This window comes from Nicotiana tabacum, chromosome 2 (genome assembly GCF_000715075.1).
Source record: "Nicotiana tabacum cultivar K326 chromosome 2, ASM71507v2, whole genome shotgun sequence".
NCBI lineage: Eukaryota > Viridiplantae > Streptophyta > Magnoliopsida > Solanales > Solanaceae > Nicotiana > Nicotiana tabacum.
Window position 1 is genome coordinate 78,743,059 of NC_134081.1, and position 72,089 is coordinate 78,815,147.

The window sequence follows — 72,089 nt, forward strand, 5'->3', positions numbered from 1 at the left end:
ATTACCTAATATTTAGGAGTTCGAAATCAACTAAATAAGAATAAAATAAATTAATTAAAAAGAAGAGAATATAAAAGTAAAAGGTAAGTTTCTTTTCAACCAAGGACAAAAAATATTGTATAATTTTCGTGTAATTGTTTTGTGTCTATATCGTACAAGAAAAATTTTATCGTGCAAGATCAATTTTGATCCTTTATTTTCCTTTTCATACGAAAATATTTTCTTGGTTGTTTAAATTATATTTTATTAAATTTTTTCACAAATATAATTATTTCATGTGTTAATGTTCATAATATTTACTAATTTAGGATTTTAAAATCAGTTTTATTTATCGAATATGTATTATTTGAACCATGTCAAAAGTCTTAATAAATAAAAAAATTAAAATCAATTAAAATTTTAATCATATTTTACAAATTATTTCCTTAAGCAAATATTTAATTTATTTTTATATAAGTTGCTATTTTTCAATAATTTGTTCTTCTTAAATATAAATATAATTATTAATTGACGCGGCACACACGTGCAACGCACGCACACTAAAACTAGTCAAGAGAAAAGTCCAAGGACCGTGTTCACGGGTCCAATAGTCTTGTCTTGTATTTCTTTTTTTTTCTTTTCTTTACTTTATAGAGTATATTGGATTTATCTAACAGATATTAAAACGTAAAATGATATACTAGTATACTAAAATCAGTCAAAAACTAATGACTTTTCACAGCTTACAAGTATTTTTATTTGATCAATAAATTTACTATCTTATCTCTAATGTTTATTGTAATACTCAAAATACCTTTCACAAAATAAAACCCGAAAATCCCACTAAATTCAATCTTCATCATTTGCCTTTTAAGTGATTTTTAATTTATATTCTTATAAATAACTTTAAGGACATGTTAGTTATCTTAACAGAAAAGTTCTGAACCTGCTTATTATTATTATTAGTCTCAACACTTATATCAAACACACATAATTACTCAATTAAAAATTCATTTTAACACTTCAATATTACTTTTCAACACTTTCTAGATGTCAATTACTTTCTATCAGCCAAAACAAACGAACCCATAAACCATTACTCTCTCTTTTTACCTTATCTCAAATCCAGCTAATGCACTGTACTCAAAAGAAATATATGCACTTGAGCAAGGTGTAAGTTTTGTCACCCCTTTCAAGGTGTAGAAATGGCACCAGATAGCACTTTTAGGACCGTTATTTAAGTTTTAACTAGCTTTTGCGAATTGTTTTATGTTTAGCCAAAATTTAAAAGCGGATTGATATTACTTTATTCTTTTTCCCGCTTTGTGAAATTTCAAGATATCATTTCCTAAAGTTTAATTTTTCAATTTAAAAATTTCAGCATATTATGTTGAGTTTAATTTTTTAGTTCATAAAACTTCAAACTATGTCCTAAAGTTTAGTTTTTCCGGTTCTAACGTTAGGATTTTAATTTTAGTGTCATGAAGTTCACTTTTCTCATTTTAAAACTTTAGCATACTATGTTTTTAAATTTAGTTTTTCCAATTCAAATTTTAGGATTTCAATTTTAGTGTTTTAAAGTTTAGTTTTTCCTATTCAAACTTCAGGGACACTATATCTTGAAGTTCGAATTGTGTAGTTCAATCTTCAAGCTTGTATCTTGAAGTTAATTATTGTGGAAAGAAGCTACGGTAGTAGGGACTAACTTGATGTAGTTTTTTTTACGATTTTGATGACTAAAACGATGAATATGTTCTTGAATTTGTGTCCTTAAGTTTGAATTCGACAAATTCAAAACTTCAATTCTGACTCCTATAAATAAGGTGACAAATATGTGAGAGCCATGCTTCGTTGCTAGCTGAAAATCCTCGCTAGTATGTATATTAAGAAGAAGAAGAAGAGAAGTCGACGCTGACATTTCTTTAGTATTGACAAAACCTTAAATGTTTTTGGAGAAGTTACTCATTTGACAGCTCGGCCAAAATTATTAATATTCTAATCAATATATATAAAATTATACACTAATCATACATATGTTGGCTATTTTTTTGGGGTATTCTAAATTACATAGAATACAATCATTTAAAGACTTATTTGTATTCCTCATAACTCCTTTTACAAAATTACTTTTAGTACAACTTATTTTAAATCCCTAGCTTTTTAATTAAATTATGTACAACTTTTCATATCCTAAAATCTCTCCCTTGAGATTCTCTCTCACTTAAAAGATATCTCTTTCTGATTTTCTCTCACCTTAATTATCAATCACTATCCCCCCCCCCCCCATTTCTCCACTAAAAAATATTCCAGTATATCAAAAGCGTTTATGTAACGACCCGACTTGTCGTTTTAAGAATTTGCGTTCCGTTCGGTGGCTTAAGGTCTCGAGCAGCTTTGAAATATGTATTATGACTTGCGAGGGTGGTCAAGTTTGGTTTTCGGATGATTCAGGATTTAATTGAAAGAACAATTCTTGTTTTGGAAGCTTAATTTGAAATAATTAACCGGATGGTGAATTATGTGTAAACGACCCCGAAATGGAGTTTGATGATTCCAATAGCTCCGTATGGTGATTTTGGATTTAGGAGCGTGTCCGAAAAATTATGATACGAAGTGTTATATGATGTATTACCTATCAAATGAAAGATCTTTGAGTCTAGTTTCTAACGCTTCAACCCGTTTATTATTTGGAGATTCCTACAAGTAGTTATGACCAAATTACCAAAAGCTGAAAAAATACGATTATGCGGCAAATTGTGCGACTACAAATCAATTATGCGAGTCGCAAAACAGGTTTGCGACCCGCAAAATGGTCGCCGATATGTCCTGCGCACACCACTTATGGGCATCAGTTTTGCGATCCATTGTGCGACCCGCATACCTATTTGGCGGTGCATTGTGCGATCGCCTACCTATTTTCGGAGAGGTAATTTTCCTATTTTCATAACCCGACCCCATTTTGATAAATAGGTTTTGGGGCATATTTTTGGGCAATTATCTCATGATTTTTGAGAGAAGTGAGAGTGTTCTAGAGAGAGAAAGTAGATAAAGTGTCTTGTTCATCAAATTCTTGTCCAAGTCTTGAAATCCAACAAGAAATCCCTCAAGTTCGTCATCAAAGAGGTAAGGTTCTAACCCCTAATCTTCAATTTCGAGTTTGGGTAATGATGGGTGATTAAGAGTATGATTCTTAGGTATAAGAGTATTATTTATACGTATCAATAAGGTTTATGGAAAGAGTGTTGAGTTCAAATGGGTAAAGATTGAGTTGAAAATGATAGAAATTTTCAAAGACTTTAATTGAAGATTTGAGGGTCGAGTTGATATCGGAATTGGATAATTTTTGTATGGTTGAACTCGTAGCGGAATGGGTGTTTGGATTTCGCGAGCTTTTCCGAGATTTGAGACGTGGGTCCCACTATCGAATATTTAAATGAATTTCAGATTTTTTATCCGGAAAATTAATAAATTCATGTGGAATTAATTCCTATGATTCGTATTGAGTATATCGAATTGTTTGTGAATAGATTTGAAGCTTTTGGAGATAAATTTAAAAGGAAAAGTTGTGGTCGAGTAATTGATTGAAATTTGCAAAGTGAGGTAAGTGTCGTGGTTAACCTTGACTTGAAAGAATAGAACCTTTAAATTATTTATTTTGTGAAATGCATGTTAACGACGTATAGGTGAGGTAACGAGTGTCTATACGTCATCAAATTAATTGTTTGCATATTTACTTGAAAAATCATAAATTATTTTAAATCATGAATTAATTATTTTAATAATTATTTTTCTCCTATTCTTTGTCAAATATTAATTCTTGAATTCCTGCATTAATTGTTACATCTTATTTGAATATGTGTATTAATTGCTACTTGACATTTAGTATATTAAATATTAAACTGCCCATTTTCTCCCTGATTTCCATAATAACTTGTTATTTGTCATTGTTTGTTTCATAATTAAATCATAATTATTGTATACTTGTTGTCTTATAATTTTATATTAATTATTATAATTATTAGGAAAATTTCTTCTATAAGAATTGGTAAATGAATATATTGGAGGAGCGGGTTGCACGCCGCAACAGAATTGAATTGGTAAATGAATATATTGGAGGAGCGGGTTGCACGCCGCAACAGAATTGATTGAAATGAACATACTGGGGGATCAGGTTGCATGCCACAATAGACTTATTAGACTTGCTCGGATTTCAGCTACTCAGAGGAGACTAGAGGTATAACTGCATGGCGTCCGCAGTTCTGAAGTCCCCGTCTACTTTACTTTAGCTGTGTGTTTGTTTCCAGACAACTTTATTTTATTCAGACCTTATTTGTATTATTCTAGAAGCTCGTGCACTTGTGACACCAATTCTGGGATGGTATTTAAACACCGTTGTTTTTATGAATTATTCACTACATTTCAGACTTTACTTCCGCATTTGTTCTTTGTTATTAATAAATTCAAAAATTATTTTAAAAATAGATAATATTATTCTAATGTTGGCTTGCCTAGCAAGTGAAATGTTAGGCGCCATCACGGTCCGAAGGTGAAAATTTCGGGTCGTGACAGAGGACAATATATAGTATATAATATATTTATACTATGTATAATATATAACTTCTTTAAGTATAAAGTATATTGTTTTATTTATATATGTTATTTGACCATTATTTCATATATATATATATATATATAATATATATATTATATCTATTATTTATTAATACATTTAAATATATACATTACCGAATCAATAAATATATATATATATATATATATATATATATATATATATATATATATATATCACTATGTAAATAGTATACAATATACTATATATCAGTTACATGCAATAGTGCAAAAAGATAGTATATTATTACTCAATGAACATAGACATATGGTGTAATCTCTTACCTATTTTCAATAAAAGCTAAAGTGTAACGATCCGATATATGAGTTACATGCAATAGTGCAAAAAGATAGTATATTATTACTCAATGAACATAGACATATGGTGTAATCTCTTACCTATTTTCAATAAAAGCTAAAGTGTAACGATCCGGCCTTTCGTTTCGAGAGTTATAGCCCCGTTTTCTCTATTTCTACTTCTTTTTGTATTATTTAGCTATATTATGTTATATCGGGTTAGTTGGTTCGGGACCGGAGTGGCTTCAGAGTGAATTGAGACACTTAGTCTCTTAAGTAGAAACTTAAGTTGGAAAACGCCAACCGAATATTGACCTATGTGTAAACGATCTCGAATTTGAATTTTGATGGTTCCGTTAACTATGTTAGGTGATTTTGGACTTAGGAGTGCGTCCGAAATATGATTTGGAGGTCCGTGATAGAATTAGGCTTGAATTGGCGAAATTGAAAATTTGGCGATTTCGGTCGGTAGTGAAAAATTTGATATCGGGGTCGGAATGGAATTCCGGAAGTTGGATTAGGTTCGTAGTGTCATTTGTGACGTGTGTGCAAAATTTGAGGTCATTCAGACGTGGTTTGGTTGGTTTCGGCATCGGTTGCCGAATTTAGAAATTTAGAAGTTCTTAGGCTTGAATCCGAGGGTAATTTGGTGTTTGGATGTTGTTTTGAGTGATTTGAAGGTTCGACTAAGTTTGTATGTTGATATAGGACTTGTTGGTATCTTTGGTTGAGGTCCCGAGGGCCTCGGGATGATTTCGGAAGGTTAACGGGACGTTTGAAGTTGGGAAAAATGCAGTTGGTGCTGCTGTTCTGGTGTGGCCGCACCTGCGGGTTGGGAACCGCAGGTGCGGAATTTAGTCACAGGTGCGGGGTTTGGAAGCCTGGGGTTTTATCGCAAAAGCGGATGAGGGGTAGCACCTGCGAGACCGCAGGTGCGAAGAGAAGATCGCAGGTGCGGGTTTTAGGACCTTAAGTGACTTCTGCAGTTGCGGGCTTTTGGGCGCAGAAGCAGAGGCCGCAGGTGCACTATCTGGACCGCAAATGTGGTTTTGCTGGGCAGAAAGGCATAAATTGAACCTTCGCGAATTTTTGGTCATTCTTCACAAATTCAACTCGGTTTTTTGAGCTCTTGGAGGGTTTTGAAGAGGGAATCAAGGAGGTTTCGTTGAGGTAAGTTATTTGAGCCCTAACACTTGTATATAGGGTGATTTTTCGTTGTTTAATCATGGTAATTAGTGAAAATGAGGGATTAGGGATTAAAATTTTTGGAAAGTAATTTAAGGATTTGAAGGACCAAACGATGTCGGATTTTGATGAAATTGGTATGGTTAGACTCGTGAGTGAATGAGCTTTCTAGTTTTGTAAATTTTATCGGATTTTGAGACGTGGGACTCGGGGCGGGTTTGAGCCAATTTTGGGTTTTTGTCTAATTTTGTAGCTTTTCTTGTGAAATTCATTCCATTAGCACGTATTTACGGTATTGTACTGATTATGAATAGATTCAGAGCATTTGGAAGGCGAGTCCAGAGGCAAGAGCATTGCGAGGTAGAGATTTGACCGGTTTGAGGTAAGTAACGATTGTAAATCTAGTCCCGAGGGTATGAAAACCCGGATTTTGTATCATTCTACTATTTTTAGTAACCCACATGCTAGGTGACGGGCGTATGGTCGTGCACTGTTGGGGATTTGTGACTTGTTCCGTCCCGTAGCAACTGTAAAGTTGCATACTTTGTTGAAACCATATGATACTTATATGTTTTAGAAAGAATTTCTGTAAATTGGGTCGAATGCCATGTTTAGGCCTTGCGCCAATGCTGTTTGGACCCTTATGGGCTGTTTCTTACCATCCTCTCATTGTTTTCGATTGAAAATCTATACTCAGTCATGTTTATACTTGTTTACCGTATAACTCAGTTTTATGACTCTATTTTGATACATATAAATGTTTTGGGCCGAATGCCCTGTTTTACTGAAATGCCCGAGTGGCTTGAGAGGTTTATGACTGAGTGAGGTCGAGGGCTTGATTTGTGAGGATGACTGTGGATCGGGGCTTCCCGCCTGCAACATACTTTATTATTATGGCACGTGAGTTATCCGTGCAGCAAGTGAGTTGTCCGTGCAGATTATAGCGCTTGGGCTAAATGAGCCTCTTCAGAGTCTGTACACACCCCCAATGAGCACAGGTACCTACTGAGTGCGAGTGTCGAGTGCTGAGTGACTGGGAGGCATGAGTGATTGTGAGGTATGCCCGAGTAGCAAGAGTGATTGTGAGGTATGCCTAAGTGGAACGAGTGATTGTGAGGTTTGCCCGAGGGGCTGTATATGAGGGATGTTTTTGCCCGAAGGGCTGTTTATGATTTCATCATTTTTGCTCACCTTTGCATTTTTCCTCTGTCTGAAAACTGTTGAAAAATATCTTTAAATGATTTTTACTGGAACTAGGTTAAACGAGTTGTTTTGATTCAAATCCTGATTTTTTAAAAGCATGTGGTATTTTACTGAGATTTTCCGATATGAATGTTATATGCTTTATTACTCGTCACTACTGCTCAGTCTTTATTTATTGTTGTTACATACTGAGTTGGCGTACTCACGTTACTCCCTGCACCTTGTGTGCAGATTCAAGTGTAGCTGGTCACGGTAGCTATTATTGAGTGTTCTGGTTGCAGATTTTCTTGGAGATAGCAAAGTAGTTGTTTGGCGATCGCAGCTGCTGCTCTTCTCCCTCTTATCTTCCTCTAGTTTTATTTAGCTATTTTTCAGGCTGAATTAGCCTTGATATTGTTAGACAAATTGTAGTAGATGCTCATGACTAGTGACACCCCGATGTCGGGCTTTTCCTTCCATACTTTTATTTTGATTGGAACTCCTTTACGAAGGTTTTTATGTTAAATAACTTTGAAATTATCTTTAAATTGAAAATATATGTTTGTTTTGTAAATGAGTCGGCTTACCTAGTTCCACGATAGGCGCCATCATGACAGGTTAGGTTTTTGGGTCATGACAGATTAGTATCAGAGCCTAGGTTACATAGGTCTCACGAGTCATGAGCGGGTTTAGTAGAGTCTTGCGGATCGGTACGGAGACGTCTGTACTTATCTTCATGAAGCTGCAGAACCTTTAGGAAACTCCACATTCTTTAATTCTTGTCTTGCGAATCTGTTGATTCTAGTAACTAAATATTTGTTGTTTCATTCTCTCACATATGGTGAGGACTCATACTACCGGTCAGGAGGGCCAGCCACCAGTACCACCAGCCAGGGCCGCGAGAGGTCGAGGCCGCAGTAGAGGTCGTGGTAGGGGCAGAGGTGTAGCCCGTACAGCAGCTGGGGCAGTACCTGCAGATCCACCGGTTGTCCCAGATCAGGACAAGGTTCCAGTTATTGATACACCAGCTCAGGCACCACATGTGCCTATAGTGATTCCAGGCCTTCAGGAGGCCCTAGCTCAGATTCTGACAGCGTGTACTGGCCTTGCTCAGGCGGTCTCTATTTCGACGGCCGCAACCACTTCTCAGGCCAGGGGGAGGCACTCAGACTCCCATCGCTCGCACACCCGAGCAGGTTATTGTCATGCCCCAAACTCAGGGAGCGTGACCGACCCTCAACCGAGAGAACCCGGTCGAGCAAGCCTATTAGACTTCCTTCTACCCAAACTCATCCATGAATAAAGAGGAGATATACTCCATTAATCAATCACTGAAAAGATTTTATTTACAACTTCCTTTTCATTCCCACTAGCAGCTTCATTCATAATTTTAAAAATATAATACGAGTTTATAGAATTAATGAAAAACATGATTTCCAAATACCAACATTGCTAGTTCAATTCCCAACTTCAACCACAACCCACAACCTGTCTACGGAGCCTCTAAGTACAATAGAAGGGTAATATGGAAATGCCGGCAACAAGGCCCCGGCTATACCTCAAAACACAGTACATAAGAAACAAAAGATACATGACCCCGAAATGAAATGGGGCTCACCAAATCAACTGAAAAGAGTGTACTGCTATCACTGATCAATGCCGCCTGCTGAAGAACCACCTCATCCATTAAAGATGCAGCGCCCCCGGCAAAAGGGACGTTAGTACTATCGAATAGTACTAGTATGTATAGCTAAAAATCCTCTTTCAAAATAGAATGCCCATATAAGAAAAGGCAACACATAAAAATAGTAAGTCACAATCAACAATATCCAAACGTCCAGTTAAAACATAATAATTTTTAAAATACGAACTTCATATATAATTTTGGTTGGGAGATCATTAGTACCGATATACCACCGTCTTTGTTAGCACGGAGTTCGATCATGCCCGATCGGCTAGGCCATCTCCCCACGAACAATGTGGTTTGACATGTTATGCGAAAGAAAGTTGTTACTAAGAGTAGTACCACCATATGCACAATATGGCGTCTGATCTCCACCCGATCAGCTAGGCCGCCTTCCCACATATGCCGTGTTGGTTAACTTTTCCAATCCACAAAGGTTCCAGTTTCATCCCAATTAAGGTGAATAATATCACAATTTCCAAAGGTTCCAATTTTATCCCAAATAAGGGGAATAATCCCAATCCACCCCTACACCGGCACGTGTAGTTTTAGGTGTGGGCCTTATGACCCACCCTTCCTCGGTATTGCTAATGATGCTCCCAAAAATAGTTTTGCTTTGATTTGCAAACAGAAATATCATAAATACAATTGTACTCACCTCAACATGTTTCACATTGTATGAATTCTCATTAGTATTTCCAGTCATTCACAACGACAATATGTCCTTGACTAATTAGGCCATTCACAAGATTCTTTATTCCTGGCACGATGGCCGTATTTCATATTACACACTTTGACCTCTTTCAATTTCAAAGATCACCATCAAGTATCAACATATAGGATATTTCAGAAATCATATACTTCAAATTCATTTGAAATGGAAACTTCAAACACAAATGGTTTCTTCCCAAAGAATGAGGCATACCAACCAACAATAGAAACACACATGAAAAATCATAAACAGTCAATACACCATTTACTCTTGCAATACTCTTCCCCAGAAATGACAATGTACAATTTCAACACATGAGTATATAGAACTCGAATCACACTGGATATATTTATAAATCAAAGCATTAGTTAAAGCAGCCACTAATGGGCATGAATTTAGTACAAAAGCTTTTAGACAATTCTATCTTCGAAGTCATTTTTAAACAATTGAGTCGAGGCTCATTTCACATTCTTTATCGCATCTTCTCAAATCATTTGCATTACTAGACACAATAACTTAAATTCTTAGCACGTTAGCCACACTCTATATCCCCAATTAACTTATTTCACTTCCAACCATCTTTATAGATTATCAACAATAAGACATTTCCAAATCAAGACTTTAGGTACACATATGAGCAATTTAAAGTCTTAAGAATATTGAGATTTTCTCACACAATTTGACATACTATCTTTCATTGAAACACGACTCAAAGCCATAACCTTTTAATACGTAACCCATAATTTGAAACTTACGGAAACATTATGGAATTCAATTCCAAGAGAGAAAGTTTAGCCAACATACCTCAATCGAGCTTCCTTAACTCTAGAATGATCCGGAATTCATAGCAATCCTGATCTATTTTGAGACATAACAAAATTGAACCATAATTAGGAAGATATTCATGGTCTCAGCTCATTTGAGCATTTTATCATACACTAGGTGTGCAAATTTAACCACAAGGTTCTTCTACAAGATTTCCTTCACTCCACAACCCAATCCTTACTTATTTCAGCTCAACAATCTTCCCACAATTCTTATTGGTACATGCATGTATAAATAATAATCTCATACCCATGAATCATACTCCTAATCAACCATCTTCTACCCAAATTCAAAATTGAAAACTAGGGTATGGAACCTTACCTCTTAGATGAAGAACTTATGGGTTTTCCTTGTTAATCTTCCAAGATTTGAGCAAGACTTGATGAATAATTAGCCTATGGTTTTCCTATCTCTCTAAAACACTCTCCATTCTCTTTAAAACATCAGATTTATGCTCAAAAATGACCCAAAGTGTGTATTTAACGAAGTAGGGTCGGGTTTTAAAAACCCAAAAATGGAGCTCCGGAACAGGTTCTACGGTCGCATATCGGTCACATAATTACAGACCAAAACGATCAAAAATATATCCGTGTATGCGGTCACTATGCAGTCTGCATAACTATTATGCAATCGCATAATGCACCGCATAACAGTTATGCGGTCGCATAGCCGACCGCATAATTGCCCCTAGACTGGCCCTTCTCCTGCTCACTCGGCCATTTGAAGAAAAGACATCGGATTATACAAAGTGTCCCTAATGCTCTGCGGCCATTATGCGCCCCGCAGAGTGATTATGCGATCGCATAACAGACCACATATACGCGTTTTTCCGCCAAAAAAATTTCTTTACTTTTCGGTGTAGATTTTATACCATCCTCAAACACGTAAGCCTACTCCGGCACCACGAAACCTTGAATTCACTTGCGAAATTTACGGGGCTTTACACTAAAATACTTCAAAATTTTCTGGGGTGTTACGTTCTCCTCCGCTTAGGATCATTCGTCCTCGAATGAGGGTCAAAATCCGTCATTAGCATTCAATGTGGTTCAACTGTTGGTTTAGACACACCAGTAGTTTCAAAATTTGGCTAACTTCCTAAATTTTCAAAAATTTTGCTAGAGTCTCCCCTGTAACTGGGCATATCCACCTGCCAGAGTAACACCAAAACAATTCCTAACAACACATCCACAACTTGACAAAGCATCACCATGTATAACAACGTCACTAATCTCATCATTACAGGCATTATAGTATCAAGAGTGGTATCTGGATATGAGCTGCACATATTTAAATCATAACACACAGAAGTACCTTTCAAATCACAATCATTTAACTATACACTCAAGTAGGGATATTTTATTTCCTTAATACTTTTGCCCCTCCATGTGGTCTCCTCGACTTACAGACTTCGCCATAACACATTAACGGAAACAATCTCAACTCCCGAACTTTTCTAACAAGGATAGCAAATAGTTGCTCATCACAATCCCATTATCCCTTATCTTCACCTTATTAGACATAGACACATGAAATATCGGGTACACGGAGAACAATAATAGGAAAACATCATACTCATGGTTTAGCCTATATCCTTTCAAAATTCCATAAGGCCTACTGTGACTTCACATACTTTACCTTTATTAACAATTCACATAGCATCATCATGCAGAAGATTTTATACAATCCTCAAACACGTAAGCCTACTCCGGCACCACGAAACCTTGAATTCACTTGCAAAATTTACAGGGCTTTACACTGAAAAACTTCAAAAATTTCCGGGATGTTACAGTTATTCAGGGACTTCAGACATCGGACGCACCACCAGCGCAGCCGGTTGCTGTTGCTCAGGATTATGTGGTTCCTGCTATGCCTGAGGATGATCAGCGTAGGTTGGAGAGGTTTGGGAGACTTCAGCCACCACCTTTCAGTGGCACAGAGAGAGAGGATGCTCAAGACTTTTTTGACATGTGTCAGAGGATACTCCGTACTGCTAGTATTCTGGAGATTTGTGGGGTCTCATTCACTACCTTTTAGTTTTCTGGGGCTGCACTCATATGGTGGGAGACGTACGAGAGGCGTAGGCCTGTTGGTGCAACACCCCTTACTTGGCAGCAGTTCTCCGTGGTCTTTTTGGAGAAGTTCGTGCCTCGATCCCAAGAGGAGCTGCGCAGACAGTTTGAGCGGCTTCGCCAGGGTGATATATCTGTGACACAGTATGAGATGCGATTCTCTGAGTTGGCCCGTCAAGTGATCTGGTTGGTTCCCACGGACAGGGAAAGAATCATAAGGTTTATTGATGGTCTCACTTATCAGCTACAGTTGCTCATGACCAGAGAGAGGTTTTCGGGTGCTACTTTTGATGAGGTTGTCGACATTGCTCGGCAGATTGAGATGGTTCGCGGTCAGGAGAGGGTTGAGAGAGAGGCCAAGAGGCCTCGTGGTCAGGGTGGATTCAGCGGTGCTCCTTTTGGGGGTCAGTTCCAGCACGGTAGAGATCGTCATTTCAGACAGGCTCAGTCAGCTCGGCCATTTCATCGGGGTGCATCATCTGGCCATATGTCATGACCCAAACTAACCTCTGTCGTGATGGCGCCTATCGTGGAACTAAGCAAGCCAAATCATTTTCAAAACAAACCGATATTTTCATTTCAAAGAAAATTTTAAGGTTATTTAACATACCTCCATTTAAAGAGTTCAAATCAAAGAAAAATAGACGTGCGGAAAAGAAAAGTCCGACATCGGGGTGTCACTAGTCATGAGCATCTACTACAATCTGTCTAACAATATCAAGGCTAACTCAGCCTGGAAAATATCTAAATACAACCAGAGAAAGATAAGAGGGAGAAGAGCATGGGCTACGATCGCCAAATAGCTACCTTACTATCTCCAAGAAAAACCTGCAACTAGAACACTCAATAACTGCTACCGTATCCAGCTATACTTGAATCTGCACACAATTGCAGGGAGTAACGTGAGTACGCCAACTCAGTAAGTAACAACAATAATAAAGACTGAGCAGTAGTGACGAGCAATAAAGCATATAACGTTCATATCATGAAATCTCAGTAAAGTACAACATGCTTTAAAAATCAGTGTTTGAATCGAATCAACTCGTTTAAACCCGGTTCCAGTAAGAATCATTTAAAGATAATTTTCTAATAGTTTTTCAAACAAAGGCTCAATGCAAAGGTGAGCAAAAATAATGAAATCATAAATAGCCCCGAGGGAAAAACATCACTCATATACAGTCCCTCGGGGAAACCTCGGCTCAATGCAAATGTGAGCAAAAATAATGAAATCATAAATAGCCCCAAGGGCAAAACATCACTCATATACAGCCCCTCGGGCATACCTCACAATCACTCTTGCCACTCGGGCATACCTCACAATCACTCATGCCTCCCAGCCACTCAGCACTCGGCACTCGCACTCACTAGGTACCTGCGCTCACTAGGGGTGTGTACAGACTCCGGAGGGGCTCCTTCAGCCCAAGCGCTATAATCTGCATGGACAACTCACGTGCTATCATAATAAAGTATGCTGCAGGCGGGCAGCCCTGATCCACACTCATCCTCACAAATCAGGCCCTCGGCCTCACTCAGTCATAAATATGTTGCAGGCGGGCAGCCCCGATCGACACTCATCCTCACAAATCAGGCCCTCAGCCTCACTCAGTCATAAATCTCTCAAGTCACTCGGGCATTTCAGTAAAACAGGGCATTCGGCCCAAAACAACATTTATATGCATCAAAATAGAGTCATAAAACTGAGTTATGCGGTAAACAAGTATAAACATGACTGAGTATAGATTTTCAATCGAAAACAGTGAGAGGATGGTAAGAAAAAACCCCTAAGGGTCCAAATAGCATTAGCGCAAGGCCAAAACATGGCATTCAGCCCAATTTACAGAAATTCTTTCTAAAACATATAAGTATCAAATGGTTTCAACAAAGTATGCAACTTTACAGTTGCTACAGGACGGACCAAGTCACAATTCTCCAATAGTGCACACCCACACGCTCATCACCTAGCATGTGCGCCACTTCAAAATAGTAGAATGATACGAAATCCGGGGTTTCATACCCTCAGGACTAGATTTACAATCGTTGCTTACCTCAAACCGCGAAATTCTTATTCTGTAATGTCCTTTCCTCGTGAATTGGTCTTCAAACGCCTCAAATCTGTTCATAAATAATTTGTTTCAGTCAATAAAATTCATTGGAATTAATTCCACAAGATAATAATGATTTTTCATAAAAATCCAAAAATTAGCTCAAAAATTGACCGCGGGGCCTACGTCTCGAAACTCGACAGAAGTTACAAAATCTGGAAATCCATTCAACCACGAGTCTAACAGAAGTTACAAAATCTGAAAATCCATTCAACCACGAGTCTAACTATACCAATTTTACAAAAATCCGACCCAACTCGACCCTCAAATCTTCGATTTAAACCAAGATGGTTTTCAACTTTTCCCAACTCAATTCACCAATTAAATGATAAAAACAACCATGGATTTGGGTAATTAAACCAGTATTGAGTTAAGAACACTTACCCCGTTATTTTCTCTGAAAGTCACCCAAAATCGCCTCACTTCCGAGCTCCAAATCGCCAAAAACTGATTTCAGAACTTGAACTCACTGCACAAACTTTTCTTCTTCGCGAATGCGATCAGTGCCTCGCGTTCGCGAAGCACAAAATACCTCCCGTCCAAATTCTTCTTTCGCGAACGCGACATCACCCTCGCGTTCGCGAAGCACAAAATGCCTCCGCTTCAATGCCTTCTACGCGAATGCGTTCAACCCATCGCGAATGTGATGCTTCGTTCCCTCTCACTACGCGAACGCGTAGACCAATTGCCTGGGGGCTTCGGCTGCTTCCTCTCTTCTTCGCGAACGCGTAACACATCTTGTGTTCGCGATGCACCCCCGGTCCACCCTTCGCGAACGCGTGCTTCTCTTCGTGAACGCGAAGAGCAAATATTTCCGGCCTCTCAGTTTCTCTTCGCGAACGCAAGGCTTCACTCGCAAACGCGATGAAGGAAACCAAATGGTGTATCAGAAAAATTTCAGCAGGGTTCCAAGTCCAAAATCCAACCCGTTAACTATCTGAAACTCACCCGAGCCCCTCGAGACCTCAACCAAATATACCAACAAGTCCTAAAATATCATACGGACGTAGTCGAACCCTCAAATCACCTCAAACAACACTAAAACCATGAATTACACCCCAATTCAAGCCTAATGAACTTTGAAATATCTAATTTCTACAAACAACTCCGGAACCTATCAAATCACATCTGATTGACCTTAAATTTGGCACACAAGTCATAAATGACATAATAGAGGTATTCCAATTTTTAGAATCGGATTCCGACCCCGATATCAAAAAGTCAACCCCCGGTCAAACTTCTCAAAAATTAAACTTTCGGCATTTCAAGCCTAATTCCTCTACGGACTTCCAAATAATATTTCGGACACGCTCCTAAACCCAAAATCACCATACGAAGCTATTGGGATCATCACATTTCAAATCCAAGATCATTTACACATAGGTCAATATCCGGTTGACTTTTCCAACTTAAGTTCTACTTAAGAGACTAAGTGTCTTAATTCACTCTGAAACCACTCTGGTCCCGAACCAACTAACCCGATATAACATAATGCAGCTGAATAACACAAAAGAAGTAGAAATGGTGAAAACGGGGCTATAACCCTCGAAACGACCGGCCGGGTCGTTACACCATGATTCTCACAGTTCTCATCAGGGCCACTCATCACTTAGTGCCCTTACAGTTCAGAGTTTGTCCCGTGCTCCACCTGTTCAGGGATATTCCATGCCAGGTTCTTCTACCAGTCATCCTAGTGTTAGGGGTTCCCTTCAGTTTCGACCGCCAGCACCAGAGAGTTGGAGGCAGTGTCCTCGTCGTCATGGAGGTTTATCTCAGCAGAGGAGTCAGCCTCCGACTACAGCACCAGCTACCTCACCACCCGCCCAGTCAGCTCGGGGTGGAGTTCAGTCAGCTAGGGGTCGCCCTAGAGGGGGAGGCAGATTAGGGGCTGGTCAGGCACGTTTCTATGCTCTCCCTGCCAGACTAGATGCTATTGCTTCAAATGCTGTGATTACAGGTATTGTCTCAGTTTGTCACCGAGATGCCTCAGTATTATTTGACCCTGGTTCCACGTATTCATATTTTTCCTCGTATTTTGCCCATTTTTTGGATATGCCCCGTGAGTCCTTAGTTTCATCTGTACATGTATCTACTTCTGTGGGCGATACTATTATTATGGACCACATATATCAGTCATGTGTGGTGACTATTGGGGGTCTGGAGACCCAAGTGGACTTTTTGTTGCTCAGTATGGTCTACTTTGATGTGATATTGGGTATGGATTGGTTATCTCCATGTCATGCTATTCTAGATTGTCACGCTAAGACGGTGACATTGGCTATGCCGGGAATGGGGGTTGAGTGGAGCGGTTCTGTAGATTATGTACCAAGTAGGGTGATTTCATATTTGAAGGCTCAGCGCATGGTTGAGAAGGGTTGCCTATCTTATTTGGCTTTTGTGAGGGATGTTAGTGCAAAGACTCCTGTCATTGATTCTGTTCCGGTGGTACGTGATTTTCCGGATGTGTTTCCTGTAGACCTGCCGGGCATGCCTCATGATAGGGATATTGACTTTTGTATTGATTTGGTGTTAGGCACTCAACCTATTTCAATTCTACCATATCATATGGCACCGACGGAGTTGAAGGAATTGAAAGAACAACTTCAGGAACTCCTTAATAAGGGATTTATTCGGCCTAGTGTATCACCTTGGGGTGCACCAGTGCTATTTGTGAAGAAGAATGATGGTTCCATGAGAATGTGTATTGATTGCAGGCAGTTGAACAAGGTCACAGTCAAGAACAAATATCCTTTGCCTCGCATTGATGATTTATTCGACCAACTTCAAGGAGCGAGGGTGTTCTCCAAGATTGATTTGAGGTCCGGTTATCACCAGCTGAAGATTCGGGATGCAGATATTCTTAAAACATCTTTCAGGACCCGATATGGCCATTATGAGTTCTTAGTGACGTCTTTTGGGCTGACCAATGCCCCAGCAGCATTCATGCATTTGATGAACAATGTATTTCAGCCCTATTTGGACTCATTCGTTGTTGTATTCATTGATGACATCCTAGTGTACTCTCGTAGCTAGGAGGAGCACGCTCAGCATTTGAGGATTGTATTACAGAGATTGGGGGAGGAGAAACTTTATGCAAAGTTCTCCAAATATGAGTTTTGGCTCAGTTTAGTAGCATTCTCGGGTCACGTGGTATCCAACGAGGGTATTCAGGTGGATCCGAAGAAGATAGAGGCGGTGCAGAGTTGGACTAGACCGTCCTCAGCCACAAAGATTAGGAGCTTTCTTGGTTTGGCGGGTTACTATCGTCGCTTTGTGGAGGAATTTTTATCTATTGCATCGCCCTTGACCAAATTGACCCAAAAGGGTGCTCCATTCAGGTGGTCGGATGAGTGTGAGGAGAGCTTTTAGAAGCTCAAGAGTGCTTTGACCACAGCTCCAGTGTTAGTTCTACCATCAGCTTCAGGTTCTTACACTGTGTATTGTGCTGCCTCGAGGATAGGCATTGGTTGTGTTTTGATGCAGGAGGGTAGGGTGATTGCCTATGCCTCGCGCCAGTTGAAGACCCATAAGAAGAACTATCATATCCATGATCTTGAGTTAGCAGCCATTGTTCACGCCTTGAAGATTTGGCGTCATTTTTTGTATGGGGTTTATTGTGAGATCTATACAGATCACCGGAGTCTGCAGTATCTGTTAAAGCAGAAGGATCTTAATTTGCGTCAGCCGAGATTGTTGGAGCTTCTTAAGGACTATGATATCACTATTTTGTACCATCCGGGGAAGGCCAATGTGGTGGCCGATGCTTTGAGTCGCCGGGCAGAGAGTTTGGGGAGTTTAGCATATTTTCCAGCAGCAGAGACACCTTTGGCATTGGATGTTCAGGCCTTAGCGGGCCAGCTTGTCAGATTAGATATTTCGGAGCCTAGTCAAGTATTGACTTGTGTGGTCTCCAGGTCTTCTCTTTATGACCGTATCAGGGAGCGTCAGTATGATGACCCTCACTTGCTTGTTCTTCAGGATAGGGTTTGGAGAGGTGATGCTAGGGATGTGACTATTGGTGACGACAACGTGCTGAGAATGCAGGGCATGATATTTGTGCCTAATGTAGATGGGCTTCGAGAGTTGATTCTTGAGGAGGCCCACAACTCGCGGTATTCCATCCATCCGTGTGCCGCGAAGATGTACCAGAATTTGAGGCAGCACTATTGGTGGAGGCGAATGAAGAAGGATATAGTTGGGTTTGTGGCTCGGTATCTCAACTGTCAGCAGGTTAAGTATGAGCATCAGAGATCGGGTGGCTTGCTTCAGATATTAGAGATCCCGGAGTAGAAGTGAGAGCGAATCACTATGGACTTTGTAGGTGGGCTCCCACAGACTTCGAGGAAGTTCGACGCTATTTGGGTTATTGTGGATTGGCTGACCAAGTCTGTGCACTTCATTCCAGTTGGTACTACTTATTCTTTAGAGCGGTTGGCTGAGATTTACATCCGAGAGATCGTTCGCCTGCATGGTGTCCCATTTTCCATCATTTCAGATAGGGGTACTCAATTTACATCACAGTTTTGGAGGGCCGTGCAGTGAGAGTTGGGTACTCAGGTTGAGTTGAGCATAACTTTTCACCCTCAGACGGACGGGCAGTCCGAGCGCACTATTCAGATGTTAGAGGACATATTGCGTCCTTGTGTCATTGACTTTGGGGGTTCATGGGACCAGTTTCTGCCACTCGCGGAGTTTGCATATAATAACAGTTATCAGTCGAGTATTCAGATGGCTCCGTACGAGGCTTTATATGGGAGCAGGTGTAGATCTCCGGTTGGATGGTTTGAGCTGGGTGAGGCTAGGCTCTTAGGTACAGACTTGGTCCAGGATGCATTAGATAAGGTGAAATCGATTCAGGAGCGGCTTCGCACGATGCAGTCTAGGTAGGAGATCTATGCAGATAAGAAGGTCCGTGATGTGTCTTTTATGGTTGGGGAGAAGGTTTTGCTGAAGGTATCACCCATGAAAGGTGTTATGAGGTTTGGGAAGAGGGGCAAGTTGAGCCCCTGGTTCATTGAGCCTTTTGAGGTGCTTCAGAGAATAGGGGAGGTGGCTTATAAGCTTGCCTTGCTACCCAGCTTGTCAAGTGTGCATCCAGTGTTTCATGTTTCCATGCTCCGAAAGTATATTGGAGATCCGTCCCATGTTTTGAATTTCAGCACGGTTCAGTTGAAGGGTGATATGACTTATGATGTGGAGCCGGTGGTTATTTTGGATCGGCAGGTTCGAAGGTTGAGGTCAAAGGATATAGCTTCAGTGAAGGTACAATGGAGAGGTCAGCATGTAGAGGAGGACACCTGGGAGACCGAGCGGGAGATGCGGAGCAGATATCCACGCCTATTCGAGACTCCAGGTATGTTTCTAGACCCGTTCGAGGACGAACAGATGTTTAAGAGGGGGGATGTAACGACCCGGCCAGTCGTTTCGAGAGTTATAGCCCCGTTTTCCCCATTTCTACTTCTTTTTATGTTATTTAGCTATATTATGCTATATCGGGTTAGTTGGTTCGGGACCAAAGTGGTTTCAGAGTGAATTGAGACACTTAGTCTCTTAAGTAGAAACTTAAGTTGGAAAAAGTCAACTGGATGTTGACCTATGTGTAAACGATCTCGGATTTGAATTCTGATGGTTCTGTTAGCTCCGTTAGGTGATTTTGGACTTAGGAGTGCGTCCGAAATGTGATTTGAAGGTCCGTGGTAGAATTAGGCTTGAGTTGGCGAAATTGGAAATTTGGCGATTTCGGTCGGTGATGGAAAATTTGATATCGGGGTCGGAATGGAATTCCGAAAGTTGGAGTAGGTTTGTAGTGTCATTTGTGATGTGTGTGCAAAATTTGAGGTCATTCGGGCGTGGTTTGGTTGGTTTCGGCATCGGTTGCCGAATTTGGAAATTTAGAAGTTCTTAGGCTTGAATTCCAGGGTAATTTGGTGTTTGGATGTTGTTTTGAGTGATTCGAAGGTTCGACTAAGTTTGTATGTTGATATAGGACTTGTTTGTATCTTTGGTTGAGGTCCCGAGGGCCTCGGGATGATTTTGTAAGGTTAATGGGAAGTTTGAAGTTGGGAAAAATGCAGATGGTGTTGCTGTTCTGGTATGGCCGCACATGCGGGTTGGGAACCGCATGTGCGAGTTTCGCAGGTGCGGAATTTAGTAGCAGGTGCGGGGTTTGGAAGCCTAGGGTTTTATCGTAGAAGCGGATGAAGGGTCGCACCTGCGAGACTACAGGTGCGAAGAGGTGATCGTAGGTGCGGGTTTTAGGACCTTAAGTGACTTCCACAGATGCGGGCTTTTGGGCGCAGAAGCGTAGGCCGCATGTGCGGTTTTGCTGGGAAGAAAGGCATAATTGAACCCTTCGCGAATTTTTGGTCATTCTTCACAATTTCAACTCGGTTTTTAGAGCTCTTGGAGGGTTTTGAAGAGGGAATCAAGGGTGTTTCGTTGAGGTAAGTTACTTGAGCCCTAATACTTGTATATATAGTAATTTTTCGTTGTTTAATCATGGTAATTAGTGAAAATGAGGGGTTAGGGCTTGGAATTTTTGGAAAGTAATTTAAGGATTTGAAGGACCAAACGATGTCAGATTTTGATGATATTAGTATGGTTAAACTCGTGAGTGAATGAGCTTTCTAGTTTTGTAAATTTTGTCGGATTTTAAGACGTGGGCCCGGGGGCCGGGTTTGAGCCAATTTCAGGTTTTGGTCTAATTTTGTAACTTTTCTTGTGGAATTTATTCCATTAGCGCGTATTGATGGTATTGTACTGATTGTGAAAAGATTCAAAGCATTTGGAGGACGAGTCCAGAGGCAAGAGCATTGCGGGGTAGAGATTTGACCCGGTTTGAGGTAAGTAATGATTGTAAATCTAGTCCTGAGGGTATGAAACCTCGGATTTTGTATCATTCTACTATTTTTAGTGACGCACATGCTAGGTGACGGACGTGTGGGCATGCACTGTTGGGGATTTGTGACTTGGTCCGTCCCGTAGCAACTGTAAAGTTGCATACTTTGTTGAAACCATATGATACTTATATGTTTTAGAAAGAATTTATGTAAATTGGGCTGAATGCCATGTTTGGGCCTTGCGCCAATGCTGTTTGGACCCTTAGGGGCTGTTTCTTACCATCCTCTCATTGTTTTCGATTGAAAATCTATACTCAGTCATGTTTATACTTGTTTACCGCATATCTCAGTTTTATGACTCTATTTTGATGCATATAAATGTTTTGGGCCGAATGCCCTGTTTTACTGAAATGCCCGAGTGGCTTGAGAGGTTTATGACTGAGTGAGGTCGAGGGCCTGATTTGTGAGGATGAGCGTGGATCAGGGCTGCCCGCCTGCAGCATATTTATGACTGAGTGAGGCCGAGGGCCTGATTTGTGAGGATGCGTATGGATCGGGCTAAAGGAGCCCCTCCGGAGTCTGTACACACCCCCAGTGAGCGCAGGTACCTACTGAGTGCGAGTGTCGAGTGCCGAGTGCTGAGTGATTGGGAGACATGAGTGATTGTGAGGTATGCCCGAGTGGCAAGAGTGATTGTGAGGTATGCTCGAGTGGCACGAGTGACTGTGAGGTTTGCCCGAGGGGTTGTATATGAGTGATGTTTTTGCCCGAGGGGCTGTTTATGATCTCATCATTTTTGCTCACCTTTGCATTTTTCCTCTGTCTGAAAACTGTTGAAAAATATCTTTAAATGATTTTTACTGGAACTGGGTTAAACGAGATGTTTTAATTCAAATCCTAATTTTTTAAAAGCATGTGGTATTTTAATAAGATTTCCCGATATGAATGTCATATGCTTTATTGCTCGTCACTACTGCTCAGTCTTTATTTATTGTTGTTACTTACTGAGTGTCACGACCCAATTTTTCCTCTGTTGGGTATCGTGATGGCACCTAGTCTTAGGGACTAGGTAAGCCTAACAATAATTAAAACAGCAACATTATTTAAATATAATCTCTTAAAATTTCAAAACCGGTAGTACAAATCATAAGCTCTACAGAGTATTTGCTAGAAAACTTCGAAATACAACTGTCCAGAAATAAAAATAAACAGTGCAAAATGAAAAGGTTGAAGGTGACTCCGAAGTCTGCGAATACAGCAACAGGTTTACCTTGAGTCTCCGAAGCGCGGTGATCATTTTCCTCTTCGCGTTCGTGTGTCACTTCGCGAACGCGAGATAGGGAATGTGAACGCAAAGAAGGGGGGGTGGCAGAACTTCGCGAACGCGAGAGGGTGACTGCGAACGTAAAGAGGAAATATTTCACCCTCCAAAATAACACTACGCGAACGCGAAGGCAAGGAAGCGAACGCGATGAAGGAAATCAGATGACAGATAACAGCAGTTCAAAAATAGGGGGAAAAGACCCGTAGCCCATCCGAAACTCAACCGAGGCCCCCGTCTAAACATACCAACAACTCAACAAGTCCCATAACCTAACACGGACTCGTTCGAGGTCTCAAATCACATCAAACAACGTCGAAACTACGAATCGCACCATGAATTGAACTTATAAATTTCAAATCTTTCAACTTCTAAAACTCGTGCCGAAACCTATCAAATCAACTCGGAATGACATCAAATTTTGCAGGCAAGTCCCAAAATAACATAACGGATATGTTCCAACTCTCGGAATCGCATTCCGACCCCGATATCAAAAAGTCCACTTCCGGTCCAAATCTCCAAAAATTCGACTTTCGCCATTTCAAGCCTAAATCAGCTACAGACCTCGGATTTACAGTCCGGACATGTTCCTAAGTCCAAAATCACCTAACGGAGCTAATAGAATCGACGGAACTCCATTCCGGAGTCGTCTTCACATACTTCCAACTACGGTTAACATTCTAAGACTTAAGCTTCCGTTTTAGGGACTAAGTGTCCCAAATCACTCTGAATCATCCGGTAACTGAATTCAATCACGCACGCAAGTCAATACACCTAATATGAAGCTTCTCATGGCCTTAGGCCACCGAACGAGACTTAATTTCTCAAATTGACCGGCCGGGTCGTTACACTGAGTTGGCGTACTCACGTTACTCCCTGCACCTTGTGTGCAGATTCAGGTGTAGCTGGTCATGGTAGCGGTTATTGAGTGTTCTGGTTGCAGATTTTCTTGGAGATAACAAGGTAGCTGTTTGGCGATCGCAGCCCCTGCTCTTCTCCCTCTTATCTCCCTCTAGTTGTATTTAACTATTTTCCAGGCTCTGTTAGCCTTGATATTGTTAGACATATTGTAGTAGATGCTCATGAATAGTGACACCCCGATGTCGAGCTTTTCCTTCCGCACTTTTATTTTGATTGGAACTCCTTTACGAAGGTTTTTATGTTAAATAACCTTGAAATTATCTTTAAAATGAAAATATCGGTTTGTTTTGGAAATGAGTCGGCTTGCCTAGTTTCACGATAGGCGCCATCACGACAGGTTAGGTTTTAGGGTCGTGACAGAAAGGATATCTTCTAAGAGATGATTCATTGTATTTGAGTTGTAATAGATTTGATTAGGCTAAATTTTAGGGATTTAAAGATTTTTTAAGAAATAATTGGTTGTTGTCAATTCAGTTAATCTTAAATTTAGGAAATGATGAGAATCTCGTTAAATTTGCTAAATTTTTGGGATTCTTATTAAATAATTTTCGTAGAGAGAGGAGATTTTTTAAGCTGAATAATTATTAATCTATATCTATATTATTATAAAAGCACGAATACAATGCCGGTTTATAAAAATAACCTTATAATATTAAGCATAATAACTCATAATAAAAGGACATAACCGGAATTGTAGATATTAGCCTTATAATCCTATTAGTTTTAGGATATAATACTGCACATTAGCAATCCAACATGATTACCTTTGGGAATCCTATTAGTATAATTACTTTTCGACTGTCTAATTCATATAAAATTGAACAAGTAAATATCTCTAGACATGTAATCCTATTACTTTTAGGATATACTTCTTAAAAATTCCTATTACTAATTTAATTTGAATACGTATTATAATGTCCTATTACTAATTTAATTTGAGAATGTATTATATTGTCCGAATTCATTTAGAAAAATGAGAGCCTATATTATTATAAAAGTATCAATATAATGTTAATATACCAAAATAGCCCCAAAATATTAAACAAAAGAACTCAAAAGTAAAGGGCATAACTGCAATAACTTATTTTTTGGACTACAATAGCTTCTATGCTAATTTTTAATATTTTAAAATTAATACAATTTGTCTATTAAATTCTTAATAATTTTTTTAGGAAAGTTTAATAAAATTAATTTTATCATAATCCTCTGCATTGGCAATACATTACCACTCCATAATGTCAAATACCAAAATAAAATTAAAAGTAATAGTAAATGGACTGCATAAAGAGTTAAAATTGAGAAAAATACCCCCATGATAATATATTTTTATATTATATTTGAATTATTTTCCTACTTAAATAATATTTTTTATCAATTTTTCGTGTAATATTAAAAAATACCCAATTATTAAACAACAACTAAAAGATATTTAAGAATGTAAATGTATGAGAAAGAGAAAAAAATGGTTGGTAAGAGTCAATACCACTAATAATTCTATAGATATAAAGATCTAAAAGTGAAATGTCATATCAATCTTTACTCTTTGAAAATAAAATTTATTGTGGACAAAATTATAATTAAGATTAAATATTCAAACAAGAGATGAACTAATATTAAGATTTGAATCAACATAGAGTAAATTATTTTTATGTTAAAATAAAATAATTAAATCTTTTAATTAATTATTTAAAGAGAATCCAATTCAATTATTTTTTAAATTCATCATATGAGTAAAATTCTTATTCAAGTTTTAAAAAAATCTTAGAGTACATAGACTTATTCCATAAAAACAGCGTTAGAATAAAAGTAAAAAAGTTAATATATTATTAAGAATCAAAATGTTATACAAGTGTCCGAGGACGCACAATCAAAATTAAATCCAAAACAAGAACAAGTTTTTAAAACTATATTATAAAGAGTCAACTTTGCTATAACGGGGTTATTCTTTGTAGATGCCTCCGACGGAATCGATATAATATTTTTATGTCATGCATTACTTGCAAATATCATATCAAGAGGCATGGACATTGTTAACAATAATAGTAAGTGGTGTACCAAAAATAATTTTATTGTGAGGTCACCCACTTTAAATTTAATATACCTCTTCAAACAACTTAAATAACCATCACAAAAATATCAAAGTAGAGCAATGATGCTAAATTTATAAGGAAAAAAAATTGATAATATAGAATGAAGCACTTATGGCTGAGTGTCAAACGGGGTTCTAAAGATATATTAGATATTAATGAACTGTTTGGTGAAAAATTGATGGTTTGGAAGGTAATTTATGTCAAATACTACGAGAAGTTCCAAAATCGACAAAAACAGAGACTGTAAAAGCTAGTTTGCCAAAGTTACTTCTTGCCTCAAATGAAAAAGATTCAACTGACAAGAAATATAAAGTAAGAACAAATCCAGTATTCAGTGCCTTCTTTCTTCGTGTCGAAAATGAATAAGAGCATCCAATAAAAGATGATTTGGTTCTTCCTGAACACTAGGTTATCAATCCCAATGGTAATAGTAATGCATATAATCAGATAAATATTTATATCATTAGATTAAAACGTAATTTGTGCAAATCGCAATATATTATCTTGCACGAACAACTGTATGTTGCATTTTCAAGAGGGATATCAAGATCGACAACAAGAGTTCGAGTTAAGGCAGAGCAACCAAAGCATTAGGAGGAAACATACACAAAAAAATATTATCCACAAAAAAGTGTTCATTAAGATACCATCACATTAAATACTTTTAAACTATAATATGTAATTATCTAACTACCATGACAAAATTGATCATTTGTGTAAGTTTTGATGATGTCCTTTTATTTTATATTCATGTATTATGCTAATGTAAATATTTTTCGGCATTTAGATGATTGTTGTATTATTATACATAAAAAAAATTTTATTAATTAAATTGTATTGTTCCTTCGTATAAATAAATGTTTAAATCATCACGTGTCATTATTAACGTGCAACGCACGTTCATAGATACTAGTTGTATAAAATATTATACAAAACGTAAATCAAATAATAGTTGTAGATGCTGTAATATACTCTAATAGAAGTTGTATTTACGAAAATTTCCCTTAATTCTTAAACAGAGGCTCAAAAAATGGTTAGTAGTGAACTTCACCGTTTCAAGATAGTGTGAGTAGGCCCAAAACGGACCGCCAATACAGAAAGATGGAGGGAGAAGTGCACAGTTAGCTACTAATTAGATATGTCTTTACTCTTTAGCCACTGCTTAAAATGTATTTACTCTTTAGTCAGTGCTTAATAAATTTTTACCCGTCCGGATGAAAATATACCTGTGCTAGATATGGATGTTGTGTAAATATTAAGGACATGGTGTCCTTAACTTCATGAATACTGTGTAAATATTAAGGACAAAGTGTCTTGTATTTGCACCTCCCGTTATTAAACTTTAGGATATCATGTCCTTAACTTCATATGTGCAGTATAAAATTTAAGGACATGTCGTCCTTAACTTCATGTGTGCAGTGTAAATGTTAAGGACATAATGTCCTTAACTTGTATTTGCACCTTCTGTTGTTAAACTTTAGGACCTCGTGTCCTTAACTTTATATGTTCAGTGTAAATATTAAGGACATGATGTCCTTAACTTCATGTGTGTGGTGTAAATATTAAGGACATATTGTCTTTTACTTTATGAGTGTTGTGTAAATATTAAGGACATGGTGTCCTTAACTTCATGAATGTTGTGTAAATATTAATGATAGAATGTCCTGTATTTGCACCTTCCGTTGCTAAACTTTAGGACATCATGTCTTAACTTCATATGTGCAGTGTAAATGTTAAGGACATGGCGTCCTTAACTTCATGTGTGCAGTGTAAATGTTAAGGATACCATGTCCTTAATATTCACACAGCACTCATAAAAAAAGGGTAAAAATATCTTATCATATTAATTTTAATAGAGTAGTGACTATTTTTGCTCAACATTAAAAAAAAAAATACGGGATAAAAACTAAATAACATGTTAAAAAGTGGCTATGCCACGCCATTTCTTCAAAGATGGACTCGAAGCCCAGGAGCGTGTCGGGGAGCCTATGTCGACCCAAAATACCAATCGGGAATCAATTGTCAGAGTAGCCGTTTATTGAATTCCAGCTACATAACAGTAAACCAGAACTAGAGCTTGCGGAAAAGAAATGGAGGCGGCGAGTTTCACTTCAACTTCACAGTTCTTAACAGCTAAATCTTCTTCTTCTTCCTCTTCGTCGACGACATCGTATCCGTCCTTTTCCTCCACTTCTCAATCTCTTTATTCCCTACGTTACAAGCCCCATGCTAAAGCTCTGAATTGCAAATCTTCCAGAAGCTTCTCAGTCCGCGCCTCTGCCGGCGGCGCCGATGATTCTGGTGTTCTCTCAATTTCCCCTTCTAATACTGACAATTAAACAATGCGCAAAATCACATACGCTGTTAATTATATCTAGAATGATATTTTTCAATTCCATGCTGGCAGCGTGATGCCCCTTGTTTTTATAATCATATTTTGACTGTAAGTTTTTTTTTTTTTGCAGTGGTAACTCTACTTGACTATGGTGCTGGCAATGTGCGAAGTCTCAGGAATGCAATTAAGTATCTCGGTTTTGACATCAAAGATGTATACTCTTTCACTTTTACTTTTCTGTTACTACTTTTGTGACTTTTTTTTAAGTACTTAAATTAGGATTATTTGTAGGAGATTAAAAGAAATACTATTCAAAGAAGAATGTATATATGGCACTAAATACTTCCACATGCACATCACTAACATAGTTTAGAGGTACTCTTATGTTCAACCTTAACTGTTTATACGTTGAGAATATGAGGATAATCATGCCCGTTAATAGCCGTGTAGTCAACCGATGAATCATGAAGTAATTCTTATGCTTTCCTTTTATTTTGGGGAGGTGTGGAAAGTTTGTTACAAGAGCAAGCCAAAGCCAGAAGGGAGAAATTATCCATGGATATTGAGTTTTTGTTGCTCTCTTTTCTTACCATTATTATTTCAATGTCTTCCAGGTCCAAACACCAGAAGACATTTTGAAAGCAAAACGACTCATTTTTCCTGGAGTTGGTGCTTTCGCTCCAGCTATGGATGTGCTAAATAAGAAAGGGTAAAATTCACTGACATAATCCATAGGGATGGAATTGTTTATATGTTCAGTGCTTTTCGTTGTAAATAAACAAGTAAATTACTTTATTGATAATTTTACCCGTTTGAGAATCTCATAGCTTGAGCATGGTTATGGGATAATACAACCTCTCGCTCCATATCTATGTAAAAGATAAGTTGTTTATTTGCTCGAGAGTAATCAAACCAGTATTTAGCATTTACTGCGAGACGTTTTCCTCAAAAAGGTACTAATAAAAGCACAAACAAAATAATTATAACACCAGTTAAAAATATATTGTACTAATCTATTTTGGTTAAAGCTTTTGCAAAGATAAGAACATGTTTATGGAAAGTTCGTCCGCCTTTATTGGTAATTGGTTCTCATGTTTTATTTTTCTCGCTCCATATAAATTAGGTTCTTTTTTCCTTCTCTGAAAATTACGGGGAAAAATTGCCATGCAGAATGGCTGAAGCACTTTGTACTTATATTGAGCAAGATCGCCCATTCCTAGGCATTTGTCTTGGGCTCCAACTACTTTTCGAGTCAAGTGAAGAAAATGGACCAGGTCAGCTACTAAGATTGACCTCCTACGTTTATGTATGGCTTTAGACATTTCATATCAACTAGTTCTAGTGAAGTCGCTTTTATCTAACTGTAAAAAGAAACCTCATGCAGCGAGATGCTTAACTTATTGACTACGAGTTTATTGTATATTCCAATAATGAACAGGATCATTCAGCATTTAAATGGTTATATATTTTGGAATATATTTTCATAGAGGAGAATCCATGGCTTACATTTGTAGCGATAAGAATTTGTCTATGGTAAGAAATGAAGTTGGGCCATCCACCAACTTTTCATATTGGCTGGAATGCACTTGATATAGCAAAAGATACTCAGATATTGGATGACATTGGAAAATCCAATGTCAATTTCTACTTTATATAAATTCCCCAAATTCATGTTATTGTTATGTCTCCATAGCAGAGTATATATTTATTTGTTTGCCTGCAATTTCGTACATTTTAACGTATAGCTCCTTCATTTGAGAAACTGACTCTTCAACATGTTTATCAGTAAAGGGTCTTGGTTTGATTCCTGGAGTAGTTGGACGTTTTGACTCTTCTAAAGGGATCAGAGTACCTCATATTGGCTGGAATGCACTTGATATAGCAAAAGATACTCAGATATTGGATGACATTGGAAAATCCAATGTCAATTTCTACTTTATATAAATTCCCCAAATTCATGTTATTGTTATGTCTCCATAGCAGAGTATATATTTATTTGTTTGCCTGCAATTTCGTACATTTTAACGTATAGCTCCTTCATTTGAGAAACTGACTCTTCAATATGTTTATCAGTAAAGGGTCTTGGTTTGATTCCTGGAGTAGTTGGACGTTTTGACTCTTCTAAAGGGATCAGAGTACCTCATATTGGCTGGAATGCACTTGATATAGCAAAAGATACTCAGATATTGGATGACATTGGAAAATCCAATGTCAATTTCTACTTTATATAAATTCCCCAAATTCATGTTATTGTTATGTCTCCATAGCAGAGTATATATTTATTTGTTTGCCTGCAATTTCGTACATTTTAACGTATAGCTCCTTCATTTGAGAAACTGACTCTTCAATATGTTTATCAGTAAAGGGTCTTGGTTTGATTCCTGGAGTAGTTGGACGTTTTGACTCTTCTAAAGGGATCAGAGTACCTCATATTGGCTGGAATGCACTTGATATAGCAAAAGATACTCAGATATTGGATGACATTGGAAAATCCAATGTCAATTTCTACTTTATATAAATTCCCCAAATTCATGTTATTGTTATGTCTCCATAGCAGAGTATATATTTATTTGTTTGCCTGCAATTTCGTACATTTTAACGTATAGCTCCTTCATTTGAGAAACTGACTCTTCAATATGTTTATCAGTAAAGGGTCTTGGTTTGATTCCTGGAGTAGTTGGACGTTTTGACTCTTCTAAAGGGATCAGAGTACCTCATATTGGCTGGAATGCACTTGATATAGCAAAAGATACTCAGATATTGGATGACATTGGAAAATCCCATGTCTATTTCGTACATTCTTATCGGGCAACGCCGGTACTACTTTTCATTGCATAAATATATATTGATGGTGACTCCATCCTCTTTTTTCTCAGTTGCTTTTTCATTTAGTAAACTGCCAAGCAACTTATTTCAGACATTTCTCCTATTTTAGTCAGATGATAATAGAGAATGGATATCATCAACTTGCAAGTATGGTGACAATTTCATAGCATCCATTCAGAGGGGAAATGTCCATGCAGTTCAGTTTCATCCCGAGAAGAGTGGTGGTATAGTGACCTCCTCTTTATAACTTTTTTATGTTAGATCAATTAAAATTATGTTTTATCTGATGAATGTAGCATAGAAGGCATGGAAGTGATCACAATGTAAGCATAGCCAGCCAAATGTCATTGGAGAATTTGTTAAGGAGATAGCCGATTTTTTTAATCATTAATAATATAGTCCTTTTTACCTTTTGCATGTCATTCAAAGATACTTTAATTTGTTTTCTCATCTTTGAAGAGTTCAGAAATAACCCTTTTAAATTTTAGTCCATTATGGTTAATCACAATATGAAATTTGTAAATAAAAAGCGTGCACACATACACACACATGTATCCCCTTAAAACTGTTTAGTTTTTGTTTTCCTTTTAATCACTATCTCATTAAACTGCTGGGTAATGTTTCCAGATGTTGGCCTTTCTGTATTGAGGAGGTTCTTGAATCCAAAATCTGGGAGAACACAGGTATTAATGATGCTTATGATTTGAGTTAGTGTGTTACTTCTCAAGTTAATTGTTCAAAGCATCTAACACATGAAAGCTTCATGCAAGACAGAAGCTAGTCCAAGGGAATGCCTCTAAACTTGCAAAAAGGGTAGGTCACATTCATCATGTAGTAATTTGATTCCCGGAATTTTTTATTTAATTTTGTAACACTGAAGTTTGCAATTTTTTCGACTACTCAGGTTATTGCATGTCTTGATGTAAGGACTAATGATAAAGGTGATCTGGTTGTAACCAAAGGAGACCAATATGACGTTAGAGAGCACACAAAAGAAAATGAGGTCAGTAAGCATTATTCATCGGTTAACCATCAGCTGTTCAATGTTGGAGTAGGTTTTCAAACAGTTGAGAGCGGACACTATAAATTATAACCATTACATAAAAATCAGAGCCAATAAAATTTATATAGAAAAGGAGATCGTTTACGTTATCAAAAAAAGAAAGAAAAGGAGATCGTCTCTAGACGTAAAAACTAAGAAGGATTACGAGGACAATAAAGTATTGTTATTATTTTGTTTAAAAAAATAAAGGGTTATTCTTCCGCTAATAAAAAGGAAAAAGAATTTCTAGTTCTTATTCGTTTGTCTAGTCTATTGCCTATGAGGTTAGAAAATGGAAGCTAGAAAGCTGTAAGTTTTTCGGCTAGCAGACCTCATGGCACAGTGAGATAAGAGGTTCAGGCTCGTACTTGTAAGTTACCTAAAGGAAAAGAGAAGGAACAACAGAAAAATAATGAGGAAGCATGTTAACTAGCTGATTTATAGCCTCTTAAGGTTCTTGGTGTCAGGTACTTGATCCACTTGGTGAATAATTTTTTTATCAGTAGTCTAACTATGTACTATATAGCTATTCTGGAATACTCTGGTTCTTTGACATCTAGAATTTATGGCTCTTATGCTGAAGCCATGTGGATTTCGTACTTGATTTTAATCTTCCAAAAATTGCTCCTCTATTTGAACATGATTGTCTTTCCTGAAGGTGAGGAACCTTGGCAAGCCAGTGGATCTTGCTGGACAGTATTACAAGGATGGGGCAGACGAGGTTTACCTTAGCATTACCTATCCCGGACTCCATGTTACTCTATCCCGATGATAAACTAATCAGTTATTTCTCTGGTTTTAGGTTAGCTTTTTAAATATTACTGCTTTCCGAGACTTCCCCTTGGGCGATCTGCCAATGTTGCAGGTCTGTTCTGTACTCTTCTTTTTGTGTTATGTAGTTAAATATCTGAGTAATTATTAAAATCCTTCCCAATAAAGAGAATGGTTATGATAATTTCTGCTCCTTGATTTGCCATTTAGGTATTGAGGTATGCATCAGAGAATGTTTTTGTGCCATTAACCGTTGGAGGAGGTATTAGAGACTTCAAAGATGGAAATGGCAGGTTTATGTTTTTCTCCATAATTTTCACTTTCTTTTCCTTGCAGTATGGCTATTTGCAAGGCCGGCTCTAATGTTATAAGAGATAAGGCTTATGCCTTAGGCCCCCAAATTTGGGGGGACCTATTTTTAAAAAAATAATAGATTTATAGGTGTTTAAAAAATAATATTTAGTACTTTTAATACAAAAGTTGGTTTTTAATATAAAAGAAAAGAAAGCTCTTTATATATTTATAAATAAAGTAATAATTTGACTTACTTAAAAATAGATAGATGAACTGTTTTCAAACGTTCCAATTTTTTACTTTTTACTCCTTCATTAGCTAACGTGTAAATTTTTTATTCCCCTTTCTTAATTTGTTCAAATCAATCTTTCTTTTTCCCAATCTCTTCATATTTTAAAAACCTCTACATATTTTTTGTCTTTCTCTTTCTTATAAGACTCACATTCTTTCTCCAAGGTTTTATTAGTTTAAGTGTTCAACAATACGTTTAAACTTCCAATAGTTCTATACTTCTATTGCTCTACAATATCTTATCTAAAATCAACAATATCTCAAGAAAGACTAAATGAGTTGTCTATAATATCAATTGAAAAAGAATTATTAGAAAAAATCGATTATAAAAAAGATTATTAACAACTTTATATCTCAAAAAGCTGAAAAATTAGATTTCAACATATTTTAAAACTTTCTTTTAAAAATTTAGGCCTCATATTAAATTTTGGCCTTAGGCCCCCGCATGTGCTTGAGCCTCCCCTGGCTATTTGCTATCCCTGTTCATACATCACTATTTGTTTTCTTTGAATCCTCCAAATTGGTTCCCTAAAACTGAGTTGACAAATTGAATAATGTTCATTTGGGAATGTGGATAAGGATCAAAGTTCACTAGTTCTTATATGGACTTACTTCGCAGATACTACTCTAGTTTGGAAGTTGCCTCAGAATATTTTCGTTCTGGAGCAGACAAAGTTTCTATTGGAAGTGATGCCGTTTATGCTGCGGAAGAATACTTAAAATCTGGAGTATGTGATACTCATTTGTATGAAAATTACTGCATATTTTTCCAGAGAAAAAATGCTTCCTTATTTACTTTTATATTAACGTTATTCTGTCTTTTTGTTTTGCTTACTGTCTTTGAAGGTGAAAACTGGAAAGAGCAGTCTAGAGCAGATCTCCCGAGTTTATGGAAATCAGGTTTGGTTTAAAGCCATGTATAACTTAATGCTATTTCTTCATATAGTTATGTCTGCTAGTAAAGATAACATATTTGTTTCGTCACTATCCTAGGTTAATATCTTAGTTTGGAACTACCAAGATTTGATTTTTAATATGTAAACTACCTTTTTCTTCTCTCTTCACTGATGAAGAGTGACTGACTTAGTAGTCTATAAGTGCTTTCCCTTGTCTGCTTGCTTTCATATATGAATAACATACTCATTATTTATTGGGCAAATTGTACAAAGATTTTATTGAATTTTGTGGTTGTATTGTGATTTTGTAGGCAGTAGTTGTAAGCATTGATCCTCGAAGGGTGTACGTGAGGGACCCCAAAGCTGTAGAATTCAGGACTATCAAAGTGAGAAACCCAGGTAAATGCATTCAGATATTCTCTTCCAAATGTAATTTAGTGATTGACCCTGCATCCGGTGTTTCCGCGTAGAAAGAGAAATCTTTTCGCCCATGAACGATTAAAAATCAGGAAAGAAGATTTTTTAATTAGAGTTGAACATCGACTAACATGTACTATTATATGTTAGAGACTTGCTTTCTAGATGTGGTGACCATACATTTCGAGCTTGTTTGTGAAGTTACAGCTATACCTTTGTGGAGCTCCTTAACCCCCCCCCTTCCCGGGTGGAAAAAGAGCCTGTGGGGTATACTAGCTTGCCATTTGTATATCCTTGGAATGTCACATTACCTTATTCATGCATACCACTGTCTTATCAGACTCGTGTCGGCAGTGAGGAGGTAAAAAGAGAATCTCTTGCTTCATGTCATCTCGCAATCTCACTCGACCAAGATAAAATGGGGGCAAGATGACATGAAGCAAGAGATTCTCTCAAGAAGGGAATATATATTCGACTGAAGTGTGTCTACTGGTTTCAGGTCCAAATGGAGAAGAATATGCGTGGTACCAGTGCACGGTGAGCAGTGACTCTTTTTTGTTCTGAATTGCAAACCATTATTCTTGAAATATCATCCTCTTATTGTTGTTACATGGAATATCAAGATTGTTTTTCAGGGTTGATAACTTTTATGTTTTCACCTAAAGTTCACTTCAATTCTCTATTTCAAGGTGAGTGGTGGGAGAGAAGGTCGCCCTATTGGAGCTTATGAGCTTGCAAAAGCTGTTGAAGAATTGGGAGCTGGGGAGATACTGCTAAACTGCATTGATTGCGATGGTATATGTTCTTACTGAATTTGACGCATATTTATCCTACATTACAGTTCGTGTTAGAATGAGTCTGAAGATGGTCAATAACATAATTTGGTGTTTCTACTGTAACAGTCGCCAAGCAACAGTAGGATATGTCCTGTTTTAAGCTTTCGTTGGTCCAGAAAATTTCCCATTTCACAAAATGGGAAATATTTTCTATATAGTATTCCCAAAACTCACTTTTAGTGCATTAGAAGTTCAAATTTGTGAAAAGTTAAACAAAGCTTCATTTTTGGACCCACTTATGTTATTTACATTGTATTTAAAATACGGGAGGAGTACCTGCTATATTAGGCTTCCTTTGTCTGTGTAATGGTTTTTTTTTCCCCCTTTTATGTAGTAATAGTTTGGTAGGATCAAGGTTAGCTATTTCTATCCTTAATTAACTTGCCTGGTGTTGTGGTCCATGTTACTTGCGAATGAAACTATACCAAACCTGCATAGTTGTCCACTCTTGATATGTAGGGATGGCAATGAGGCGGTGCGGGTTTAAACAATGATATGACTTCTTTCTTTGCCTTATCAGGACAGAATTTTCATTCACCCGTTAGCTCTACTCCAAAGCTTGCTGTCCTGTGGTTTATTATTTCTCCTTAGGATAATAGATTGGTCATACAACCTGAGGGTTCCTTTTTTGCAACAATCTATTTCATGTATTAGGACACTAATGCCTAATATTGCTCTTTTGATATATTTTCAGGTCAGGGAAAAGGATTTGATATAGACCTAATTAAGTTGATTTCAGATGCTGTAAGCATTCCTGTGATTGCAAGCAGTGGAGCTGGAACTGTTGAACACTTCTCAGAGGTCTTCAAAGAAACAAATGCATCTGCTGCTCTTGCTGCTGGAATTTTCCATAGAAAGGAGGTTAGTTGAGACTATATTATACGGAAGCCTTCTCTTCCTTTTAAGTTATTTCAATATTCAGTATCGGTGTCAGCTCGATAACAATTTTGATAGATTAAAGAAGTTAGATGACGAAAACACGTGAATCTTGGATAATCAATGAGAGGTGGATGCTAATGTCTCTGAAAGCCATGCACCTTTTCGAAGAAAGAAGATACCTTCTATTTGAGCCTCACCTAAAGGGGCGTTTTATATCTTCTAAAATGGATCTAAGAAATATCTGCCGCTTGTGTCACTTAAAAAGTGCTTTTTATTTCTTCCGGAAATGCATCATTGCTTGTGTTAAACGAAGCTGAATAAAAAAAAAAGATAAGCATTTAATGAAATGCATATGGTTACACCTTAAACCATTTTAATTAATGGAATCTTGTCAAAAACTAAAATCTTTTAGACTAATAAGCATCTGAGGGAAGATTGAGTGAAGTTGCATATTTTGCAGTACTTTTTAGTTTCAGCAATACACTTTGATAATATTTGCTTAGGTTGTGTTGTCAAAACCTTTTCATGTCCGCACTTAAGATAGTCTGTGTAGTAGATGCAATAAGGGGCCAGCTGCAAATCCTGAAGTTACAGCCAGACACCCTACCCCCGCTACGGAGTAATGTACATACATGGAATATGGATCTCTGACTGACCTGGGCTGTATAATTTGTCTCCTGATTTTCAGGTTCCCATTCAATCCGTGAAAGAGCACCTGGTAAAGGAAGGCATAGAGGTTAGAATGTAACTAAATATTGCTCCTCAGCAACTCGATCTGCCAATCCTTATCTGTAGATGTTTATAAAAAAAATTATTTTGTCGCTACAAGGAAAGCCTCTTTCAGTATCTTGCACTTTTCGACTCTCATGCCAATTTTGAGCAGGTTGTCATTGTATAATTGTATGATTATCATTTTTGTAAACGTCTTCCTTAAACAAAAGTATAAACAAAACATCAGGTTTTACTTGAGCATATCTGTGTGGGTGTTGGTCCTGAATGTCATGGCGGTTGATTGTGACTTAGAAGGCTTAGTTTTTCAGAAACTCTTGACTGCATCCTGGAAATGAGAGGCAATGTCATCGATCCAATTAATAGCTATAGCAAATAAAGTATCAACTAGAATGAAAATACATTTCGTAGGTACTGTCTTTTGATCTTGAGCCCTTGAGAATGAGTCTATTCCCCATAAAATGAATTTGTCTTAGATTATTAGGGAGCTGTAATGCAAAAGTAAAGGCCCAACCTTTTCGTTTTAAAAGCGAGTTAGACAAACCCTTCGGGTTGCCTAGTTGGTTTGGAGGGCGATCGAATCCCCTCAATGCGTTCTGGGTTGAGCCTGTCGCACATGGCTTGCCTAGTGTGGTTTACCTCCCCTGTGTGGTTTGCAGGCTATTACACATGGGGGTTTACCCAGTGCGCACCAAGTGTAGCGGCTGCGTATTTCCCCTATTATATATAAAAAAAAAAAAAAAAAAAAAGGAGTTAGACAGATGTTCACTTGAGAAAGGAAATCAGAGGATATTGTCGCTTCAGGGGTTATTCCTTATTGCTTCTTCACTGCCTTAGAATTATGCATACATTCATCAATCTTGATCCTCGTAAGTTGCAAGCCTAGGAGACAAAGCTATTTTCTGTCTGTGGATGCATTAGAGCATATCAAGCGTTTACATATGAGAGCCATGCAACCAGAGAAGCGCAATTAATATGAGAGCACCATCAACTCTCTTTTTGTGAAAAAGAGTAACAGTGCAAAGTATTAAATGTGGTGCACATTGCTTAGAACACTATAAATAGCGTCATGGCATGAAGAACATATGCAACAAAGGATGAATTTTCAAATAGTGTGGCCAACAAAGGATGAATTCATGCAAATTGCCTTAATAGTTCCTCATTCCCACCGATCATTCAAACAATCATGCAAGCAAATAAACCATCATCAAGGAAATGCAATAGAAGCATTAATAAGGCCCTAAGAATTAAAAGCCTAACATAGTAAAATATATCGAAATATAAAGTATTCCTGTGACGATTTAGCAATTAGTATTGGATATATTAGTTAATATCTAGACAATTAAAGAATTTTGAATAGTAGACAAAAATTTGATACTATTTCAATGAATTTTGTGCCAAGTGTCATCACTATAACATGTCAAATTTAGGTTTTTAGGACAAAACTCCAACAACAGTTTTAAAATTCTTTTAAAATAGAAGGTAGAAAATCAAAATAAAAAAAATTAAACCTGCCAATTTCAAGAAATTAATACTTCCTCCCACGATTAAGAAAAATCAATACTTCCTCCCACGTTTGTTTGGCATTTTTTTAGATTTATTTATTAAACCTTCCAATGTAAAAAGAAATTAATATTTTCTCCCACGTTTTTTTGTGCTGCAGTTTGTAATTTATTTATATACTTAATATTTTCTTACACATAAACAAGAAAAAAGGAAGAAAAAAACAAATCACTTGAAAATTTAACCCCGATGTCTTCCCAAACGTGGGCTTGGAACAACAATTCTAACCTACCTCCATAATTGATTCTTATCATGTTCTCCTATGCAAATAATTATTTATGCGGTTTCTTCCTTCAAGTATCCACACTAAACCAAATGACAACCTAATAATAAGTCACTTGGCATTGCTCAAGACAATTGGCAATATTAGGATAAGATAAATAATAATTTAATAAAATCAGTTAGTTTAGAATTAGTATGGTTAATTTTGCTAATATGAATGTGAAATACGGCATTTCTAATCACATTAGACGTGGAAGTTTTTTTTAAATGATTTTTGTTGCTATTTTATGTGGAAGTTGGATGTAATTTTGTAGCTATCAACACGAAAATCTGCAAAATTATCCAAGCGGCAAAATGCCTAAAAAATTAATTTAACATTTAAATTTCAAAATATAAGTAATACCTAACCCTGAAACCCGCATTTTTAAAAAAGAATTACTGCCCTTAACGCCATCACCAACATCTTCTTAATTAAAAACATATTATTCTCAGAATCTGATCCAAACTATGCCGGCAGATTTTTACATTCTCGCAAACGATGATAATCGGTACGAATAATATACAAATCTTGCTATGGTGTACATTTTTATTTGTATATTATTCGTACCGATAATCATCGTTTGGATCAGATTCTGGTCGGCCAAAATGTTCAAAGGATATATATTATCAAAACAGGTAACTTTTCAACCTATTAATTATATTATTACTGATTTGTCTTTATATTGTTGCACCAATATTTATCAATTGACGGGTTTATAACTATATTATCTACTATTTCATGAAGAGAATAAAAAGATGATAAATATTTTTAAATATTTTAAATACAAACTTTATCCTGATTTTTTTCAATTTCTTCAAGTACTTAATTAATTAAATTATAATTCAAGAAAAAATAGTAAAATTTGGAGACTTGAATGTATGAATAGCTACTGCATTTACATGTTCATAAAATAATATCATTTACGTGTTTCTTTGTGTGTATCATATTTTTCAAGTAATATTTTCTAGTGAAAAATTATATTTAATATTCTCTGCGCAAGTATGAATACCGGTTGCTTAGAACACTGTAAGTAGCCTTATGGCATGAAGAACATATGCAACAAAGGAAGAATTTTCAAATAGTGTGGCCAACAAAGGATGAACTTTCAAACGTGTATTAATTCCAATGCAGAAGAAAATACTGAAGCCAAAGAGCTGTAGGGCAGAAATGCAAAAAGTCCCAATTCAAATACAATTAAAGTTGGTATATAATATATTCAAACAAAAAATAAGCATAGTTGGTGAATCTCAGGGGAACGCACGATCTTTACGGCTCTGCAAATCTCAAGTATAGCTTACTGCAACTAAGTAAATAATCAGGACCAAAGCAACATCGAAGGCCTACAAAACTTAGCCATCGCCATTTATTCTGGTTCTTAGCTTGAGTGTACACTCATGTAAAATAAAAATCCAGAGGATGTTGCCTATTCAAACATCAAGGAGCAAACGGCGGGGATCTTCCACCACATCCTTAATTCTTCTCAGAAAGAACACTGCCTCTCTTCCATCAATCAGCCTATGATCATATGTCAGAGCAATGTACATCATTGGTCTTGGAACAATGTTGCCTCCAACAACCATTGGGCGACTGACTATTGAATGCATTCCCAAGATAGCAGACTACAAAATCAACCAGCAAATTTTCGATGGTGAGATAGGTTGACGGGGTAATTGTAACCACTTCCTATGTTGCATCAAAGACACATACCTGAGGAGGATTTATGATAGGGGTACTGAGAAGACTTCCATAGACTCCACCATTTGATATTGTGAACGAACCTCCAGCCATCTCGTCAATGGATAGGCTTCCATCATTTGCCTTCTTAGCAAGCCCGTTTATTGTCTTCTCTATCTCAGCAAAATTCATCTGCTCAGCATTGCGGAGAACTGGTACGACAAGACCCTGAGGCATGGAGAAAAACAGTGGCCAGAACACTCAAAAGTAGAACCCAAAAAGAGAAGTTTGAAGGACAAAATGAGACTGATTAGGAATTCTGCAAGAAGTTTCCATGTAATCTGAAACTTTGAGGCAAAGAAAGGTTTTGCTTGCCTTTGGGGTACCAACAGCAATACTGATGTCTATATAATCCCTATATATGATGTCATCGCCATCAATAACTGCATTAACTATTGGCTGACTCTGGAGTGCGCTAACTGCTGCCTGAAATATGTATAAGCATTTTAGGCCAGAGTTTCACAATAAGTATACAAATTAATAGAAAACAGTCTTTCCGATTCGTACTTTCACAAATCCAGACATGAACCCTAACTTCACTCCATGCTTTTCAACAAAGGCATCTTTGTAATCAGTGCGGAGCTTCATTAGATTTGTCCTGAAAAGAGAAACAATTAAGAAAGTAAGCTCATCACAGATGCAAAACAAGCATTTCAATACATATGATAAATGCCCGCTACACCTCTCCTAGGTCAGAAGAACAAAAAAAGAAACGGAAGTTATAAACTTACAAATTTCAGTTGCCATTTTAAAAACTTCTTTTTTATTGGCAGAAGTGCTGTATATAAAATTCGTGAAGATATTAACATCAAGATTTAAATCTTCCAAACCAAACTTGATCAATTTTCTGCTGATTTGGCACGTATGTTAATATTCAGGTTTAATCTTAGTTCGATAAAGATGCAGAAATATTAGCACAGAAAAGATGATCTGTTTAATACCAAATCACTGTCTAAACTTACATATCAACTTCATTGAACGTCGTCAGCATTGCAAATGTGTTCTGAGAATCCTTCAAACGTGTGGCAACTCTTTTTCTGAGCCTAGTCATGGGAACCTGTCATCAAAACAGAATTCTAAAGTTACACGTAGTAATCGCGAAGGATGCATAAACAAGTATTGCCACGACAATGAGATTACAACAGCATCAATTGTTGACTAACTCGTCTTTCCCGTTCTTTGGGGGGGAGTTGGAGTTCTGTAGGAGAGCGTTTAGGGGGTGGAGGTGAACTCTCCTTCGGCTTTTCCTTAACAGGAATAGTCTCAACTTGAGGTTTTGCCTTCTCCTCTTTCTTATCTTCAGCTGGAGAGGATGGCTGAGGAGCTGCTTTTTCAGATGGCTTCTTAGATGCAGGAACATGTTCCACACCCTCACCAGATTTTGAAATGATAGCAACTTTATAGCCTGGTTCGACAGTGTCCCCTTCATTGGCTACGAACTACAGATATTCAAAAACAGATTCAGAAGCCATTGACCCAAACATACAAGCAAAATAAACTTTTGGGGGGGGGGGGGGGAGTTCCAATGCTAAAGATGTTCTACCTTTTGGATTACACCAGCTTCAGGACTGGTGACATCAATGGTTACCTGCCAAGTAAAAACCAGTCATATATAAGCCATTAATCTCCACAGAGACCTAAGAAAAAAGGTTAGACTAAAATCAACTAGGTGGCATTTCAATTTTCAAGCTATGTACCTTATCTGTTTCAATCTGAGCAATTGGCTCATCAACTTCTACTCTATCACCAGGATCTGCTCAAAGAGAAGGAAAGAGGAAAGACAGTAAGTTCAGAGAATTAACGAATACTACCGGATTGAAGATAGATCAGGGACAATATCAACAAACACATACTCTTCAGGAACTTGGCCAGTGTCCCATCACTTATGGATTCACCCATAAAAGGAACAACAGCATCAACCTGGTCACCTTCAATACAATTATAGGGAAGCAAATAAAAGCAATGTGAGAAACTATACCAATACAGAAGGGATAAGGTTTGACATACAAGAGGAGAAAGCAAATGAAAAAACAATTTAAAAGATGGAAGCATCCACCAGATTTCAGAATGCACCTTAGATATGCCCCCATTGTTCAAACTATAAACCAAGTGCAAATTTCCTGCTAGTTCTTAATTCTACTCCACCAGATTCTAAGTTATAAGAAAGGGTCATTAAACTTAACGAATTAACTTCTCATGACATATTCTTTCACAGATGATACATTCTAATTATTCAATAGGCTTCTATGGTCGTCTGTGCCCCTGGTTGCGAAGAGACCTTTGGGGGATTACATAGTTTCTACAGGTGGAGATGATGGGGTCAGTTCTTCTTGATGATATTGATGTCGATCATAATGACGATATGATGCTTTGATAAAAGAAATTATATTCCTGTTGCTAAAGATGATATAGAACTTGACACGGAGTTAGAACTGCTTACAAACTATGCACCTTTGGATAGATAATGCAAATACTTCTTTAACTCCCAAATAAGTCTATAACTAACAGCCAAACATTCGGCACAATACTAGGAAGTAATAAAATACCTGTACCGCTGTTTAATATCTATATAAGACCTCAATCCCAAAACAGAAAAGAAAGGAAAGGGTATCTTCACTAAAAAGTTGTGGAGATGATATTCATTCAGGAGAGAAGGTACAACTGAATTCAAGGTGTCCAACTGATAACTGAAAATGCTCAAAAACGCTAAAGAATAGAGTAGATGGAATCATGATCAATTGCAGGAACAATACCATGAGACGAAATAACATTTTTGAACGATATCATATGCATTGTAAGCATGTGCATGACTAATTACTATATTGAGATTCCAGCAAAGCTTAATTACTATAGAAATATACCACTATTTGCACAGAATGGCCTGCTCCAATTCGGTAGTGTTGCACTTGACCAAAGATTGATAACAGCTCCCCTGCAGGCAATGTACTAATTCATATAAACCAACTGGAGACACACACACACACACACACACACACACACACACACACACACATATATATATGCGGAGGAAGAGAGAGAGAGAGAATTAGCAATCACCAAGTCTCATATTTTTGCTAATTAACATGAACGAAAGAAAATTGAAGCATCACAACAAAGTACCCTTACGAAAAATTCTGACATCCAAACATTCCCGAAACCCATACACTTTGAATTTGGTAAATGCATATGGTCTTTGGTTGAACTGAAAATGAAGCATCAAGGCTTGATTTAGTAAAAACCAACTAAAATTGGTAACATATTTAATTATCTGTGATTACTATTCCTTTTTCTAGCTTGAAAGGAGATCTGGATATAATTTTATTCATGTTAAGACTTCAAGTGCTTATGAGCTATGTTGCTCGGACTCTCCAAAAATATCGCCAGGTGCGTGTCGGATCCTCCAAATGTAGTGTATTTTTGGAGGATCCGAAACGGGTGCAGTGTCATTTTAGAGAGTCCGCGCAACATAGCTTATAAGCAAGCCATCTAATTTGCATTAGCCTGGTTGTTTGGTAGGAGTAGGGGTGGCAAACGGTCGGGTCGGATATGGGACGGGTCAAAACGGGTAATGAAAACGGATAAATTATCCGACCCGACCCATATTTAATACGGATAAAAAAACAGGTTAACCGGCGGATAATATGAGTAACCATATTATCCATGGCTTCTTGAATATGATCACTTTTGAGAGAATTCCTAGTCTCCCAAACTTGAGGAAGCCCCAATTTGAGGCTTTAGAAATGTAAAAGTTAAACTCATTAGTTATCCATTGGTTATCCATTTTCTAAATGGATAATATGGTTCTTTATCCATATTTGACCCGTTTTTAAAAAGCTCATTATCCAACCTATTTTTTAGTGGATAATATGGGTGGCTAACTGTTTTCTTTGAACCATTTTGCCACCCTAGGTAGGAGTCTATTTAGTTGGTTATAGGAAAAAATATGATATTCGCTATACTTTCTATTTATTGAGTAATGGAATGAAATGAGTTGCAGCGGAATGGATATAGAAGATTCATACAACCAACCCCAACTTGTTTGAGATTGACACGTAGTTGTTCTTGTGCAAAAGAGAAAGAAAGACAGATAGAAACAGGTGAATACTAATCCCAATATGTATGACACTATTGATTATATCACTTTAGGACATCCCAAATGCTTGAGACAATTTCAAAATGTATGTTGTTAAATCTATGAAATTGTCCACAACAAAGAAATTAATCACACAAACTTCAACAATTATAATATTGTCTTCCGACTATAAATGGGTATGATAGTGTAAATCTTTAGTTAGCGATAAAGAATAGTGTAAGTCATTTAATTTGTTATTCTTTTTGGAAAATCAAGCTATGTGACATGCACACACTGTCATTCTAATATAGGCACATTCAGTAACAGAGGTCTACCCATCTCCATCTCCCTTGTGGATAACACAGTAATTATCTGGAGCGCCTCAGCTTTAAGTTGCTCAACCGAGCAAATGAAAACACAAAAGAAGCTCTGCAATACTGAGCTAGGTCCTAAGAAATGCAAATAACAAATTTAAAAGCAGTGGCATGGTATTTTACCAAGTTTGTCCTATGCAGAGAAATATAGAATGGCTAATTCAGAAGGACATCGCGCATTTGTTAATGCTCTAAGCCTTCAAATAATGAATGCAAGGTGTATTAGCAGTAATAGATACTAACCTTTCTGGCCTCAAATTCGATGAGCACCCTGTATTAGGAAGTAGGAGTTAATTATAACAGCAACATGATGCCAGTATGAATGTATTGAGTTATCATAGATTAACTACAAGTACCAGGTAGCACAAGCTGACTGAAATTCCGCGCATGACCACATTGTCTAGTAAGAAGTGATGTCTGTTCTCATATTCAAAATATGTGACAAGATTTTAAACGGGATTAGAAATAGAATAGCAGGAAGACCAATAGCATAAAGCTTCGCATTCAACATAATGAGGGGGAGGACAAAAATAAATGTCTGATGAATGGTTAAGTCTCAGTAGGGTTGCCATAGACGGTATGTCATGGAATCTGAAAAGCATACTAAGTCAGAGCATAATGTTTTAGAAGCAATCATAGCGAGAAGGGCTAGTACTAACACATTGTGTAAGGAGAGGGTAAGGATAAACCACAGGCAATCTCAATAATAGATATGATTAGAGTACAGACATCTTAAAATTTGAATTAGATTCCTGAAATTTACACAATTTTTGAAACTGATGTATCAAAAATCCAAAATAGATTTAATACAACACTAAAGAAAACAATGTGAAAAACAACTTGATAACTTGTACCTAAATAAAAATGATACTTTCATTAACCAATAGTATGAACTACCAATTGATTATGATATGAGTTGAGCTTGAAGAAAGAAGTGAGGATTCATATCGCCGACCCAACTTTATTTGGGACTGAGGTGTAGTTGTTGTTGTTTCATTTCATTAACCAATAGTATTAACTACCAATTGATGAAGATCAAGTATTGTAAAATTGTGGCTAAATTATGTGCTTATCCTAAAAATGACAACATTTTAACAACTTACCAAGAAGTTGACTTGAGCTTTAGGAAAATAGCTCTTTTTTTCTTTTCTTTTTTTCTTTTTTTGCCAAAAGATATTTCAAAATCAACCGAACGAAAATTACACCACCCTAAAACTGCCATTCGACTATGTATTCTAATAAGAACTGGAAACACATGTTTGCCGGAAGAAAGGAAAAATCAGCTGAAAAATACAAGAAAAAAGGAATAAATCAGAAATAGGCATTACTACCTCTTCTGCTGCGGCAAAGGGAATTCTAGATGAGGATATTGCAGGCCCAACCGTATGCAGAGATTTCCTTACACACTGTCCCAGAAAAAGCTAATTGTTTGTCACATCAAATACCTTTAATATCTCATTGTACAGAATGCACTATATATCAAAACGAAAGGCCAAATCACGAGTTTTACCGAAGTAGTAGAGGCGCTAGAAACGACTTTGCGCCTTAAAACGCCCAACATCGCGGCTTTCGATCTTTTAAAACTGTTTAATCAATAGCATAAAATATTTTTTTTTAAAACAATTTGATTGACACAAAGGCACACGTTGAATGACCATATATGTGTGGAATATGAACAGTGCACTAAAGCAGATCTTGCGTAATATGAAAAGGAGGAAAATGAAGATTTGACCTGATGATGTAAATGAGAGAAGATCAAAAATCAAAGAGAAGGGTAGGGTTCGAGAAGAAGGCGCCGATTGAGAATTCGGAACTTGTTCTGCAGCTGCTTACTGCTTACCTTTCTTTATTCAGGACTTTTTCCTTTTTACTTCGAGAAAGAGTGACTCGATGGAAATGCAAGTGGACCAGTCAGCTTGTCCCGCAAAAGACCCAAATCTTTTAATTGACGCGTCAAATCGTAAAAGTCATACGTATGACCTTCAAATTATATAATTTATTTAAAAATAATTAACTTACACAAAGTTATGAGATATTTAATACTACTATAAATTTGTTATACTGGCATTTTAAGACTAAAAATTTCAAAAGTATTATAGCCACACCAATGTTATTACATTAGGCCAAAATTTGTAAAAGTTTTTATTTTTTTTCTTAAATTTCATGTTGGAGTCTAATTATATCAAACAAGCCAAAACATAGAAACTTGCAAGATAATACTCCCTCCACCCTAATTTATGCGGTACCATTCGGTACTTATACGAGTTTTTTTCTATCTGTATAATTTTTAATTATTGTTACTTATAGTATTTTTACGTAGTTTTCAAATATATAATATTACTTAAAAATTAAGATTTCTTGTCAAATTATAATTATTAATAAAGTTTAACTCTCAAAGTCCGAACAGTAACACATAAATTGGACAAAAGACGAAACAAAACCTAAATTCCAAGCCAAGTGGATCTACTCGACTATGTAGGTCTTTATTGACCATACCGCTTGAGTTACTTATCTTAGCCCTATATTACACATTTACGCAATAATTGTTGAGAATTGAGTTTTGATGATTATCAATTGTGTGCAATGAACGTGTGCTGAAAACCATATTTTCAAAGTAGCTGCTGAAGGTTCTTACATGGCAGTAACTTTTATACAAAGTTACTACAGTACGATATTGCTGGGAGGGACTCTTGATGCGATAAAGATTGTCGCACAAGAATATCTAACCGCATATCTGGTAGATATGAGTCACAAGATTCGTGGAGTCCTCAGAACTTCAGGTTTTTCAAGCAAACGAGAGTTTGACTATGTGTAGGACTCTCAAAGATCTCGAAGCATTGGAAAGTTAAATACTTTGCCTATTGAGTGTGAAGACTATCAGTTTGCACATTGACTGAAGAACGTAGCATATCATTATCAGTTCAGCACTCAAGTCTCTCATCGGTGTGTTTTGAAAGTCATTCCTTCTTAAGCCAGTTTAGTTTATGTGTATTAGGAGATTGAGTTGTAATCAAGATGTTATTCAAACAATATTAGTTGGAGTATTGTCCGAGTGTGTAAGTTAGAGTAACTTGTAATTCATACAACAAGTAGAAGTAGGGGAAGTGTGAGGGTATTGATTTACAAGTGTTGTAATCAGTATATTTGACTCAATTGTTCTAGTGAAGTTGAAGTTAAAATCCTACGTGGTAGGTCGTATTTTTTGCACCTTTGAGTTGGGTAATTTTTTACGTAAAAATTGATGTTCTTACTTTACTAATTATTTCATTTACGCGTAAGGAGTAAAGCAATGAACCAAGTTGTCACGGCCCAAAATCCCACCACAGGCGTCGTGATGGCACCTAGTCTTAGAGACTAGGTAAACCGATTTCTATTACATTTTGAAGCCATTTTTTTTTAATTAAATAAGTAACCAAAACTGACAGCGGAATAAATATGAATATACAACCTTTCAAGATTGGTAGTACTGAGTTACGAACTCTAGCTGAATACATGGATTGATCACGAGGATCGAATATACAATATTGTTTGATTACAAATTAACAGTACAATGAAATGAAAAGACTCCAAGGGACTGCGACGACCAAGCAGCTCTACCTTGAATCCTTACGATCCCGCTTTAACTCTACTCAAGTCCGTTATCTTCAATACCTGGCTCTGCACAAAAATGTGCAGAAGTATAGTATGAGTACGCCACGGTCGGTACCCAGTAAGTATCAAGACTAACCTCAATGGAGTAGAGACGAGGTACAATCAAGACACTCACTAGTCTAATAATCTGTACAATATAATTTACAAAATAATATGAAACAAATAATAATAAGGGCAAGATAAATCAACTAGTTATATGCACAATAGACAACAAGAATACCATTAATATCACTCAATAATTAATAAATACAATTACACCCAATTAAATCGAGTCCTTCAAATAAATATCTTTCTCATATAATTCTTCCAGATAACTCTCTTTTAAATATAATTTTCTCAAATAATTATTTTTCATATATAATTCTTTCAATAAATCTTTTCAAATATAATTTTCTCAAATAAATATCTTTCAAATACAATTTTTTCATATAATACTTTCTAAGTAAAAATTCTTCCAAATAAATATTTTGAATATAATTCTTTCAATTAAAAAGTCATCATGTGACACCTCATTTCATAATCATAAAAATACGGGTCTCAGCCCATTTTCATATTTTTCTTAAACACGGGTCTTAGCCCATTTTCATATTTCCACGGCACCTCGTGCCCATAATTAAATTATCATATTTCCCTGTTACCTCGTGCCCTCATTTCATATCACAACTGCACGGACAATTCACGTGCCAATTATCATTATCATTTCATTACAGCACTTCGTGTCCACATTTCATATCACAACTGCACGGACAATTCACATGCCAAATATCCTCATTATTTACTCACGGCACCTCGTGCCCACATTTCATTTTATAATTCGCCTGGCAATAGCCACATGCTCTCAATTTCAACATAAATCAGATTGTTATCAATTTACCAACAACAAGACAAATTACACAAGGTATAAAAATAAACACAAGAAAATCACAACATCACATGAAGATTATCAACACCATAACCCCACATCATCACATATCGTCCCTGACAATAGCCACCCTTATCGCTCCTATTGCCACCCTTATCGCTCCTATAGCCACCCTTATCACTCCTCCCAGACAATATTAATAGCCACCCTTATCGCTCCTATTGCCACCCTTATCGCTCCTATAGCCACCCTTATCACTCCGCCCAGATAATATTCCAACAAACACAACAACAGTGAAATGCCACCCTTATACCCACATAATATCAACGGTGAAATGCTACCCTTATCTTCTCAAAATAACAACTCACACAACACAACAATTTACACGGGAAATTATCACAACAACATAACAAAAATCAATTCATATCACAATTTGTCCAATGGCCACAACCAAATTCTAAAGCTACAACCAAATCAATTAATTTCACAATAAATAGCCAAAAGCTTCACACAATGCGTACAACACCCAAAAACAATCAATAGAGATAGAAATTACTCAACAAAAAGCAAATCCTTCATAAAAATTAAATTTTCAATAATTATATAAACACCTCTTCTTAAGCTCATTTAATTAATTATTTGCAGGGAAAAAATCCAAAATGAAATGAAATTCCAATAATTATCAAACCAGCAAATTCACGAAATTTCATAAATAATCAAATAACAATCACATCAAATTGTCATATAACAACAGAGTCAACATCAAGGATTTAGGCACGACAAGTAGATGATTAAATATATGCCAACAATTATCCAATTTACTACACAATATGCTCTAGACTTTAACTCAATAAAATTTGCACATATAAACCAAGTACGTACTCGTCATCTCGCGTACATGGTTTTCAATTACACAAATTGCACATAAGACTCAATGCCTAAGGAAAAATTCCCCCACTCGAGGTTAAGCAAGGCACTTACCTCTTTGAAGTTATGCTGATATTTCAAAATCGCCTTCTTGCTTGAATTGACCTCCGGGCCGTTCAAATCTATCCAAATTAATTGTATAACTTCATTAAAATTCATCAAAAATAATTTCGGATAATAATACGTCGACTTAAAATTTTATTCCAAAAAGTCAACAAAAGTCAACGCGGGGCTCGCCTCTTGGAACCCGATATAATTTTCATGAAATCCGAACACCCATTCCGATATGAGTTCAACCATATTAATTTTATCAAATTCCGATACCATTTCGTCCTTCAAATCGTGATTTTTCATTTTAAAAAATTTTCTTCAAAAACCACCCTTTTCCTCAACTCAAAACACAATTTAAATGATAAACATAAAGATAGAATTATGAAAATAAATAGATTCTAGGTGAAGAACACTTACCCAATCGATTTGCTTGAAAAACCCCACAAGGAATCACTCAAAACCGAGCTCTACAAGTCAAAATGTGATAAGAATGGCCTAACCCTCGATTTGAAAAATTTATAATCTGCCCAGGTCTGAAAGCATCGCGAACACGGAGAAAGGCTCGCGTTCGCGAAGAAGGAAGGTAAGGCTGTCCAGAAAAACACTTCGCGAACGCGAGGGAAGGAGTGTGAACGCGAAAAACAAGGGACAGAACCTATGCGAATGCGAGACGTTGAATGCGAACGCGAAGAAGAAATATGAGGCTGCCATGAAGAGCTTCGCGAACGCGATGGAGGAAAAAGGCAAACCTTCGCGAACGCGAACGCGAAGAAGAAATATGGGGTGGTCAGCAGTAACACTTTGCGAACGCGAGGTACTCTTCGCGTTCGCGAAGAAGAACACCAGAAGACAGAACATCAGTTCAAAATAGGAGGGAAATGACCCGTAGCCCATCCGAAACTCACCCGAGCCCCCCGGGATCCCGTCCAAACATACCAACAAGTTCCATAACCTAACACGGACTCGCTCGAGGTCTCAAATCACATTAAACAACGTCGAAACTACGAACCAAACCATGAATCGAACTCATAACTTCCAAAACTTCCAACTTCGAAAACTCGTGTCGAAACCTATCAAACCAACCCGGAATGAAGTCAAATTTTGCAGGCAAGTCCCAAATAACATAACGGAGTTGTTCCAACTCTCGGAATCGCATTCCGACCCCGATATCAAAAAGTCCACTTCCGGTCCAAAACTCAAAAAATCCGACTTTCTCCATTTCAAGCTTAAATCAGCTACAGACCTCAAATTCGCAGTCCGGACACGCTCCTAAGTCCAAAATCATCCAACGGAGCTAACGGAACCGACGGAACTCCATTCCGGAGTCGTTTTCACACAGTCCGACTACGGTCAAAATCCTAAGACTTAAGCTTCTGTCTTAGGGACTAAGTGTCCCAAATCACTCCGAATCATCCGTAAATCAAACTCGACCACACAGGCGGGTCATAATACATATTGCGAGGCTGCTCAAGATCTTAAGTCACTGAACGGGGCTAAAATTCTTAAAACGATAAGTCGGGTCGTTACATTTCTTTAGGAATTTAGGAATGCACTCAAATTAACAATAATAATAGTAGTAATAATAATAGCAATTAAAATGATTGTTTGAATCGTATGCGCTCTAAAATGATTGTTTGCGATTTAGAGTGATTACAACTTTGATTGACAGTTAGTTGTTCACCAATACTATCTCTCCTTCCAATTATTGTTCAATCATATGACACATTATGATGTGTTTGCAAAGAGAAAAATTTAAATGGAAACAAAAAATAAAAAGCAGGTCGGGTGAGTGCTGCTACGACAATTTTTAAGGGAATCGTAAGCTTAGCTTGATTAAGAGGGTATTCTGCTAAGCTTGTCAATTTATCTACACATTTGATAAAATTAGTATTTGTGTACGTGCGTTGCACGTGTGTATAATATTAATCAATATAAAGTATATATAAAAAGAACAAAATTATTGCATCTGTACCTCATACTGTTGAGTACATCGATTTTAAGAAATTACATATAAAGTTATTAAATTATATATATAACTTATAAAATAAATATCAAAATAAAAAATTATAAAATAAATATCAAAATAAAAAATTATAGGTTCCTGAAAAATGTTGAATTGATCCGATATAACTAACTTAATAAATGAATAAGTCTTGCTCCAACCCTCATACTTCAGATGCCTCATTGTAACTTCAAGCTTTGCCTCCAATTACCGAAGTTATCTGATTTTCTTCTTTCTTGTGGTATTAATTAATAAAATATACTTGATAAAAAATAAATAACAAATTATAACATAATCTATTCTTATTCCCTAAAATTATGTTGTCTGAACTTGACGTGAGTACTTCTATAAATTGATGTTGAGTTAAAGAGTTTACGAAAAGGTAATGAGAGAATTTGTATCTAGGGAATGGTATTTATTAGAATATGTACTGATATCTTTGTACACAAATGTTATAGAATGAGTGTTTAATTAAAAGATAAAAAAATCATTCAACTTTATATATGCATGCATTTTGGTCTATCATTTTTTTACATTAGATCCTTCCACTTTTATAGTAATTAGTTTTCAGGTACGTGTGTTTGTTTGTTCCTCATATCAATGAGTATACAATTTTAAGAAATCACATAAATAATTTTTATAAATACCAAACTGTTGTTATTGCTATCATCTAATACAGCAAAAAAAAAGTTATCCAAAATATTTCCTTGGACTTAAGAGAATTATTTTATGAAAATTGTTATTGTTCCTAGTACATAATACTAAACACAAAGAATGTAACGACCCGGCCGGTCGTTTTGAGAGTAATAGCCCCGATCCCTTATTAACTGCTTCCCCGTATCTTTTTCTGCTTATGTGACTTGTCAGGAGGTTTTGTTTTTGGTTTCGGAGTGTTTTGGGACACTTAGTCCCTAAACGGAAGTTTAAGCCTTAGGATTTTGAACGTAGTTGGAACTGTGTGAAGACGACTCCGGAATGGAGTTCTGTCAGTTGCGTTAGCTCCGTTGGATAATTTTGGACTTAGGGGCATATCCGGATTATATTTTGGAGCTCTGTAGCTGATTTAGGCTTGAATTGGCGAAAGTTAAATTTTTGGAGATTTTGACCGAAAGTAAACATTTTGATATCGGGGTCGGATTCTGATTCCGGAAGTTGGAGTAGGTCCGTAATGTCAAATATGACTTGTGTGCAAAATTTAAGGTCAATCGGACGCGATTTGATATCTTTCAGCATCGGTTGTAGAAATTTAAAGTTTTAAGTTCATTAAGCTTGAATCGGAGGGTGATTCATATTTTTAATATTGTTTGATGTGATTTGAGGGCTCGACTAAGTTCGTATAGTATTTTAGGACTTGTTGGTATCTTTGGTTGAGGTCCCGGGGGCCTCGCGTGTGTTTCGAATCATTATAAGATGCATTTTGGACCTAGAGAAATGACTGAAGTTCTGTGATCCGGTGCATCTGGTTTCCTTATACGCGATCGCGAGAGAGGGGCCGCGATCGCTTAGGCTCAGCTAGGCAGAGGAAGTTTTGTTCTTCGCGTTCATGGGCATAAGGATGCGAACGTGTAGTGGTATGAAGTGGTGCTTCGCGAACACGTGGCCAAGGTTGCGTTCGCGTAGAGTTAAGGAGGCTAAAGCTGGGCCACGCGCTTTGCTCATCGCGAATGCGTGAGGACGTTCGCGATCGCGTAAGTCTGAAAGCTAGCACATCGCGTTCGCTTGGTGTTTTGCGCGTTCGCGTAGGGTTAAATCCTGGGGCAGCGAAGTTATTCTTCGCATTCGCGAGGCTATTTCTGCAATCGCGATTAAGGAGTCACCGGGCAGACTTATATCATTTCAAGACGGGGGTTTGGCCACTTTTATCAAAACTTGAGTTTGGAAGCTCGGAAATGGACGAGATTGTTACACCCCATATTTTCGTACGTGAAAGTACGCCATAAGTAAATTGATGGAAGCTCAAAAATGAGATGTTACATCCCGCATTTTTGTATGTTAAAGTTTCGTCGTAAATCGACGTAAGTTTGGGAATTGGATTGTGAGATTATAAGCATTATTCTATTTCAAACAAGTGATGAGTAAATTCGTGAAGGTGGGAGGGTAAGGGGATCGAAGAAAACGAGTTTCGTCGAAGTTTTTCATTTTGAGATAAAATACGGTCCAAGCTATAATACCCGGTATTTATGAACTAGTGCGATACGAGGTACCACATGACCATAATAGTAAGATGTATAAAGTGTATTAAAAGCGAGTAGTATTTTTAGTAATTTAAGATAATTTTTAATTATATGGATAATTAGTTAATTATTGAATTAGTGAGAAATTATCAAGTTAATTAATGGATTGGTAATTAATTTAATATTTTGGATAATCTTACCCTTGCCCAATGTGGCAGCAACATGTGATATCCATTAAGTGACTCTTAAATTATTTTTGCAAGGTGGCAACATTTAAAGATGCCATTATCTCATTTGGTTAAGAATATAATAAAAAAGGGCAAAAAATGGTACAACCCTTTAGACTTCCTTTCTTGTATGTTTGTCGTTGAGCTTTCTTGATATTTAGAGAATGTGACGAGTCTTTCTAGTGTAGCATTCCCTTCCTCCAGTTAAAAAGTGAAAGACTAGCTTTTCATTTGGTATTTGAAAATAATCCGAATTGGAATCTTGCTAAGACTTACAAAGTAACGATGGAGTTTAATCAGTTCATTTGAAACTTCAAAGCGTGAGATTTGCGATTATAAGGGAGTACAGTATAATCTTTTTCAAGAATATCATACGGATTTTTCCCTACTTCGCTCCGCCGTTACGTGTTATCGCAATTGACGTGTGTTAGAGGGATTGTCAAGAGAGTCGGCTCAGGTATGTTAAGGCTAAGCCCTTCCTTCATTTTGACTTGATCTCGTAATTACATGTGTTTGATAACGAGTCATAAAGAGAAGTTCATACTCCCGAATTTATATACATTATCCTAGTCTTATAAATTACAGCATTCTCCTTATCGGGACTTCATATTTAATTGAGTATTGTCTTCTTCCAGTCAAGAGAGCAGAGAGCCTATATATACAGTATTATAGTATTTTTATTACAATCGAGCTATAATCGATGGGCAGGCCCCTATTGGGCAACCTCTGATCAGATGGTAAGTTATATACCGAGCCTACAATGGCCGAGCGCCTATGGGCGAGCCCAGTTAGCCGAGATACAGAGCCTAGTATGGTCGAGCGCCTATGAGCGAGCCTACTACGGAAGAGCAATTGTATATATACCGAGCCTTATATGGCCGGATAGCTATTTTACTTACTATATTGAGAGAGTTGAGTCAGTATCAGCAGGTAAGAATATCTTCAGATTATCTTTGACTCCGAGTTACTTTCAGTTATTATATTATCAGTTCAGTTTCAGCTTTCAGTATATTACCTTACATACTCGGTACATTATTTCGTACTAACGTCCCTTTTCTGGGGGCGCTGCATTTCATGCGTGCAGGTTTAGACAGACAAACGGGTAGACCTCCTCATTAGGTGTTGCCCGAGTTCAGCTTGATCGGTAAGCTCCATGCCCTTCGGAGTTGCCGGGTCTAGAGCTTTATGTACATCTTGTGTATATATATTATGAGTAGGTCGGGGCCCTGTTCCGATCACAGTATATCCAACAGTAGAGGCTTGTAGACATATCCTGTGAGTTAATGCAGTATGTTGGGATTGTAGGCCTTTTATGTATATTTTGTTGGTTTGCCAGCCGTAGAAGTTATGACGTCCTTATCGGCCCAACTTTATATTGATGTTTAGTCAGCATTCGCAATTGTCTTGCAATATGGCCCATGTCCAAAGTATGACATTATATGTTCAGAGTCCCTTAGCCGTAAGTTGGTATGCAAGGATAGGTGAGGCACCGGGTGCCGGTCTCGCCCCCAGGTTCGGGGCGTGACAAAAGTGGTATCAGAGCAATTCTGTCCTAGTGAGTCTACAAGCTGTGTCTAGTAGAGTCTTGTTTATGGGTGTGTCGTGCACCACACTTATAAGCATGAGGCTACAGGGCATTTAGGACCGTCACTTTTTCTTCTTGCTCTAGATCGTGTGGTAGAGCTCACTTATAAGAATTCACATTCCTAAATTCTATTTTATTCGTAATACAATGATACCTACATCCAAAAGGACAGTTGGTAAGGGATGGAATGCGGTTGTGGAAGAGTTGAGTTGGAGGAACTCGAATTTGCATCATGCTTATGATGAGTAAATGTAGGGTCTCCAGCAGATCATGTGTGCACTAAGACGTGTGAGCTTCTGGAAAAGGAGCCATAAGGCATGAATATCTATCCACCCATATGGTAAAAAGCAACAAGAGATTCAGAAGGTAGATACAAGCTTCAACAAGTAAAAGGAGAAAGATGAGAAGGGTACGAGGTACCTAGTTAATGAAGATTATCGGTATTTACAACTCAGGCAAAAAAATATAAGCATTGTGAGTAACCTTCGACAGTAACAGAGGTATGTATAATTGGCCACACCCATCTCAGTTATGCCCTATGAGGGCTAACAGGTGTAGTTTAAGAAAAGGACGGGATATCAGGATCCAGCTAGGGTTAGAGTAACCCAAAATAGTGGATGGATTTTTTGTGTTAGTTAGCATTTCCGAAGGATATTACAAAGATAGGTACTGGAAGCCTGGAAGAGATAAATATTATCTTAGTGTGGCTCCCGTCCCTAGTAAAGAAAGAATGTTAGGCAACCCGAAGAACTAGTAGATGGAGCAAGGAGAGCTAAAAGCAAAAAAATGTCCTGTTGAAAATTTTAAAATAAAGTGATAGACAGAAATGTTAGCAGGAAATGAGAAGAGAGTTAATGAAGCATTATGAGTAAGATGTGATGCATAGATGACAATGGTAGAAAAAAAATGACAGTATTACAGAATATATAGTCAAGCGAAGGAAAAGACGAGAGGAGCCAGGCCTTGAGACAACAAAAGAGTATAGGCCATAAAGTCATATTCTCATTTTGAGAAATAAGTTCGTGACTCTAACGTGATTACCAGGAGGAAAAGTTAGACCCCAGCGTAATAGAAATCAGTATGGACTGGTGAACAAGATAAACTACACATGAATTAGGAACTGAGTGATTTGATAATAGTCGGCATCGTGAAAATTTTAGAGATTGCGTTTCGGCGATAATAGAATGGACGATAGAAGAATAACCTTTAAAGGTCATTTAGGAAGACGCTTCCCTAAAGCAAGCAATGCGAGCAAAGTTAAGCTTATGGGATTATGTGTGCCAGTTACACTAAGTGTCACCCTCGTGGATAAAGAATTTTGTTATCCTTAGTATAGAAGGATTACCGCAAGGCAGGAAAAGGTCATCGATGATGTGAAAAGATGCCAAAGAGGAATAGGTAAAACATCTATAGGTAGATCGTCGTGGCTCTAAATCTTAGTACCCCCCCTAAAAGGGGGAATATGGAGTGATGTGACATTAAGTCAGAATTAAGTGATTCTAGTGACTATGGAATGGTAAAGGAAGAATGCGATAAAAAATGAGAAAGGAATGATATTGTACTTATTTAAATCCTACGGATATGCTACGACTTCAGAACATTATGCAAACATGATGTCAAGGAGAGGGAGTAAGGGTTCCTGCCCGAGATGTTATTGATAGATAAGGAGTCAGTGCGGGACGTAAGTTAAGATAAAGGAAATGAGCTAAGAAGGATTACGCGGAATATTGATATGAGAATGGGCCAACGAGTAGTTAGTAGTTGATCCAGGAAGAGCCTAGTTATGGCTAGATAAGAGGATACATAAAAATCAACAGATCGTGCAAAATAAACATAGTGAACCCTAACATGGGGAATTCAGTCTCGCAGATATGACATCGTGATCCTTGAAAAATATTCGGATAGGAGTTGGGGTAGTTAAAGATACCGTATGAGTGTTATGGGAATAAAAGAGAGTCCCATTGGGAAGATAATCAAAACTTCAGTTCAGAAGCAACCATACGAGCACATGAATGTAGAGGTAAGTAACTAAGGATGATTATAGGTGAGTACGAACATCAAAAACAATTATGTCGGGTAAACGATATAACAAGCTTGTAACTTTACAAGAGCTAGAAGGTCTCCCTAAGTACTCCAACGAAAGACTAGCAGAGGAAATAAGGAAGAAGGCTTCAACCTAAGTACAGTAACCTGAAGAGGTAATGGTCTTATAATAAGTGTCTCACAACAACATTGTATGCACTCCATAAGAAAATGGCACCTACAGTGGCTAATGAACGAGAAGTAAAATCAGAAGTGATATTCAAGATCATATGAGTTATATGGAATTCCAATGTGTGTGGGCACTAAGGCAAGCTAAGTATGCACGCAACAAGGGGGCAGAAAGACCAGAAAAAGTAATTGCTTACTTTTAAAAGAAAAAAGCCGGGAAGGAACAAAAAGAATTATTCGATTAATGACCCAAAGTACGTTATGAACGCACTTAAGAGTTCGGAATTTTATATATGTTGTCAATTTATAGACATAGAAGACTCAGGTATAAGTTAAAAGAAAGAATTGAGCCCAGGGCATAGATAAATGATTGAGTTGTTAGAAGATTGTATCATGAATATTCCATAACGCCCATGAAAGGCTAAAGTAATAAATAATACCAGGAGCTGCAGATCGGAAGAAGCTTTAGCCTACATAAAGGCTGATCAGAAGGAAGAGGAAACTAAAGAATTGTATCAACCAAGTACATCAGGAGTCTGATTATTGGACCCAGAAAATTATGAAAATCAGGATTGAGAACATTGCAGGATCACTTAATATCAGAGGTACAAGAGAGAAAGTACAACAACCATATTCCATAACGGCCATATGATGAAGCCAGTTAGAAAAGTACCAGCCTCATAAGAAGTCAGTACGAAACTTCCATCGGATTGTGTATGCACTAGAGGTGCAAGTATGTCACGATCCAAACTAACCCCTGTCGTGATGGCACCTATCGTGGAACTAGGCAAGCCGACTCATTTCCAAAACAAACCGATATTTTCATTTCAAAGATAATTTCAATGTTATTTAACATAAAAACCTTCGTAAAGGAGATCAAATCAAAATAAAAGTGCAGAAGGAAAAGCCCGACATCGGGGTGTCACTAGTCATGAGCATCTACTACATTCTGTCTAATAATACCAAGGCTAACTCAGCCTGGAAAATAGCTAAATACAACTAGAGGAAGATAAGAGGGAGAAGAGCAGGGGCTGCGATCGCCAAACAGCTACCTTGCTATCTCTAAGAAAATCTGCAACCAGAACACTCAATAACCGCTACCGTGTCCAGCTACACCTGAATCTGCACACAAGGTGCAGGGAGTAACGTGAGTACGCCAACTTAGTAAGTAACAACAATAAATAAAGACTGAGCAGTAGTGACGGGTAATAAAGCATATAACATTCATATCGGGAAATCTCAGTAAAATACCACATGCTTTTAAAATCAGGATTTGAATCAAAATATCTCGTTTAACCCAGTTCCAGTAAAAATCATTTAGAGATATTTTTCAACAGTTTTCAGATAGAGGAAGAATGCAAAGGTGAGCAAAAATGATGAAATCATAAACAGCCCCTCGGGCAAAACATCACTCATATACAGCCCCTCGGGCAAACCTCACAGTCACTCGTGCCACTCGGGCATACCTCACAATCACTCTTGCCACTCGGGCATATCTCACAATCACTCTTGCCTCCCAGTCACTCAGCACTCGGCACTCGCACTCAGTAGGTACATGCGCTCACTAGGGGTGTGTACAGACTCCGGAGGGGCTCCTTCAGCCCAAGCACTATAATCTGCACGGACAACTCACGTGCCATAATAATAAAGTATGTTGCATGCGGGCAGCCCCAATCCACACTCATCCTAAAAAATCAGGCCCTCGCCCTTACTCATTCATAACCCTCTCAAGCCACTCGGGCATTTCAGTAAAATAGGTCATTCGACGCAAAATATTTATATGCATCAAAATAGAGTCATAAAATAGAGTTATGCGGTAAACAAATATAAACATGACTGAGTATGGATTTTCAATCGAAAACAATGAGAGGATAGTAAGAAACTGCCCCTAAGGGTCCAAATAGCACTGGCGCAAGGCCCAAACATGGCATTCAACCCAATTTACAGAAACTCTTTATAAAACATATACGTATCATATAGTTTCAACAAAATATGCAACTTTATAGTTGCTACGGGACGGACCAAGTCACCCATCCCCAATGGTGCACGCCCACATGCCCGTCACCTAGCATGTGCGTCACCTTAAAGTAGTAAAATAATATGAAATTCGGGGTTTCATACCCTCAGGACTAGATTTACAATCGTTACTTACCTCAAGCCGTGAAATTCTTATTCTGCAATGTCCTTTCTTCGTGAATTGGTCTCCAAACACCTCGAATCTGGTCATAAATAATTTGTTTCAGTCAATAAAATTCATTGGAATTAATCCCATAAGAAAATAATGATTTTTCATAAAAATCCAAAACTAAATAAAAAATCACGCCTCGGAACTCGACAAAAGTTACAAAATCCGGAAGCCCATTCAACCACGAGTCTAACCATACCAATTTTACCAAAATCCGACCCTAACTCGACCTCAAATCTTCAATTTAAACCAAGAGGGTTTTCAAATTTTCCCAACTCAATTCAACAATTAAATGATAAAAACAACCATAGATTCGGGTAATTTAACCAATATTGAGATAAGAACACTTACCCCGTTGTTTCCTCTGAAAATCACCCAAAATCACCCCAAATCCGAGCTCCAAATCATCAAAAACTGTCCCATTTTCAGAACTTAAACTCTCTGCCCAGGCTTTTCTTCTTCGCGAACGCGGTCAGTGCCTCGCATTTGCGAAGCACAAAATAGCTCCCGTCGAAATTCCTCCTTCGCGAACGCGACATCACCCTCGCGTTCGCGAAGCACAAAATGCCTCTGCCTCAATGCCTTCTACGCGAACGCGTTCAACCCATCGCGAATGCGATGCTTCGTTCCCCCTCCCTACGCGAACGCGACACCCCCTACGCGAACGCATAGAACAATTGCCTGGGGTCCTCGGCTGCTTCCTCTCTTCTTCGCGAACGCGTAACACCTCTCGCGTTTGCGATGCACACCCAGTCCACCCTTAGCAAATGCGTTCTTCTCTTCGCAAACGTGAAGAGCAAATATTTCTAGCCTCTCGGTTCCTCTTCGTGAACGCGAGGCTCCACTCACGAACGCGATGAAGGAAACCAGATGGTGCATCAAAAAAATTCCAGCGGAGTTCCAAGTCCATAATCTAACCCGTTAACCGTCCGAAACTCACCCGAGCCCCTCAAGCCTCAACCAAATATACCAACAAGTCCTAAAACATCATACGGACTTAGTTGAACCCTCAAATCACCTCAAACAACGCTAAAACCATGAATTACACCCCAATTCAAGCCTAATGAACTTTGAAATTTTGAATTCTACAAACGACTCCGGAACCTATCAAATCACGTCCGATTGACCTCAAATTTTGCACACAAGTCATAAATGACATAACAGAGGTATTTCAATTTTCAGAATTGGATTCCGACCCCGATATCAAAAATTCAACCCCCGGTCAAACTTCTCAGAAATTAAACTTTCTGCATTTCAAGCCTAATTCCTCTACGGACCTCCAAATAATATTCCGGAGACGCTCCTAAGCCCAAAATCACCATACGGGAGCTATGGAATTATCAGAATTCAAATCTGAGATTGTTTACACATAGGTCCATATCCGGTCCACTTTTCTGACTTAATTTTTCAGTTATGAGACTAAGTGTCTCATTTCACTCCGAGTTCCTTCCGGACCCAAACCAACTAACCCGATATAACATAATATAGATGAATAGCACAAAAAGAAGTAGAAATGGGGGAAAACGGGGCTATAACTCTCGAAACGACCGGCCGGGTCGTTACATCCTCCCCCTCTTAAACATCCGTTCGTCCTCGAACGGGTCTAGAAACATACCTGGAGTCTCGAATAGGCGTGGGTATCTGCTCCGCATCTCCCGCTCGGTCTCCCAGGTGGCCTCCTCCACAGGCTGACCTCTCCATTGCACCTTCACTGAAGCTATATCCTTTGACCTCAACCTTCGAACCTGCTGATCCAAAATAGCCACCGGCTCCACATCATAAGTCATATCACCCTCCAACTGAACCGTGCTGAAATCCAAAACATGGGACGGATCTCTAATATACTTCCGGAGCATGGAAACATGAAATACTGGATGCACACTCGACAAGCTGGGTGGCAAGGCAAGCTTATAAGCCACCTCCCCTATTCTCTGAAGCACCTCAAAAGGCCCAATGAACCGGGGGTTCAACTTGCCCCTCTTCCCAAACCTCATAACACCCTTCATGGGTGATACCTTCAGCAAAACCTTCTCCCCAACCATAAAAGACACATCACAGACCTTCCTATCCGCGTAGCTCTTCTGCCTAGACTGCACCGTACGAAGCCACTCATGAATCAATTTCACCTTATCTAATGCGTCCTAGACCAAGTCTGTACCTAAGAGCCTAGCCTCACCCGACTCAAACTATCCAACCGGAGATCTACACCTCCTCCCATATAAAGCCTCGTATGGAGCCATCTGAATACTCGACTGATAACTGTTGTTATATGCAAACTCCGCGAGTGGCAGAAACTAGTCCCATGAACCCCCAAAGTCAATGACACAAGCACGCAACATGTCCTCCAATATCTGAATAGTGCACTCGGACTGCCCGTCCGTCTGAGGGTGAAAAGTTGTGCTCAACTCAACCTGAGTACCCAACTTTCGCTGCACGGCCCTCCAAAACTGCGATGTGAACTGAGTACCCCTATCTGAAATGATGTAAACTGGGACACCATGCAGGCGAACGATCTCTCGGATGCAAATCTCAGCCAACCGCTCTGAAGAGTAAGTAGTACCAACTGGAATGAAGTGCGCGGACTTGGTCAGCCGATCCACAATAACCCAAATAGCATCGAACTTTCTCAAAGTCCATGGGAACCCAACTACAAAGTCCATGGTGATCCGCTCCCACTTCCACTTTGGGATCTCTAATCTCTAAAGCAAGCCACCCGGTCTCTGATGCTCATACTTAACCTGCTGACAGTTGAGGCACTGAGCCACAAACCCAACTATATCCTTCTTCATCCGCCTCCACCAATAGTGCTGCCTCAAATTCTGTTACATCTTCGCAGCACCCGGATGGATGGAATATCGCGAGCTGTGGGCCTCCTCAAGAATCAACTCTCGAAGCCCATCTATATTAGGCACACATATCCGGCCCTGCATTCTCAGCATGCCATCATCACCAATAGTCACATCCCTAGCATCACCTCTCCAAACCCTGTCCTGAAGAACGAGCAAGTGGGGGTCATCATATTGACGCTCCCTGATACTGTCATAAAGAGAAGACCTGGAGACCACACAAGCCAATACCTGACTAGGCTCCGAAATATCCAATCTGACAAGATGGCCCGCTAAGGCCTGAACATCCAATGCCAAGGGTCTCTCTACTACTAGAAGATATGCTAAACTCCCCAAACTCTCTGCCTAGCGACTCAAAGCATCGGCCACCACATTGGCCTTCCCCGGATGGTACAAAATAGTGATATCATAGTCCTTAAGAAGCTCCAACCATCTCCGCTAACGCAAATTAAGATCCTTCTGCTTTAACAGATACTGCAGACTCCGGTGATCAGTATAGATCTCACAATGAACCCCATACAAATAATGACGCCAAATCTTCAAGGCGTGAACAATGGCTGCTAACTCAAGATCATGGATATGATAGTTCTTCTCATGGGTCTTCAACTGGTGCGAGGCATAGGCAATCACCCTACCCTCCTACATCAAAACACAACCAATGCCTATCCTCGAGGCATCATAATACACGGTGTAAGAACCTGAAGCTGATGGCAGAACTAACACTAGAGTTGTGGTCAAAGCAGTCTTGAGCTTCTGAAAGCTCTCCTCACACTCATCCGACCACCCGAATGGAGCACCCTTTTGGGTCAATTTGGTCAAGGGCGATGCAATAGATGAAAATCCCTCCACAAAGCGATGGTAGTAACCCGCCAAACCAAGAAAGCTCCTAATCTCCGTGGCTGAGGACGGTCTGGGCCAACTCTGCACCGCCTCTATCTTCTTCGGATCCACCTGAATACCCTCACTGGACACCACGTGCACCAAGAATGCTACCGAGTTGAGCCAAAACTCACACTTAGAGAACTTTGCATAAATCTTCTCCTCCCTCAATCTCTGTAATACAATTCTCAAATGCTGAGCGTGCTCCTCCTGGCTACGAGAGTACACCAGGATGTCATCAATGAATACAACGATGAATGAGTCCAAATAGGGCTGGAATACACTGTTCATCAAATGCATGAATGCTGCTGGGGCATTGGTCAGCCCAAAAGACATCACCAAGAACTCATAATGGCCATATCGGGTCTTGAAAGCTGTCTTAAGAATATCTGAATCCCGAATCTTCAGCTGGTGATAACCGGACCTCAAATCAATTTTGGAGAACACCCTCGCTCCCTGAAGCTAGTCGAATAAATCATCAATACGAGGCAAAGAATACTTGTTCTTGACTGTAACCTTGTTCAGTTGCCTGTAATCAGTACACATTCTCATGGAACCATCCTTCTTTTTCACAAATAGAACCGGTGCACCCCAAGGTGATACACTAGGCCGAATAAACCCCTTATCAAGGAGTTCCTGAAGTTGTTTTTTCAATTCCTTCAACTCCACCGGTGCCATACGATACGGTGGAATAGAAATGGGCTGAGTGCCCGGCACCAAATCAATACCAAAGTCAATATCCCTGTCAGGCGGCATGCCCGACAGGTCTGCAGGAAACATATCCGGAAAATCACGTACCACCGGAACAAAATCAATGACAGGAGTCTCTGCACTAACATCCCTCACAAAAGCCAAATAAGATAGGCAACCTTTCTCAACCATGCGCTGAGCCTTCAAATATGAAATCACCCTACTTGGTACATAATCTACAGAACCGCTCTACTCAACCCTCGGAATTCCCGGCATAGTCAACATCACCGTCTTAGCATGACAATATAGAACAGCATGATATGAAGATAACCAATCCATACCCAATATCACGTCAAAGTCAACCATACTGAGCAACAAAAGATCCACTTGGGTCTCCAGACCCCCAATAGTCACCACACATAACCGATATACGCGGTCCACAATAATAGTATCACCCACTGGAGTAGATACATGAACAGAAGAAACTAGAGACTCACGGGGCATATCCAGAAAATGGGCAAAATACGAGGAATCATATGAATACGTGGAACCAGGGTCAAATAATACTGAGGCATCTCTGTGACAAACTGAGACAATACCTGTAATCACAGCATCTGAAGCAATAGCATCTGGTCTGGCAAGGAGGGCATAGAAACGGGCCTGGCCACTCCCTGATCTGCCTCCCCCTCTAGGGCGACCCCTAGTTGACTGACCTCCACCCCGAGCTGACTGGGCGGGTGATGAGGTAACTGGTGCTGTAGTCGGAGGCTGACTCCTCTGCTGAGATAGACCTCCATGACGACGAGGACACTGCCTCCACATATGCCCAAGCTCCCTACACTCAAAACAACTCCCTGGTGCTGGCGGCGGAAACTGAAGGGAACCCCTAGCACCGGGATAACTGGTAGAAGAACCTGGCATGGAAGAGCCCTGAACAGGTGGAGCACGGGACGAACTCTGAACTGGAAGGGCACTAAGTGATGAGTGGCCCTGATGAGAACTGTGAGAACTATGGCCAGATGATGCACCACGGTGAAATGGCTGAGCTGACTGAGCCTGTCTGAAATGACGACCTCTACCGTGCTGGAATTGACCCCCAAAAGGAGCACCGCTGAATCCACCCTGACCAAGAGGCCTCTTGGCCTCCCTCTCAACCCTCTCCTGACCGCGAACCATCTCAATCTGCCGAGCAATGTTGACAACCTCATCAAAGGTAGCACCCGAAACCCGCTCCCTGGTCATGAGCAACTATAGCTGATAAGTGAGGCCATCAGTAAACTTCATAATCCTCTCTCTATCCGTGGGAACCAACCAGATAGCATGATGGGCCAACTCAGAGAATCGCATCTCATACTGTGTCATAGACATATCACCCTGGCAAAGTCGCTCAAACTGTCTACGCATCTCCTCTCTGCGGGATCGAGGTACGAACTTCTCCAAAAAGACCACGGAGAACTGCTGCCAAGTAAGGGGTGCTGCGCCAACAGGCCTACGCCTCTCGTAAGTCTCCCACCATCTGATGCAGCCCCAAAAAACTAAAAGGTAGTGAATGAGACCCTACAAGTCTCCAAAATACTAGCAGTACAGAGTATCCTCTGACACCTGTCCAAAAAGTCCTGAGCATCCTCTCTCTCTGTGCCATTGAAAGGTGGTGGCTGGAGTCTCCCAAACCTCTCCAACCTATGCTGATCATCCTCAGGCGTAGCAAGAACCACATAATCCTGAGCAACTACAACCGGCTGGGCTGGTGGTGCCTCCGGTGTCTGAAGTACCTTAATAACCTGCTCGGGTGTGCGAGCGATGGGAGTTTGAGTGCCTCCCCTGGCCTGATAAGTGGCTGTGGCCGTCGAAATAGAGACCGCCTGAGCAAGGCCGGTACACGCTGTCAGAATCTGAGCTAGGGCCTCTTGAAGGCCTGGAATCACAATAGGCACAGGTGGTGCCTGAGCTGGTGCATCAACAACTGGAACCTGGTCCTGATCTAGGACAACCGGTGGATCTGCAGGTACTTCCCCAGCTGTTGTACGGGCTGCACCTTTGCCCCTACCACGGCCTCTACCGCGGCCCTGGCTGGTGGTACTAGTGGTTGGCCCTCCTGACCGATAGCATGAGTCATCACTATCTGTGAGAGAATGAAACAACAGATGTTTAGTTACTAGAATCAATAGATTCGCACGACAAGAATTCAAGAATGTGGAGTTTCCTAAAGGTTCTATAGCCTCTCAAAGATAAGTACAGATGTCTCCGTACCGATCCGCAAGACTCTACAAAACCCGCTCATGACTCGTAAGACCTATGTAACCTAGGCTCTGATACCAATCTGTCACGACCCAAACTAACCCCTGTCGTGATGGCGCCTATCGTGGAACTAGGCAAGCCAACTCATTTCCAAAACAAACCGATATTTTCATTTCAAAGATAATTTCAATGTTATTTAACATAGAAACCTTCGTAAAGTAGTTCAAATCAAAATAAAAGTGCAGAAGGAAAAGCCCGACATCGGGGTGTCACTAGTCATGAACATCTACTACATTCTGTCTAACAATACCAAGGCTAACTCAGCCTGGAAAATAGCTAAATACAACTAGAGGAAGATAAGAGGGAAAAGAGCAGGGACTGCGTTCGCCAAACAGCTACCTTGCTATCTCCAAGAAAATCTGCAACCAGAACACTCAATAACCGCTACCGTGTCCAGCTACACCTAAATCTGCACACAGGGTATAGGGAGTAACGTGAGTACGCCAACTTAGTAAGTAACAACAATAAATAAATACTGAGCAGTAGTGACAGGCAATAAAGCATATAACATTCATATCGGGAAATCTCAGTAAAATACCACATGCTTTTAAAATCAGGATTTGAATCAAAACATCTCGTTTAACCCAGTTCCAGTAAAAATCATTTAGAGATATTTTTCAACAATTTTCAGATAGAGGAAGAATGCAAAGGTGAGCAAAAATGATGAAATCATAAACAGCCCATCGGGCAAAACATCACTCATATACAGCCCCTCGGGCAAACCTCACAGTCACTAGTGCCACTTGGGCACACCTCATAATCACTCTTACTACTCGGGCATACCTCACAATCACTCTTGCCTCCCAGTCATTCAGCACTCGGCACTCGCACTCAGTAGGTACCTGCGCTCACTGGGGGTGTGTACAGACTCCGGAGGGGCTCCTTCAGCCCAAGCGCTATAACCTGCACGAACAACTCACGTGATGCACAGACAACTCACGTGCTATAATTATAAAGTATGCTGCTGGCAGGCATCCCCGATCCACACTCATCCTCACAAATCAGGCCCTCGGCCTCACTCAGTCATAACCCTCTCAAGCCACTCGGGCGTTACAGTAAAACAGGGCATTCGGCCCAAAACATTTATATGCATCAAAATAGAGTCATAAAACTGAGTTATGCGGTAAACAAGTATAAACATGACTGAGTATAGATTTTCAATCGAAAACAATGAGAAGATAGTAAGAAACAACCCCTAAGGGTCCAAACAGCACTGGCGCAAGGCCCAAACATGGCATTCAGCCCAATTTACAGAAACTCTTTCTAAAACATATAAGTATCATATAGTTTCAACAAAATATGCAACTTTACAGTCGCTACGGGACGGACCAAGTCACTAATCCCCAACGGTGCACGGCCACACACCCGTCACCTAGCATGTGCGACACCTCAAAGTAGTAAAATGATACGAAATTTGAGGTTTCATACTCTCAGGACTAGATTTACAATCATTACCTACCTCAAGCCGTGAAATTCTTATTCTGCAATGTCCTTTCCTCGTGAATTGGTCTCCAAACGCCTCGAATCTGGTCATAAATAATTCGTTTCAGTCAATAAAATTCATTGGAATTAATCCCATAAGAAAATAATAATTTTTCATAAAAATCCGAAAATTATCTCAAAAATCGTCTGTGGGGCCCACGCCTCTGAACTCGACAAAAGTTACAAAATCCGGAAGCCCATTCAACCACGAGTCTAACCATACTAATTTTACCAAAATCCGACCCCAATTCGACCCTAAAATTTTCAATTTAAACCAAGAGGGTTTTCAACTTTTCCCAACTCAATTCACCAATTAAATGATAAAACAACAATGGATTCGAGTAATTTAACCAATATTGAGTTAAAAACACTTACCCCATTGTTTCCTCTGAAAATCACCCAAAATCGCCTCAAATCCGAGCTTCAAATCGTCAAAAATTGAAAATGGAACGAAGTCCCATTTTCAGAACTTAAACTCACTGCCCAGGCTTTTCTTCTTCGCGAACGCGGTCAGTGCCTTGCGTTCGCGAAGCACAAAATAGGTCCCGTCCAAATTTCTCCTTCGCGAACGCGACATCACCCTCGCATTCGCGAAGCACAAAATGCCTCTGCCTCAATGCCTTTTATGCGAACGCATTCAACCCATCGCAAACGCGATGCTTCATTCCCCCTCACTACACGAACGCGACACCCCCTATGCGAATGCGTAGACCAATTGCCTGGGGTCCTCGGCTGCTTCCTCTCTTCTTCGCGAACGCGTAACACCTCTCGCGTTCGTGATACACACCCAGTCCATCTTTCGCAAACGCGTACTTCTATTCGCGAACGCGAAGAGAAAATATTGCCAGCCTCTTGGTTCCTCTTCGCGAACGTGATGAAGGAAACCATATGGTGCATCAGAAAAATTCCAGCAGAGTTCCAAGTCCATAATCCAACCCGTTAACCGTCCGAAACTCATCCGAGCCCTCGGGACCTCAACCAAATATACCAACAAGTCCTAAAACATCATACGAACTTAGTCGAACCCTCAAATCACCTCAAACAACACTAAAACCATGAATTACACCCCAATTCAAGCCTAATGAACTTTAAAATTTCTAATTCTTCAAACAACTCCGGAACCTATCAAATCACGTCCGATTGACCTCAAAATTTGCACACAAGTCGTAAATGACATAACAGAGGCATTCCAATTTTCAGAATCGGATTTCGACGCCGATATCAAAAAGTCAACGCCCCGGTCAAACTTCTCAAAAATTAAAACTTTCGGCATTTCAAGCCTAATTCCTCTACGGACCTCCAAATAATATTCCAGACACGCTCCTAAGCCCAAAATCACCATACAGAGCTATTGGAATCATCAGAATTTGAATCCGAGATTGTTTACACATAGGTCAATATCCGGTCCACCTTTCTAACTTAATTTTTGAGTTATGAGACTAAGTATCTCATTTCACTCCGAGTTTCTTCCGGACCCGAACCAACTAACCCGATATAACATAATATAGCTGAATAACACAAAAAGAAGTAGAAATAGGAAAACAGGGCTATAACTCTCGAAACGACCGGCCAGGTTGTTACAAAGTATTATAATAGAGCTTCAAGTTTTGGACATGAATTATACCCATATGGAAGGGAGGTCATGAAAGAAATAGAAGATACGATGCAAAATTTTAAGGTAGTAAGGTAAAGTTGAACAACGTACGAAATACTCAGATGCAGAAGGTTGTGAATAGTCCATAATTCAGATAAAAGTCTAGAAGCGCGGGGATTCAGTATCCAGGAATAATAGCTACATCGTCAGTAGCATATCTTCTAGCCTATGGTTTCTAGGTACCGAGAGATCTAGCCAAGAAAGTAAAGAAGAATTAGAGACGATGTGATGTCTCGCTTGATGTTCGAGAATAACATAAGGAAATCTATGGTGCAAGCAAGTTAAAGGAAGGTTGCGAATAGTATAAATAGATACGTATAGGTCGCAAGCTAAAGTATAGTAAAGCGACAAGGTTTTATGACAGGAGTAAGGATGAGAAAGGGCGAGTGAGAAGGGGACGAGAATGGATAAGTCCTCAGGATTAAGACCATGAAAACAAGAGAGCTAATGATTTCTCTAAGTTATAGAAAGTTCAGTATAGCCTGAATGAACTCAAAAAGAATCTAAGACTAATAGTATCTAGAAGAAATGGAATGCTGCCTTGGTAGTAAAGTGATGGTGTGATTGTGATAGATACATGATGACGTTGGGCCTTCGATTGAGTAGTGACTTGAAGAGGATTTCATGATTTGTACGAGATTAAAATACCCATGTAAGGTGAGTCATATTGGAATGCTATAAAATACGGTTATGAAAGTATAGTATCGCCCCTAGGTGGATCAATCACGTGAGCCCTAGCGGCAGTGTTACATAAGAGATCAAGTTAGCAATGGTAGATGATAGATCAACATTAAGGTGAATCAACAATGGATGGACAAAAGTCACAAAGTATGAGGTGAGATTAGGCCGTCATTCTTAAGATGAACAGTCATTAGGAAGCATTAAAGGATATAGATTTATACATATGGGACGAACAACGAACGTAAGCTGGAGTTTGGTAGTAGACCTCAGTAGCGATAAATCGAGGTAAGAGTTATGGCATATTATGACATACTTAGATGCAGTAAAGTCATGCGGATAGATAACCAGACCGATGAAATAAGATATAGCAATATTCATAAGTTCGACAAAGTACCGAGCAAAGAACTTCAGTATACCTATAGATTCCCACAGGGACATATTGCCAAGAGGCCTAGAGATTGGCTAAAAGCTGGAAGGGGGAGTCACATAAGCGCACATATAAGGAAAACGTTGTACAGGCTGCATGAC

At 38.6% G+C, this 72,089-nt stretch overlaps 2 protein-coding genes across 6 annotated transcripts; one reads left to right on the plus strand and one right to left on the minus strand.

The window, feature by feature from the left end:
- Nucleotides 1-27,901: 27,901 nt before the first annotated feature.
- On the plus strand, nucleotides 27,902-37,391 carry LOC107772419 (imidazole glycerol phosphate synthase hisHF, chloroplastic). The gene is given in 19 exon segments (NM_001325134.1): nucleotides 27,902-28,136; nucleotides 28,301-28,383; nucleotides 28,785-28,879; nucleotides 29,341-29,444; nucleotides 30,818-30,987; nucleotides 31,106-31,220; nucleotides 31,624-31,679; nucleotides 31,771-31,809; nucleotides 31,901-31,999; nucleotides 32,697-32,759; nucleotides 32,841-32,903; nucleotides 33,020-33,102; nucleotides 34,014-34,122; nucleotides 34,241-34,294; nucleotides 34,602-34,689; nucleotides 35,207-35,244; nucleotides 35,397-35,502; nucleotides 36,238-36,404; nucleotides 37,111-37,391. Coding segments are annotated over 19 exon segments (1,803 nt in total). The 5' UTR covers nucleotides 27,902-27,925; the 3' UTR covers nucleotides 37,171-37,391.
- A 2,756-nt stretch (nucleotides 37,392-40,147) lies between these two features.
- LOC107772420 (dihydrolipoyllysine-residue succinyltransferase component of 2-oxoglutarate dehydrogenase complex 1, mitochondrial-like) lies at nucleotides 40,148-47,069 on the minus strand. 5 transcript variants are annotated; one of them, XM_075234981.1, is made up of 15 exons: nucleotides 46,889-47,027; nucleotides 46,667-46,739; nucleotides 46,488-46,562; nucleotides 45,513-45,573; nucleotides 45,400-45,427; nucleotides 43,572-43,642; nucleotides 42,564-42,638; nucleotides 42,408-42,463; nucleotides 42,254-42,298; nucleotides 41,874-42,149; nucleotides 41,673-41,767; nucleotides 41,218-41,308; nucleotides 41,026-41,136; nucleotides 40,684-40,878; nucleotides 40,148-40,595 (listed from the first exon to the last, which is right to left on the minus strand). In XM_075234981.1, exons 2-15 carry the CDS (start codon nucleotides 46,715-46,717, stop codon nucleotides 40,404-40,406), a joined length of 1,422 nt encoding a protein of 473 aa, XP_075091082.1. In that variant the 5' UTR covers nucleotides 46,718-46,739; nucleotides 46,889-47,027; the 3' UTR covers nucleotides 40,148-40,403. The 5 variants fall into 5 exon arrangements, with proteins under 5 accessions (XP_075091082.1, XP_075091074.1, XP_075091087.1 ...); XM_075234973.1 differs by having other exon boundaries at nucleotides 46,488-46,577; XM_075234986.1 differs by lacking the exon at nucleotides 45,400-45,427 and having other exon boundaries at nucleotides 43,572-43,656; nucleotides 45,507-45,573; nucleotides 46,889-47,008.
- Between the last annotated feature and the right edge of the window lie 25,020 nt (nucleotides 47,070-72,089).

What these genes read in the sequence shown, in the direction of transcription:
- LOC107772420 (XM_075234973.1), bottom strand. Translation starts at nt 46,717, where the DNA reads ATGTTGGGCGTTTTAAGGCGCAAAGTCGTTTCTAGCGCCTCTACTACT. An exon ending in CTCAGATTGAAACAGATAAG is followed by an intron (nt 42,299 to 42,407) that starts GTACATAGCTTG and finishes TTTACTTGGCAG; the next exon opens with GTAACCATTGATGTCACCAG. An exon ending in TTGCTGTTGGTACCCCAAAG is followed by an intron (nt 40,879 to 41,025) that starts GCAAGCAAAACC and finishes TCCATGCCTCAG; the next exon opens with GGTCTTGTCGTACCAGTTCT.